Source organism: Neomonachus schauinslandi, chromosome 3 (assembly GCF_002201575.2).
Source record: "Neomonachus schauinslandi chromosome 3, ASM220157v2, whole genome shotgun sequence".
Classification (NCBI taxonomy): Eukaryota; Metazoa; Chordata; class Mammalia; order Carnivora; family Phocidae; genus Neomonachus; species Neomonachus schauinslandi.
The window spans coordinates 37,865,050-37,937,138 of record NC_058405.1 but is presented as its reverse complement, the minus strand read 5'-3'; positions in this window follow the sequence as shown (position 1 = coordinate 37,937,138).

Genomic DNA, 72,089 nt, shown 5'->3' with positions numbered 1-72,089 from the left:
TCCCAGATGATTCATGAAAAAGCATGTAGAGTAAGAACCTCAGGGTCACAGACTTAGAAGAGGGGATTCTGAAGGGCAAAATAAGACTATCCAATACAAAAGTTGTTCATGACTTAACAGAGAAGTTTTAACTAAAAGAAAATATCACTGTACTGAGTAGAATAAACATGAGGATTTTATAGAGTCAAGTAAATCATCTAAAGACAAGAAAATTGAACTGAGTAGGAGTGATTTTTGTAGTGGAGTTTCTATTTTAACAGTGGTTTTTCAGGTTGCATAGTTCATATAAGGTCTCTCCTATACACATGTATGAAGAGAGGTTGATATATCCAAAACAAACAGTATCTTTGTAATTTCCATTAAAGGTTCGATAAAATAGCTATAACATAAACTAGGCCCAAAGAAGGATCACAGTTTTAAATTCAAGCTTTACCATAAGAGTATATTTGTCATAGTAAATGTTAATAGAGATAATTTTCAAAATAAATATTTTAAAACAAAACTTCTCATGGGAAGCAGTGTGGGTTGTAAGATAAAAGAGCCTTAAAATGGACTGAAATGAAACTCACTATGCTTGGGCAATAGCTGTAAGTATCTAGCACTTGTGTTTCTCAGCTACTAATGGCCCTATTTTGATGGTACCCTTTATGTTGGACAATATGCCTTTCCCTGCCTGACCAGGAAAGCCATCATGATTCTTCTTTGTCAGTGTGTGCCAGATGTACTAAAAAAATTTCACAAGTGGAAAATCAGGGCTGACTGCTGATATCCTCTTGGTTCAAGCTCCAGGGCCCCTCAAATCTAAAGGCCACTATGCCAGCATTTACCCAAAGGCATGGGCAACTCTGCAGAAACTGACAAGGCCAGTTTCTAAGGTCTAGTTTTGTTGAGAGTTCACATAGTTATAGAAGACCTCTGATGTATTGGCACCTACTAGAGAGTTTATCACGCAACTCCCAAGTCCTATTTCTGAACAGGTAGAATGACACTCCTATCCTTATTAGCTCAAAGCCATTCTCTTTCTCTTTTTCCTCCCTCTCCGTTACTTAATTCTCTGGACTTAGCTTTTATAAAGGTTTGGAAGAGTCCATGGTTCCTTGTTATCATGCTACTTTGATTTTCCAGCCTTCAAAACAAACAAACAAAAACTTTAGTAAAAGATTTGCAAATGACATAGCTATTGAAAAAGCAGTTGGGTATGACAGAAAGTGGATACATAACATATCTCAGCAGTTTTTTAAGGTTAAGCATTTGTTCTCTGAGAAATTGTATTTCTAACTCTGTCCTTGCAAGATACCATCCTGACCCTAAGTTCACCCATTTAACAAATACTGTATTTACTGAGCTCCTTTTATAAGGAAGATACTGTGTTAAGTGAAGGATATACAATGGTGATCAAAACAACATGGTTGCTATTTTCATAAAAATCACGGAATAGTGGGAAGGATAGCAAACAAATATATAATTATTTATAAGATAAAAGAACAAAAAAGATATACATGGATTCCACATCAAAACAAGCAGTAATACTCTATCTATGGTCAGAAAGCTAGAAACCTAGGCTGCTAGGAACTCCTATATAAAGACCCTGAATCAGGGCACCTGAGTGGCTCAGTTGGTTAAGCGACTGCCTTCAGCTCAGGTCATGATCCTGGAGTCCTGGGATGGAGTCCCTCATCGGGCTCCCTGCTCAACAGGAAGTCTGCTTCTCCCTCTGACGCTCCCCCCTCTCATGCTCTCTCTGTCTCTATCTCATTCTCTCTCTCAAATAAATAAATAAAATCTTTAAAAAAAATAAAAATAAAAAAATAAAGACCCTGAATCAAATGAACAATTACAATGGATAAGGCAAGGAGTAACACAGTGATGAATTAGACTTCATTCCTCATGTCAGGAACTAATAGTTTCTTACTAAAAGGGTAAAGCTAGCTTTATGGATAAGATGATTTTTATAATGAAACTTTAGGAGAAGGATGATAAAGAAATATGGTAAAGGACACTGGCTACCAGGCAGAAAGAGTAAACTCCACATCTAACCCTTATTTTATGCCCCTTTGATTCCAGAACTAATCTGGTTTGTTTACATTTTCCGTTATCCCTGGTGCTTTGTGGTAAGTGCTCCCCACCTAAAATGTGCCTGGGGTGGGAGATAAAAAGAGCAAAGACCATTACTTCTATCACTTAGTTGAGTAAGTTTTTTTTTTTAATCCCCAAAGAAATCCTTAAAAATTTAAGAAAATGTTAGAAATAACCCAAAGTTTGGAAGCTAATGAAGTTGGAAAAAATAATGGTACTTATTAAAACTCAATATTAAGTTTAGTCAAACTCACGGATACTTGGGGAATCCCAGCTCCTGTTTTCTTTCCCTTAACTTAAAACCTATCTGAGGCACTTTTATTCAGACTTTAACGATTTTTTCCCTAACACTTCCCATTTTGGTTCTAATTCTTCAAATGATAGTAGGTACATAGGAGTTAACTTTTTTAAAAGATTTTGTTTATTTGAGAGAGAGAGAGAGAGAAAGCACAAGAGGGGGAGGGTCAGAGGGAGAAGCAGGCTCCCCTCTGAGCAGAGAGCCTGATGTGGGACTCAGTTCTGAGACTTTGGGATCATGACCTGAGCAGAAGGCAGACACTTAACTGACCGAGCCACCCCAGTGCCCCATGAAGTTAATTTTATTATTATTATCATTAAATATATGCACCTTATATATATTTTATCCATATTTATCTGATAAATATATGTATGCAGTCTGTAAGATTTGCATGTCTGATGAAACACAATACATTTCTTATTAAAATGAAAGAAAAAGAGATTGATAATTAAATGACTTATTCAAGAAGACTTGAGTTTTGTATCCTTATAGCATAGAGTGTACTTATCAGCAGGATTCTATTACATCTCAGGAATACTTCTATCACAATTGGAAAGTTAGCCACTAAAACTTAATTGTCACTATTAAACTGCAAAGACAATATTCAAGCAAGTTGTCAGAAATTAGGATTTAGGTCCTTTAGATGCTCTCTATTTTCATTACCAAAATATCCCTACAGAAGACATTGTATTGATAATAAATACCAGGTGTATATAAATGTTCGTTGATGTGTATGCATGTGTGCCTGCCTTGTCCCTTGTATTAAAAGGTTGTCTTAAAACAAAAATGCACATGCAGTACTACTGTAACTAATAAATCATGTATGAAAAATGTGAAAGATGGCATTATATATCAGTCAGTGCTTCTCTGTATAGTTAGATATATTTTCTTCAGTTTCTGCAGACCATCTATGACATTTTTGTTTTAAAAGTTCATACATAATGTAAATGAATAATGCATTTTCCCATGATGGACACCCTGAACACTAATGTCATGTCACTGATGATGAGGCTGTCACAAATGCGAGAAGAAAAATGATAACTAGAGGTGTTATTTTTTACCCCACCAAATGTTAAAAAAAAAAAAATCACTATGCATTAGCATTGAACAAACACTCTGCCCACTTCTACAATTTATAGGGATCAAGTTTCTAGAAAGCCACGGATGCCTCCCATCTGTTGACTTACTCTACAGGAAAGGGGAAATTTCAGTTTTGCCATTACTTTTCCATGTAAGAATAGAAGGAGGACTTTATGTCTGGTAAGACACTGGGAACAAGTAAAGCTCTATAACATGTAACCACTAGGAAATTTCTTTTTTTTTTTCCTTGAAGATTTTATTTATTTATTAGAGAGAGCGAGAAAGCACAAGCAGTGGGAGTGGCAGGCAGAGGGAGAAGCAGGCTCCTTGCTGAGCAAGGAGCCCCATGCGGTACTCGATCCCAGGACCCTGGGATCATGACCTGAGCTGAAGGCAGACACCCAACCGACTGAGCCACCCAGGCATCCCCGCACTAGGAAATTTCTTAATAGAAAGTGCCATTTGAGAATTAAATAACTATTTTAATAAGGAAGACTTTTTTTTTTTTTTTTTTGATAGCGGGAGAGTGGAGGGGGAGGGGCAGAGGGAAAGAGAAAGAGAATCTTAAGCGGGCTCCAGGCTGTTAAGCGGGCTCCAGGCTCAGCCTGGAGCCCGAGGTGGGGCTTGATCCCATGACCTTGTGACCATGACCTGACCCAAAATCAAGACCGACTGAGCCACCCAGGCGCCCCAGGAAGACATATTTTTAAATTTGGGTTTATTTGACAACTCTGGGCAAAGTCAAGTATTTTACAATATATATTTGGAAGACATAAGGATATGTTGAATAATGCATATTATTTAATAACTCTTTATGTCATGCCATTCTATTCTGACAACAATCTTGCTATACAGTGTATGCATATGTCATATTATTAACCTGGTTATGATAATAAAACAAATCATAGGATAATGAGAAGTAAATCCCAAGTTTTCTAACTTTTAATCTGGTTTTATTATCATGATAGTTAAAGCAAAACTCTCCTCTGAAATACTTAAATAATGGAAATAAAAAGTATGCATTATTTTAAAATGGTTCAGGGATATCTTAAATTATCTAGTTATTAGTATCATCCCTTCCCTATATTTTAAATTCCTTATGTGGCAATCTTTATACTATAGAGATCACCTTATATAGCACAAAATGTATACTTAATAAATATCTGTTAAATGCACAAGTAATAATGGAATTTGTTTTAGTTTAATTGTTTTATTACTATCTTATCACCTTGTTCTTTTTTTCCTCCAATCAGAAAATAGAGTTCCCTTTAGCCTTTCTAGTCTCACAGTATATAAATGCATCTCTTTAATCCAGATTTTCAAACTTCCTTTCATCTGGCTAAATTCTAGAGAATAGCTTTAATCCATCACACAGTAATCAAAGCAAACTCCCAGGGATGGTTAGAACAAAGTCTGGAGTCCTATATTTAAATATATTACAGTATGATACATGAAATTTTAATGGCTAAGTTTCTAATTGGTATGGGATTGTCTTAAATGTAATAAAATCCTAATATGTACACTCAGTGCTATAAGAATATATAACAGAAGTCTTCTGAAGAAATGCATTTTTTTGCCCCAAGGTATTCATTATTCTAAATTTAATACCAACATATATGTGCATGCACACACACAATACAACCAATTTGTATGATGAATTCTTGAGGAAAGGTAGATACTGAAGACATTATAAATCCTTTTCACTTCTTTAGAACACAGAGAAATGAATTCCTATTCATTTTACCACCCAACCATGTATTCCATATCTATATTTTTCCCATTCCTGCTACTAATATCTTTCCTAAGGCTCATATACAAATAGATACACACTTTCAGGAGAAAGAAACTAAAAGAGCATGTATATACATCTTTTGGAACTGAGAGCACATCTGGACAATGCTCCTAGGCTTTTAAAAGCCTCTTTATGTATATCTTTGTTGGAATATGGAATCAGATAATAAAAATAGTGATAATTTAAATGTTTTCTTTCGGGCGCCTGGGTGGCTCAGATGGTTAAGTGTCTGGTTTCGACTCAGGTCATGATCCCAGGGTCCTGGGATCAAGTCCCGCATCAGGCTCCCTGCTCTTTGGGAGCCTGCTTCTCCCTCTGCCTCTCTTTCTCTCTCTGTCTCTCATGAATAAATAAATAAAGTATTTAATAAATAAATAAATAAATAAATGTTTTCTTTCATAGTTTTTGAAGGACATTTGTAGCTTATCATAATATGATCAGTAGGCATGAACATGAGCCTATAAAAAATGTAGGTACCCTATTCTATAGTGGACAGTATATGGGTTGGGATTACAACTTTCTACTTATTGATCTTGAACAGGTTAATTGTTTCTTAGTTCTAGTTTTCTAATTGATAAAAGTGAAATGTGAGAAAGGGGTAATGTATTCATAATAGATATATCCAGTATCTATCGATACAATAATATTAGCAAAAGAAGTCAATCAGAGAAAGACATGTATCATATGATCTCAGTGATATGAGGAATTTTTAATCTCAGGAGACAAACTGAGGGTTGCTGGAGTGGTGGGGGGTGGGAGGGATGGGGTGGCTGGGTGATAGACATTGGGGAGGGTATGTGCTATGGTGAGCGCTGTGAATTGTGTGAGACTGTTGAATCACAGACCTGTACCTCTGAAACAAATAATACATTATATGTTAAAAAAAAAGAAGATAGTAGGAAGGGAAAAATGAAGGGGGGGAATTGGAGGGGGAGACGAACCATGAGAGACTATGGACTCTGAGAAACAAACTGAGGGTTCTAGAGGGGAGGGGGTGGGGGGATGGGTTAGCCTGGTGATGGGTATTAAAGAGGGCACGTATTGAATGGAGCACTGGGTGTTATACACAAACAATGAGTCATGGAACACTACATCAAAAACTAATGATGTATGGTGATTAACATAATAAAATAAAAAAATTCAAAAAAAAATATTGGGTAATAAACTACCTAAAAACTCAGTGGCTTAATGCAGTAATCTTTTGTTATTACTTAGGAGTCTTTTTGGTCATCTGGTTGGTGCTACTGATCTAGACTGAGGTTGGCTCATAGTGTCTGCATTCACTAGTATATCTATAACCAGTTGGTAGGTCATTTGGACACTTGCTGGTCTAGGACACCCTCAGCTGGGATTCTTTATTCTGCTTTACATGATTTTTCAACCTGGATTAGACTTCCTTTCCTCTTTCCTTTAGAATCCTTCTGAGTGAATGAAAGTACTCAAAGGCCTGGACTTGAATCTAGCACACTATTACATCTGTGATTTCTGTTGGCAAAAGCAAATCACCAGGTTTGCCTAGATTCAAGGAGTGGGGTACAGATGTTATCCTGTAAAGAATGAGCGGAGAGTCCCATTGGAAGAGAGAAGTGGAGAATTGACGCCATTTTTGCAATAAATCTATTTTATGGTTTTGTAAATTTTAAGTAAGATAATGTTTGTATATATATATATATACACACACACACACACACACAGTTCTTTGCAATGCTGCAGTCTCCCGATACCCATCCTTTATTTTACGGAAGAGGAGACAGAGGTATAGAGAGTTTAATGTTTTTATTGATGGTGACCTGATAATAAAAATCAAATTTGGTTTCAGAACCTAGACCTCCTGCCTCCTATGTACCTGCAGAGCAGCTCATTCTTGTAGAATGCTGTAAATGATATATTGAAATAAAGCAGATGGAACTTGATTATTCCATAGTTATGCCTGTAGCATTCCTTATAGTGTAACAGTATGTATTGGTGATAATTTTGTTGCATTCTAATCCTGTGTAATTTAAGGGGCAAATTTTTATTTTTTTACTAATTTTTAGTACCACCCAATCTGTTGTTATTAGCAAGGCGATCTTTAACTTGAAAGAGTCCAGGGAATATTCTTTCAATTTTTATATGCCTCTGGCTGGAAAGGAAAAAAGCACATCAAACATATTTAAGAAAGTGTCAGCTTAAACCCTGATAGAAATATAAGTGATAATTTATTTTTACTTAGGTTTATAGTATTTGCTATTCTTAGATTTCACTTTTTATTTGCTGTGTAATTTTAAAGGCATCAGAAAGAACATCTCAAATGATTAACAGTATAGGCAAATCTCTAATTGTCTTTTGGAGGAACCACTGGTCAATACTGTCTGAGATTCTTCTTTTAACCTTAATAAATCTTCCACTTGCACCAGATAAAAATGAAGTGACCCATGCTAGGCCTTGTGTCAATTATATAATAGCCAAAGAAAACAATGCTATTCCTAAATAAAATCACTTTATAGTATGAAATATAATTTTACTTGTACCATAATGTTATTATGCACAATTACAATTATTTCATAACTGTTATTTCATAATTGTTAGTTCTAATGACAGAGATTTGCATTATTTAAGTGTACCTTGTATAAAGGTTTTAATATATTTGTCACTCATGTTGGCATATTTTATTTATTGTATTCTAAAATTACTTTGTATTTTACATATGGTTTTGCTTTCAATTTTTATTAAAAAAAGTCCCTATGTTTCATTTTGTATTGAAAAAGTAAAAACACATGCTTCCATTTGTTTCCTTTCTGGATTAGTCTTATCCTTTTCTGAAAATTGAATTTGGGCATGCCTGGGTGGCTCAGTTGGTTAAGCGTCTGACTCTTGGTTTCTCTCAGGTCGTGATCTCAGGGTCATGAGATTGAGCCCCACTTCGGGCTCTACGCTCAGTGTGGAGTCTGCTTAAGACTCTCTCTCCCTCTCCCTCTGCCCTTCCCCCCCTCCAAAAAAAATAAATCTTAAAAAACGAAAAAAAAGAAAGAAAATTGAATTTCAATTAGATCTGGGTATGAAGGCATCTAGATTTTGTGGGGTGTGTCCCTCAGCACCTCCTCATCTCTTTCTGCACTGATTGTTTCATTTTGTATTCTGACAGTCCTAGTGCCCGGCAAATGTGTTACTATATTATCTTTTTTTTTTTTTTTAAGATTTTATTTATTTTTTTGAGAGAGAGAATGAGAGACAGAGAGCACGAGAGGGAAGAGGGTCAGAGGGAGAAGCAGACCCCTCGCTGAGCAGGGAGCCCGATGTGGGACTCGATCCTGGGACTCCAGGATCATGACCTGAGCCAAAGGCAATCGCTTAACCAACTGAGCCACCCAGGCGCCCGTTTTACTGTATTATCTTAATAAGACTGTTTATCTTAATATGAATATAAATGGAAACAATGCTAGGCCTTCTGTATTTCAGGTTAATTTTATAAGGTACTAAGGGATGACACCTCAGTTGTTTTACCAGCCTACTGAATCAATATCTCAAGGGAAGGGATTTCAGGATCTGTGCAGGACCTGTGTTTTTAACAAGTGTCCTAAAGAATTCTTAAGACCAGGAAATATTTATACTGGAGAACTGATGTAGTAAATAGATGTCACTGGCTGTGAATTAGGATCTAAACTTAGTTAATTGTGATTTGTGTAACTGTCAGTAAATTGACTAATCATACCAGACCTCATATTCTTATCCTATAAAATAATCAAAAAACAAAATATCATCCAGGTTTCTTACCTTTCATTCAACTAATTTTGGAATCAAAAGGAAGTACATTTGGAAATTTTTTAAAAACATTTATGTAAATGTAAAATATCAATTTTCCTGTGCTTATGATTACTACTGGTATCTACTCTTTGGAGTATTGCCATTTACTTTTCTCAACCCTCAGTAGATTTGGGTTGATAGCTATATCTTTCTACTGTTCTGTTTTGTTTTGAAATTCAAGTGTGTGATTTAATAATCATAAGAATTAATTTTGCGCAAGTGGGACACAGAAAATGTAAAATGTTAACTACTATCAGAAATTGCACGCATTCTGAATAAATGTATTTCAAGCTCTTCTTAAAAAGTCAGAAGCTTTGACCTAAATATAATGACGATAAAGGTGATTTTCTACATTTATATGTCATGTAGCACTGTCAAAATAAAATATTTATTTTTCATTGATAGAACGTAACTTACAGCATCATTTCTCTTCCTGCTGAAATATTACCAATTAAATAAAACATGAGCTCTAGAGACAGTTTTTTGCTTTCATTTCTCTACATGGATTTCAGAACTCTCTGTTCAGTCTCCTAGAGCAAACCCCAAACTGATTTCTAGCTAGTGTATTTTATGCATTCTGGTACTTTGAATTCTGACACAAACCAAACTCCTGAATAAGTTAGAATATCAGGAAGATCAGTGCTTGAATTTGGATTCACTAGGCAAACTTTCATCAGGAAACAGTATGAGGGCAGTTATAAAAAGGTCCTTTGCTAATGAATAATAGAAAAGAATAAGGAAACTCCATAACACAATTAAGTTTGGCATGAAAAAATGAGAATAAAATTGAATATTGTATTCACATTTTAATCACATTAAATACATCTGAACTATTTGTATTGTATTCTCAAGGATGAGTAAATAAATAATGGTTTATGCTATTTATCAAATAACTCATCCATTCTGGAACAGACTGATGTTTTTATTTCTCCAAAATTTAATCTCTGTTTTTGCTAATAGAAGTCTATATGTCAAAACTTCTCTATACTTCTCTAATCTGCCCTCTCCACCCTCCCCTAGTAAAAGGAGAAGATGCCATGTCTCTGCATGTGTGTGCTCCTCTTGGAGGTAGGTGAAGGCAAGGAGTATTGAGCAGTACCTCTGCACTTTCCTTGGATCTCTGGGAAGCAGTAAGTGTACTGACAGTGCAATTATTGTCTTCTTTATCTGTAGCTAATCATGGCAGCAAGGAAAAAGGAGGGAAAAGCATAAACATGAGAAAGAGTTCTAAAGGAGAGAGGAAACAGTAAGGAGGAAAGTCATATATTCTAGGTGTAACCGTGCATGAACCAGGGGTGGGCTCTGGGCATTTGTGCCTCAAAAGAGGGAATAGTTAATGTATGAACGATTCTAAATTTCCTATGATCTCTGAAACTGTTCTCATGCAGGATCTCTTTGTGGGGGAAAAATGTTGAATGATTATGGTAATATTTGAAACTATAAGGTAAATCAATTCCTTAAACTGAAATTAGGGCCTCTGCTGACACTCAGTTTCTGAGGTTCTGGTGTGAAAGTGTGAATGTACATGTGATGATGTTCTGTTTTTCAGAAGGGTCAGGAAGTTGAATCTTTGCTAAGCTATTCTAATTGAGATTAAGGCCCCAACTTTGTTGCAGGAGGCTTAACAAAATAGAGTTATCAGGCACAAAGTTTCCAACTCCAGTGACACAATAGTTTTATGGGTAGAGTCTCTGATATCTCCATGAAAATGGAGTTTGTACTAAAGTAAACATTTTTCAGTATTTCATGTTGAAATTGCTAAGGAAGTGAATCCCCCAGTACTAGTGATCATTAGCTGCAGGGTTGTTCTGCCTTCCATGGCAGCATGATGTTATGATGGGGTGTGTGTGTGTGTGTGTGTGTGTGTGTGTGTGTGGTGTGCTTGGGGAAGTGGAAAGGTCTGTAAGAACAATTTCAGGATAGCTTCTTAATAGCCCATTGCTTTCCTGTAAGAGCAGACTAGAGATCCCTCTTTCATAACCCTGTATATATATTTATCTTTGCTTGACTTTGAGAGAATTTGTCTGTATAAAGATAGAGGAATCACATGAAAAAAAGCTCATCCATCAACAGTCTTTGCAGCTTTATAAACACTGAAAACTTAATGTTAGTACTCTGTTGTTACTTGCATTTCCTCAATCATTGGACATTAGATTATTTGATGTGTTTTTAAAGTAATTATAGTACAAAAGTGTCTACTGTTGATTATGACAAATGCCTGTCAAGCTGTGAACTATCTAGAGAAGTGTTCAAATCTATTAAGAACTCTAATGATCTTTTCTATAATTTATTTTACTCTAGGCAGAAGCTGATGTGGCAGAATTAAATTTAAGACTATTTGGTGATACTAGATTATCCCAGGAGCTAACACTGACAAAAGTCAAAGAAAAAGGAAAAAAAAGAGAATGGTTTAAGAAGAATACTACATTTACAGTTTTAAATAAATAAAACTAGAAAAAAAGTTATTTAGGTATATATTAATTCATTTCAGTTCTTTCAAAGAGTCACTAAGTGATTAATCTGTGTTAAGCACTATGTTGAGTATTGGAAACTCAGTGAAGAATCAGCCACTTCCTATGCTCTCAGGGGTTTTAAAATTTGGTTGTAAAGACTGAGAAGTAGAGGGTCAAATACAATATAAAATAAAAGTGTGATTAGGGTAAGAAGGGCATGGTGTAGGGAGCATCTAAACAAATCTTAATTGATAGATTTCCCAGAGGAAGGGTTATTTAAATAATCTGTATGGTATAGTTTGGACAGGGAGGAGAGCAGAAGAAAAAGCTATTTGCAACTGAAACTATAGCATTTACAAAGAATCAATGGAATCAGAGTCTTATGAAATCAATAAACTGAAAATCATTCTGTATGTTATAACATGAGAGTGTAAGTTAAACATGTCAAAAATTGGGATGTGAGAGTGTAACAGGATCTTAGAAGATGGAATAAGAAGTTTAGGATCTTTGGGAGCCAGTGAACATTTTCAATTAGAGGAGTGATATGGTCAGATGTGTATTTAAAAAAAAAGAAGAAGAAAAAGAATAAATCTCTTGCAGTTATGGGGAATACTGAAATGAAGGAAGACTGGATAAAAGGAGACCAGATTTGGCAAAGAGGTAATTGGGACAAATTCAAGGATAGTTGTCCAGTTCCCATTTGGATAACTGAGTATTTAACGGTTCAAATCACCAAGATCAGAGACCTAGGGAGAGCAGGTTTCTTTGTGTGAAGAGATGGAGTTTAGTTTCAAACCTATGAATTTGAGAATTCCTGTAGGATAGGCTCATGGGAAAGGGTTGGAAGGCATCAGTGTGGAAAAAGAATTATGGTCAACGCAGAGATTAAGAGGAGTGACCACTTGTCAGCCCTACCCTATTGTTGTTTATGTTAAGAGATGGGGAAGCAAGGCGTCAACAGTTAACCAGTTCCCCTCCAAATTACTGGCAGAAACAAACAGGGAGCAAGTAGGGATTCTCTCAAACTTCTTTTTTTGCTGTTTCTGTATCTTCTGATCGACATGACTCAGGTTATTTATTGCTTTTTCTTTATTTCATACTTAGAATACTAATTTATTTGTGTCTGACCTAAATGATCTAGGGAGTTTGGTGTTTTATATTTATCATGTATATCAGCCAATATAAATGCCTCACCCACATGGTCTCAGTTCCTCATTCTTTTTATTCCCATGTGTTTGTGGATCATGTGGCTGCAGAGTGCCTTTGCTTTCAACAGCCTGCACCTGCAGCTCCTGAAGCTTGCTTTCCCTACAGGCCCAGAAAGCCAGAAGTGCCTAGAATTTTGCATCCTCCTTTCGTGGCCTCCAACCAAGGCCTGGCAGACGTGGGACCAACAAAGCTCCAGATTTCTTCGCACAGGTTAGGACAATTCTTTTTTAAACTTTTTTTTTTTTTAAAGATTTTATTTATTTATTCATGAGAGACAGAGAGAGAGAGAGAAGCAGAGGGAGAAGCAGGCTCCCAAGGAGCAGGGAGCCCGATGCGGGACTCGATCCCAGGACCCTGGGATCATGACCTGAGCCGAAGGCAGACGCTTAACTGTCTGAGCCACCCAGGTGCCCGGTTAGGACAATTCTGAGGCATAATTTACAGCATCTTGAGGATTCTGCCTAATATCACACCCTTGGTTGGCTTGCTCCCCACTGTTCTGATCTTTCAACTTTTTGCTGTTTTCTGAAAGTATTTACTTTACTTTCTTACAAATCCCCATCTTAGGCTTGACTTCTGGGAATCTATCCTAACACATATTATTTTCATGTTTACCTTACCAATCTCCATGTCCTTCTCCATGCTGGTTCACAAAGACCTATGAAATGTGTGATTCCATCTCAACATATAAATCTGAAGCAATGTACTTGATGGTTTCCAAGATAGTCTTGTCTCTGATATTTGGGTTATATTGTATAGCATAAGCATTCTAAGTTTTGAATTCATAATAGAGGTAAATGTTCTATATATGTGTATACATACAAACGTGTGTGTATGTGTGTGTGTGTGTGTGTGTGTAGGAGAAGGAGGAGGTGGACGAGGAATGAATCTACTTGTATTTGTCAAGGGATTTTTAATTCCAGCTGACAGAAATCCAACTAAAATTAGCTTAAAACAAAAAAGGTAACTAATTATCACATGCAACTTCCATCTCCAAAGAGTGAGACTGACCTCAAGGCATTGCAGAATTTGGGATTCAATGGTATCATGAGAAGGCAATGTTCCTCTTGTATGTTTTGCTTGTTTGCTTCAATTATGTTCATTCTGACAGGTTCTTTCTGTGAGGAGACACAATGGCTGCTGGAAGCCTTAAGACTGAAGTGTCCTCATAAATCTGGTTTCCACAGCTGCCATGAAAAAAATGCAATTCTTTATATTCTCTTTGCTGATGACCTATTTTTTTTTTAAATCTTTGTCTCCAGAAGATTTTAGAATTGTCTCTCTTATCCCCGCTATTGTGCAATTTCACAATGATTTGTCTTGTTATGGGATCTTTTCTTAATTTATTGTGCTGGACTCTGCAGGTTGTTTTAGTCTGGAAACTTCTATTATTCAGGACTGGGAATCAATTTCATATTATTATATGGATAGTAACTTTACTTCCATTTTCCTGAAATCTGAATCATTTTAATCAAGCAGAGTGATAGAATTTTCTTAACATTTCTGTTTTTAATCTCATTTTTTGTTGTTCTGTTTTCTGGCTGATAATTTCAGGTTTATATGTCACATTTACTATTTACTTATTTACCTCCTTATTCTTAAATTCTAATGACTTTTTTCTTATTATCTAAAATCTTCTTTTCTAGAAAAGTGTTCCTTTTTTTCCTGGATACACTATCATTTTAGGATAATTTTTAAACATCCTACTGATTCCTATATTTTTCTCATTTATCCCAAATTTCTTTATTCCATTGTTCCTTTTTGTCTGGTTTTAAATCTCTAGGAATTTCCCTTAAATTTCTGGTGATTCTTGGGTGTCCTGTAATAGTTAAATGTGAGAGTCAAAGAAACTAATAGAAAAATTCAGTGTATCTGGACAAAACTATTATTGATGGATGAGCTTCACTTTATGTTGATCAGATAGAAGCCTAGCTGTTTCACTGGGAAATCCTGAAATGCCAGTATCTGTGGGTCTTTGTACTTCCATTTAGTCTGTTTTCCTTTGTGGAATTTCATAATTATTTGTCTGGCTAAAACCCTGTTTGCCTCTGTTTGGAAGACAATGTGAAAAATAGGAAAATGAGGCTTCCTCACAAAAGATATTTATGTAATATCACCCTAATACTTGTATGTGGTGTCCATAAAATCAAAACCTCTCTTGGTCAACCCTTTCAGAAAGCCAGCCTTCAACAAATTTGCTGTATAACAAGTTACTCCAAAACTTAGTGACTTAAAACAATAATAATCATTTATTATCCCCCAGAGTTTGGTAAATCCATAATCCAGGAACAACTTCTCTGGACAGTTGTGGCTCATGGTCTCTCAGTGACCTTGTAATCAGATGTCTGCCAGGCTTCAGTCATCTGAAGGCTTCACTGGATCTGGAGAATCTGCTTCCCAAGGTTGTTAACATACATAGCTGACACTGGCTATTGGTAGAAGTCCTCCAAGAAGGGCCTTCTGCAGGGAACCTGAAGTATACCAGCATGGTGTTTAGATTCCCAGAGCAAGTGATCCAGGATTCAAAGTGAAAGCCAAAATGCCTTTTATTAAATGCCTCAGAATTTACACACTGCCACTTACATAATTTTCTATGTGTCACATATGTTGGCTCTGATTCAGTGTGAGAAGGGACTTCACAAGATTATGACCATGGAGGGTGAGGATCATTGGAAGCCACCTGGGAGTATGTCTACTACAAAGGTTTTATATTACAAGTTGTTTGTATTCTTATTTCCTTATCACTAAACATTGGCAGAAATGGGGGCCACAACAGGTGCATTTTTTTATAATTTGATTTATATATACAATAAAAAATATATATACACATAAACATAGTAAGACATATTATTGATTTTTGTCTTCAAATATGAAAAGATCAATGGTAAGACTGCATTTCTCTGCATCCTCTCTAATCTGCCTTCCTTTATGTATTGTCTTTAGTCATATGCTGGCTTCTTTCACAAGTACTAAATGTCTAAACCACATTTATTAGTTTTATCCAGCAAAAAAGATTGTACCTAGTAAACAAAAAGGAAAATTTCAGTTGTCTGCCTTTCAGCTTTTATCTCAAGATATATAACAAATATTCATCTATCTTTGCTTCTGATGGAAAGCAATATTTCAGATTGAAAAATTTTCAATCTTCTTACAAAAACATGTTAGGAGAAACATTAAAATATCTATGTGCTTAAGGCATCCCCCCCCGCCTTTTTTTTTTTTTTTTTGCTCTTGTTTCTAAGTAAATGGCATACTTTATTCAGATTTCATTAGTTTTTCCATTGTATCCTTTTTCTGTTTTGTTCCAGGATCACATTCAGGATACCTCCTAACATTCTATCCTTGTATCTCCTTAGCCTGTTCTGTACCATCACAGATTCTCAGACTGCCATTGTTTTTTATGACTTTGAGAGTTTTGAAAGTCACTAGTCATATATTTTGCAGAATGAATGACTCAATTTTGATACGTCTGATTTTTTTCTTATATACATATAGTTATTCTGGAGTTACAAGTTTTGAAGAGCAAGATTAAGGAGGTAAAGTGCCATTCTTATCACAACATGTCAACGGTACCTGCTTTCAACATGACTTATCACTATTGATATTAACTTTGATCATCTGCCCAAGTTTATGTTTGCCAGTTTTATTCATCATAAAGTTAATATCTTCCCCTTTCCATAGCTCTTTAGAAGCAAATCATTAAGTACAACCCAGACTCAAGGAGTGGGGAGCTAAGATCTACTTCCTTGAGACAGAAGAATGTACATGAATTACTTGCAGTTCTCCTCTCTCTATATATATGCATTTAAATTTTATATCTATCTGGGCACCTGGGTGGCTCAGTTGGTTAAGCGACTGCCTTCGGCTCAGGTCATCATCCTGGAGTCCCTGGATCGAGTCCCGCATCGGGCTCCCTGCTCGGCAGGGAGTCTGCTTCTCCCTCTGACCCTCCCGACCCTCCTCCCTCTCATGTGCTCTCTCTCTCAGTCTCTCTCTCTCAAATAAATAAATAAAATCTTTCAAATAAATAAATAAATAAATTTTATATCTCTCTGTATATGTATGTCTGTATCAGTAAGGACTTTTAGATACTACTACATTGTTTACATTGTGGTTCAAATGGTTCCAGGGTTTGGCTATAGGAAGTTCTTTTCATTTGGTTCCTTTATCTTTTTGACATGTCCTATCCTTACCCTCCTTCCTCCCTCCCTCCCTCCCTCCCCCCTTCCTTTCTGTTCCTTGTTTCTGTTGTTTCAAATACCTCGTGTTGATTTTGTGTATCCGGTGGCCCACCCTAAAATCAGCCATTCAACAGGAAGCCCCGGTTCCTTATATTGGTAAATTCTATTGGAAACCAAGATCTGGGTACTATGTTTGTTCATTGATATTGCAGTATCATTGCTTCTGGACCCTTTCAGCAGACAGAACCAGAAGATATGTTGTGTATATTCATCCATGCAAACACACCATCTGTAATTATTATTATATCAGTTCATCTGTAATTAAGCTAAACATGAGTTTATTTAATTCCATAGCATAGGAATCATTCTAACCTTTTCCAGGGCATTCATTTTTTAGTAAAGAATATAAATATAGATGCTGAATTTAAGACCTTTCTTTGATTAACAGAAGTTGACCCAACAGTTTTGTCTGAAGAAGTCCAAAATCCACTCTCAGGGAAAAGATCATTTTGTATATTGTTTGTTTACTTTTGTTGTTTTCATTTCAGTTTTCTCCAATGCATGGTTTTCTCTAGTTTAGCTATTTCTTTAGAGATTTTTTTAAATGATCACGATAATTTAGTTTAACTAAATTTCAGTATTCTCAATTTTAAGATGGAGTCATTAAAATTAACATGCCCAGTCATATTCTATGTGTTTTAACATCAGTGATACTAAACTGGTTAAGGTTAGTAATATTGTATAAGTTGATATCCCATGTGTCAGAGAATATTAGAGCTCTCTAACATTATTTTCTCTTGTAGAATTTACCTTTCCTAGTAGTGAACTTTTTTTTTTAAAGTTTAAACATTTTTTTTTTATTTAAATTGAATTAATGTATAATGTATTATTGGTTTCAGAGGTACAGGTCAGTGATTCATCAGTCTTATATAATACCCAGTGCTTATTACATCACATGCTCTCTTTAATGTCCATCACCCAGTTACCCCATCCTCCTATCCCCCCTCCCCTCCAGCAACCCTCAGTTTGTTTCCTATGATTAAGAGTCTTTTATGGTTTGTCTCCCTCTCTGGTATTGTCTTGTTTTATTTTTCCTCCCTTCCCCTATGTTCCTGTTTTGTTTCTTAAATTCCACATATCAGTGAGATCATATGATAATTGTCTTTCTGAATGACTTATTTCACTTAGCATAATACCCTCTAGTTCCATCCACATCATTGCAAATAGTAATATTTCATTTTTGATGGCTACATAATATTCCATTCCAATATACCGCATCTTCTTTATCCATTCTCTGTCAGTGGACATCTGGGCTCTTTCCACAGTTTAGCTATTGCAGACTTTGCTGCTATAAACATTGGGGTGCACATGCCCCTTTGGATCACTACATTTGTATCTTTGGGGTAAATACCTAGTGTAATAGTGCAGTTGCTGGGTCATGGGATAGCTCTATTTTCAACTTTTGAGGAACCTCCATACTGTTTGCCAGAGTGGCTGCACCAGCTTGCATTACCACCAACAGTGTGGGAGGGTTCCCATTTCTCCACATCCTCGCCGACATCTGTCATTTCCTGACTTGTTAATTTAGCCATTCTGACTCATGTGACATGGTAAATCATTGTGGTTTTGATTTATATTTCTCTGATGCCAAGTGATGTTGAGGATTTTTTCATGTGTCTGTTTGGCCATTTGGATGTCTTCTTTGGAAAAATGTCTGTTCATGTCTTCTGCCCATTTCTTAATTGGATTATTTGTTCTTTGGGTGTTGAGTTTCGTAAGTTCTTTATAGATTTTGGATACTAGCCCTTTATCTGATATGTCATTTGCAAATATCTTCTCCCATTCTGTCGGTTGTCTTTTGATTTTGTCGACTGTTTCCTTTGCTGTGCAAAAGCTTTTTATCTTAATGAAGTCTCAATATTTCATTTTGCCTGTTTCCCTTGCCTTTGGAGATGTGTCTAGCAAGAAGTTGCTGCAGCCTAGGTCGAAGAGGTTGCTGCCTGTATTCTCCTCTAGGATTGTGATGGATTCCTGTCTCATATTTAGGTTTTTCATCCATTTTGAGTCTATTTTTCATATGGTGTAAGGAAATGGTCCAATTTCATTCTTCTGCATATGGCTATCCAATTTTCCCAACACCATTTGTTGAAGAAACTGTCTTTTTTCAATTGGATAGTCTTTCCTGCTTTGTCAAAGATTAGTTGACCATAGAGTTGAGGGTCCATTTCTGGGTTCTCTATTCTATTCCACTGATCTTTGTGTCTTTTTTTTGTGCAAGTATCATACTGTTTTGATGATTACAGCTTTGTAATAGAGCTTGAAGTCCAGAATTGTGATGCCACCAATTCTGGTTTTCTTTTTCAACATATCTTTGGCTATTTGGGGTCTTTTCTGGATCCATATAAATTTTAGGATTATTTGTTCCAGTTCTATGAAAAAAGTTGATGGTATTTTGATAGGGATTGCATTGAATGTGTAGATTGATCTGTGTAGAATAGACATTTTAACAATATTTGTTCTTCCAGTCCATGAGCATGGAATGTTTTTCCATTTCTTTGCATCTTCCTCAATTTCTTTCATGAGTGTTCTATCGTTTTCTGAGTACAGATCCTTTGCCCCTTTGGTTAGGTTTATTCCTAGGTATCTTATGGTTTTGAGGGCAATTGTTAATGGGATCAACTCCTTAATTTCTCTTTCTTCTGTCTCATTGTTAGTATAAAGAAATGCAACTGATTTCTGTGCATTGATTTTATATCCTGCCAATTTGCTGAATGCCTGTATGAGTTCTAGCAATTTTGGGGTGGAGTCCTTGGGTTTTCCACATAGAGTATCATGTCATCTGCAAAGAGTGAGAGTTTGACTTCTTCTTTGCTGATATGGATGCCTTTTATTTCTTTTTATTGTTTGATTGCTGAGGCTAGGACTTCTAGTACTGTGTTGAACAGCAGTGGTGATAGTGGACATCCCTGCCATGTTCCTGGCCCTAGGGGAAGAGCTCTCAGTTTTTTCCCATTGAGAATGATATTCACTGTGAGCTTTTCATAAATGACTTTTATGATATTGAGGTATGTTCCCTCTATCCCTACACTGTGAAGAGTTTTAATCAAGAAAGGGTGCTGTACTTTGTCAAATGCTTTTTCTGCATCCATTGAGAGGATCATATGGTTCTTGTCTGTTCTTTTGTTAATGTAGTGTATCACATTGATTGATTTGTGGATGTTGAACCACCCTTGCAGCCCAGGAATAAATCCCACTTGGTTGTGGTGAATACTTATAATGTACTATTGGATCCTATTGACTAGTATTTTGGTGAGAATTTCGGCATCCATGTTCATCAGGGATATTCTTCTGTAATTCTTCTTTTTGGTGGGCCTTTGTCTGGTTTTCGGATCAAGGTAATGCTGGCCTCATAGAAAGAGTTTGGAAGTTTCCCTTCCATTTCTGTTTTTTGAAACAGCTTCTGAAGAATAGGTATTAATTCTTCTTTGTATGTTTGGTAGAATTCCCCTGGGAAGCCATCTGGCCCTGGGCTCTTGATTGTTGGGAGTTTTCTGATAACTGCTCCAATTTCCTGGTGGTTATGGGTCTGTTCAGGTTTTCCATTTCTTCCTGTTTCAGTTTTGGTAGTTCTATGAGCATCCATTTCTTCCAGATTGCCTAATTTGTTAGCATATAGTTACTCATAATATGTTCTTATAATTGTTTGTATTTCTTCAGTGTTGGTTGTGATCTCTCCTCTTACATTCTTTTTATTTATTTTCATCCTTTCTCTTTTCTTTTTGATAAGTCTAGCCAGGGGTTTATCAATCTTCTAATTCTTTCAACAAACTAGCTCCTAGTTTCATTGATCTGTTCTATTGTTTTTTGGTTTCTATTTCATTGATTGCTGCTCTAGTGTTTATTATTTCTCTTCTCCTGCTGGGTTTAGGCTTTATTTGCTGTTCTTTCTCCAGCTTCTTTAGTTGTAAGTTTATCTTGTATATTTGAGACTTTTCTAATTTTTTGAGAAAGGCTTGTATTGCTACATACTTCCCTCTTAGGACCACCTTTGCTATATCCCAGGGGTTTTGAACAGTTGTGTTTTCATTTTCATTTGTTTCCATGAATTTTTTTAGTTCTTCTTTAATTTCTTGGTTGACCCATTTATTCTTTAGTGGGGTGCTCTTTAGCCTCTATGTATTTGAGTTCTTTCCAAATTTCCTCTTGTGATTGAGTTCTAGTTTCAAATCATGGTGGTCTGAAAATAGGCAGGGAATGATCCCAGTCTTTTGGTACCAGTTGAGACCTGATTTTTGACCCAGGATGTTATCTATTCTGGAGAATGTTCCATGAGCACTAGAGAAGAATGTGTATCTGTTGTTTCAGGATGGAATGTTCTGAATATATCTGTGAAGTCCATCTGGTCCAGTATATCATTCAAAGCCCTTATTTCCTTGTTGATCTTCTGCTTAGATGATCTATGCATTGCAGTGAGGTGTGTTAAAGTCCCCTACTGTTACTGTATTATTGATGTGTTTCTTTGATTTTGTTATTAATTGATTTATATAATTGGCTGCTCCCATGTTAGGGGCATAGATATTTAAAATTGTTAGATCTTCTTGTTGGATACACCCTTTAAGTATTACAGTCTTATTGCAGTCTTATTACAGTCTTTGGTTTAAAATCTAATTTGTCTGTTATAAGGATTGCCACCCCAGCTTTCTTTTGATGTCCATTAGCCTCATAAATGGTTTTCCACCCCCCTCACTTTCAATCTGGAGGTGTCTTTGGGTCTAAAATGAGTCTCTTGCAGATAGCACATCAATGGGTCTTGCATTTTTATCCAATCTGATTCCCTTTGTCTTTTGATTGGGGCATTTACCCCATTTACATTCAGAGTAACTATTGAAAGATATGAATTTAGTGCCATTGTATTGCCTGTAAAGTGTTTGTTTACTGTATATTGTCTTTCTTCCTTTCTGGTCTATGTTTCTTTTGGGCTCTCTTTGCTTTAGGGGATCCCTTTTAATAATTCTTGTATGGCTGGTTTGGTGATCACAAATTCTTTTAGTTTCTGTTTCTCCTGGAAGTTTTTATCACTCCTTCTATTTTGAATAACATCCTAGCTGGATAAAGTATTCTTGGCTGCATATTTTTCTCATTTAGCACCCTGAATATATCATGCCAGTACTTTCTGGCCTGCTAGGTCTCTGTGGATAGGTCTGCTGCTGCCAATCTAATGTTTCTACCCTTGTAGGTTACAGACCTCTTGTCCCAAGTGTCTTTCAGGTTTTTCTCTTTGTCTCTGAGATTTATGTTTCACTATTATATGTCTGGGTGTTGACCTATTTTTATTGATTTTGATGGGGGTTCTCTGTGCCGCCTGGATTTTGCTGCCTGTTTTCTTCCCCAGATTAGGAAATTTCTCTGCTATAATTACCTCCAATATACCTTCTGCCCCTCTCTCTCTTTCCTCTTCTTATGGGAACCCAATTATTCTAATATTGTTCCACTTTATGGTATCACTTATCTCTCGAATTCTCCCCTCCTGATCCAGTAGTTGTTTATCTTTATTTTCTCAGCTTCTTTATTCTCCATCATTTGGTCTTCTGTATCACTAATTCTTCCTTTTGCCTCATTTATCCTAGCAGTTAGAGCCTCCATTTTCCATTGCATCTCATTAATAGCCTGTTTTATTTCAACTTGGTTAGAATTTAGTTCTTTTATCTTTCTGGAAAGGGATTCTCTAGTGTCTTCTGTGCTTTTTTCAAGCCCAGCTAGTATCTTTATAATCATTATTCTGAACTCTAGTTCTCACATCTTATTTATGTCCATTCTGATTAGGTCCCTGGCAGTCAGTACTGCCTCTTGTTCTCTTTTTTGAAGTGAGTTTTTCTGTCTTGTCATTATGCCCAGAGAAGAATAGATGAATTAGTGAACAAAATACTAAAATGGCAACAATGACCCCAGAGAAATATACACTAAACAAATCAGAAGAGACCCAAAACGGGGGAGGCGGGGGGAGAAGAAAAAGAAAAAAAAAAGATACAATATAATCGGACAGGTGGGCAAAATAGAGCAATACACTGGATTCTGTGTGTATTTTGGTCTCTTTTTTTTAGAAAACTAGATCCCAAAATTGTAAAAGAAAAACTTATATATGTACAAAAATAAAATTAAATACAATGAATGGATAGAATGTAACTGTAAAAATGGAAATTAAAAGACAAGAAAAAAAACAAAAACAAAAAACAACAAACAAGAAAAAAAAGAAAAGAAAGGATATAAACAGGTGAACAGAACAGAGCAATATCTCCTGAGTGTATTTTGGTCAGTTTGTTAGAAGAAACTACATCTCAGAATTGTAAATAAAGAATAACTTATATATACAAAGATAAAATTAAATATATTTAATGGATAGAATGTAACTGTAAAAATGAATATTAAAAAAGACTAACAAAACAAAACAAAAAAAAGGAAGAAGAAAAACAAAGAAGAGAATATGATCAGGCAGGTAAATAGAACAGAATCATACACTAGATTTTGGGTGTATTTTGGTCTGTTAGAAGAAACTGCATCCCAAATTTGTAAAGTAAGAAAAACATATATATACAAAAATAAGATTAAACACAATGAAGGGATAGAATGTAACTATAAAAATGAAAATTTAAAAAGATTTAAAAAAGGAATTGATAAAATAAGAAATTCATTGAAAAAGGAAAGAAAATTTTTTTTAAAAAATTGAAGTTGAAAGACTAAAAAATCATGGGTAAAAAGTCATGAATTTTATGTGCTGTATTCCCCTAGTGCTGGAGTTTTGCAGTTTTCATTGATCGGTAAACTTGGTCTTAGCTGGCTCCTCCTGCTGATCTTCTGGGGGAGGGGCCTGTTGCATTGATTCTCAAGTGTATTTGCCCCAGGCAGAATTGTACCGCCCTTGCCAGGGGGCCAGGTTTAGGAATCTTCTCTGGTTTGCTCTATGTGGCTTTTGTTCCCTGAAGGCTTTCCATGCAGCTTTAGAGTACGAGAATGAAAATGGCGGCCTCCCAATCTCTGGCCCCAGAACCAAAAGTTCCGGACCCCACTCTTCAGTGAGCTCTCAAAGAAAAGCAGTCAATCACTCCTGTCTCCTTGGTCTCTGGCTGCTCACCATGCTCACCTGGCCTGTGACTGAGTGTTTCTGTCTCAGGAACACAACCCCATTTTGAGTCTCCAAACCCTGCAGACTCCTGAGGCGCCTTCCCACGCCACTCCTCCCAGGGGAGGAAGGGGGAATCTCACCAGTTCTGCCACTTGTTGGGCCCGTGCTCAGAGAGCAGTCTCCCGACTGTTCCTTGGTTCACAGTTTATGGAAACCCTGAGCTGAGATCCCACTCTTGGGCTTACTCTTTGAAGCTGGCTTTCCTGCTCTGATGCCTGGGAGCTCTGCCCACTCAGGAACCCCTGGTCTTCCTGTGACCCCGAGGATCCTGTGACCACACTGTCCCAGTGAGGTTCCTGGGTGTCGTCCCTCACCAGAGCAGACTTCTAAAAGTTCCAGTTTTGTGCTCCGCTGCTATTATCACTTGCCGGTAGCTGACTGATGGAGACTCCCTCCCCCCATGGTCTATCTTCCCATATATCGCCTTGGGTTCACTTTTTTACACCTCCTATCTTGCAGAAAGTGTTTGCTTTTCTATTCCTGGAATTGCAGCTATTCTTTTCTTAGATCTCTGGTTGAGTTCAAAGGTGTTCAGAATGATTTGATAGCTATCTAGCTGAATTCCTGGAACCAGATAAAATTAAGATCTCCTACTTCTCCGCCATCTTGGACTCCCAAGAAAAAAAAGCGGTGAACCTTTTTAAAATTCAAATCTCTAAACACAAAATTTTATAAGTACTTATTACATTTACCAGCTATGTGTGCTTAAATGCAACAATGATCTAAGCATAAAGCCTATTTCATAGTAAGTAGAAGAAGCAGCTGCTTTAATTACAGTGGAATCTCACTGGAAAATGACAGTGGATCTCACTGGAAAAGTAAATAAGTAAAGGAACACCATTACCATCTTTATAACCACAACCCAATAATTTTTATCTGAAATTAGAGAACAAATTTCAACTACTTGCATTAAGATTTAAAATTATATTAAAATGTAAATATGCACAAGGTACACCTTTTGAATTTTAGTTCATGTATACTCAAAATCGCACAGTTGTTGAATTTTATTTATAGTATTTTTCCCTATAGAGTAACTAGTACAATAATAATAACCAAACAACCTTGTCTACTAAAGGAGAAACCAAGTCCTAGAGAGATTAAGATTAGGGTAGAATAAGAGCCCAGCTAAAGTTTCAGACTAACATTCCGTATCTGTTGCACAACTTAACTACTATGTAAAAATGGAAAAAACAAATTAATCTTCCTAAGTCTCATTTTTCTCATTTGTAAATTTAGTAATAATTACATATATTTCATGGATTATTATTAGAATTAAATGAGAAAATATATATAAACCACCCTGGTCAGTGAGAAGCATACAGTTTGTTCTGTAAAGATTGGTTGTCTTTCTCTTCCCCAGTAGCAGTGAATGAGGAACAGATATTGAATAAAAGTTAATCTGTTGTCTTTGATTCCTATGAGAGCTTTAAATAATATACAAAATGTATAAAGCACCAATTCATATGGCCCCGTGACTAAATCCATTGTACTATGAACCTTCCAAGTGGTCTGTTTTAACTTATATGTGATTTTGAAAATAGGAAGTCGATAAAGAAATAAGTTCTGCCACATTATTTTTCCACACTGCTACTTAGATTTGATTTACTTGGGGAGTGCTCTAGAAAAAGAAAGTATTGGGCTCAGTTTCACGGTCCTGTTGGTATCAAGGAAAGGTGTTACACTGGGGCCTTTAATAGCAGTCCTGCAAGACCATGCATCATATTTCATTTTCTACCTTCCATGTTAGGTCGCCTGGTCCTGAAGAAGACAGGAATAAAAGTATAGGAAAAGTGTATGTACATATTATATGTATATATCTTACCTATAATATATAATATATTATAAAAGGAAAACATATACAAAGAGAGAAGACAGAAAAAATTACTAGAACTCATCACTATCCATTTTTCAAATCATTGAGCATAAAGATACCATTCTATAAACTATTTCTAAACATATTATCAGAAACATATCCTGCTCAAAATTAGAAAATTATCTATAAAAATTGTTTGTAATTTCTTGTTTTTCATCTATATTCTCTGGTATGTGGCCAATATTCTAGCTTTTAATTTTTAGAAATTCAAATTTTCTTAAAAATTTAAAAAGTGAAGTTAATCAATTTCTCTCAAATTTTCACATTTATGTTATTATAGTCATATAGATATACATTTTAATTTGTTCCGACAAAGATTTTATCTGTAGATATCTTAAGATTAAAATGAGATTTTCACTTGTATCTTTAAAAGATGATGTGCCTTAGTTACCTTGAAATATTTGTTTTAGAAATTACATAATTGTATGTGTTCAAAAATAGCAACACATGCATGCAAATTCATTTGTTTCATTCATTTTGGAAGACACATCATGATGTTATGTTCCAAATGTTTGCAGGTGCAAATATTGAAAAGATCACAATTACAAGAATTTGATCATAGTCAGTTACTCACAGCTGCAAATGATTATATAGTTAGCCCTTCATGTATAGCAGCTCCTAAAGATCTAAGAGCATATGAACAGAGGAATTCTGTGATAATAATATAACAAAAAAAAACATTTAGATAATGCTTACATTTTAAATAACATCTTTATATGACTAATCTTATTTGATTATAAGAAATTACATGCATTTGGAAATACTGTATTATCTTTTTCTCTGACTGGCTGGTTCTACTGTTGGTTCAGCTGTTGTCTATGTGTCCACTCTTAGTCACATTGTTGACCAAGAAACCACTGGTGTGGTGTACTATTTGCCCTTGGGATACTGACTGGTTCGTAGGAGTTTCCTCTGATAATCAGAAGTAAAACTTCTCACATTGTTTCAATACATCTGACCTTTTAAACTTATTGGTATGCTTCCCATTACTGTCTAGAGGAATGTCCTGTCTTCATTTGTGGGCAAATGTATGACCACTAAATGATAATTACCCTATCCTGTTTCCCCAGGGACATACCTTGGCAGCTGTTGTATACTATCTCAGTACATAATCATATCATTATAGTTTTATACACACACACACACACACACACACACACACACACACACACACCTCTTACATTATTCTCTGGCTCGGAAAAGTATTGTTCTCTCTCACAGACTTGCTTCAGCTTTCCTCTTGACCCTAGGATTAGAAATTAACATAGCATTTCTCTTTTCAGTAAACTTCTAGAAGCTTGTTTTAGTTATGTACGGATATCTAACCATCCCAAAGCTTAAAAACACAATCCTTTCAGTTGCTTATAATTTTGTGGATCAGCATTTTGAGCTGGATTTAGCTGGACTTTATTATACTGGTCACTCTTGGGATAACTTATATAGCTTTGATGTTCTGGTGGCTTGACTAGGGATGAATGACTTAAAATGACCTCACTAATATATCTGGATTGGTTCTGGCTATTGACTGGGCCCTGCAACTCAGCAGATTGGCACTGGTTTCTTCACATGTTGGTGGAAGAGTTCCAGCCAGCAACATAGTAGAAATAGCCCCAATGTGTAAGTAGATTTTAAGACTTCTTGATACTTGTTTTGACCAGCAAATATGCTAACATCTTACTGGTCAAAGCAAAGTGTCAATGTGGGAGGGACTATACAAGGACATGGATACAAAAAGACATTATTAGAAGACATTGGTATATCAGGGCTAACTATATAATCATTTGCAGCTGTGAGTGACTATGATCAAATTCTTGTAATTGTGATCTTTTAAATATTTGCATAACATAAATATATGTTTTCATATATTTACATGGTTATTTAAGGTGAAAACTTCAGGGGACAAAATCAGCAGGCTATTTTTATCAAGTTGGCATGTGGTGTAAAATCATCTCTTTGGTGTTTTTGTGACAAAATGTATTGTGAAAAATACTGAGGCACTGGTTTAGGTTGCATTTTTTTCTGGGTTGATACATATTTACTAAAGTCACAGAATTGATTAATAAAACCAGAATGTCTGTTTGGAATTTTATAGAGAGAATGGTGGCTGTAGTTTAAACTAGTATGATATCAGGTTAAGATCACCCATTTCATAATATGCATGGCATTCCTTATGGGGATCTGACCACACTTTTTTTGTTTTTTTTCTTTCGTGGAGCATTCATCATTTTTTTAATTATTTTATTATGTTAATCACCATACATTACACCATTAGTTTTTGATGTAGTGTTCCATGATTCATTGTTTGCGTATAACACCCAGTGCTCCATTCAGTACGTGCCCTCTTTAATACCCATCACCAGGCTAGCTTATCCCCCCACCCCCCTCCCCTCTAGAACCTTCAGTTTGTTTCTCAGAGTCCATAGTCTTTCCTGGTTCATCTCCCCCTCCGATTTCCCCCCCTTCATTTTTCCCTTCCTGCTATCTTCTTCTTCTTTTTTTTTAACATATAATGTATTATTTGTTTCAGAGGTACAGGTCTGTGATTCAACAGTCTTACACAATTCACAGCGCTCACCATAGCAATACCCTCCCCAATGACCACACTTATTTTATTAACTAAGGTTCTTTAAACTTTTGGATACAGTTGGGCTGGGTATAGCTTTGTCTCTGTGAGTTTCATCTAAATGTTTTTAATCTTACACTCTGCAACTAAGAATCATTTTTAAGTATTCACTTCAATATTTGCACATTAATTCAGGTAATATTATACTAATGTATTTTAAATATTATAAAATATACAAATATACTCTAAAACTTAGATTAAAATGATACAGTAATAAATACATGTTAGAATTCTAATATTTTCTTCCTGTACTACACTGTACTGGCATGCTCATTTGTCACATATAAAGACCACTTGCCTGCGTGTCTGATTTTTCCTCATTTCTAAGTCCAGTCAATAATCCTCCCAATTTACAGATTTTTAATGTGTATTAGTATGTCCATAATTAACTCTTAATTAATATGTACTTTTTGTGCTAGGTTAAGCACAGGGAGTTTGTAAAACTATTATACTTCTTTCAGGTGACTTTGCATAGCTATACTTGAATCTTAGTATTCATTATGTTTTGATCTCAAAAATTAATTCTAACACTATATTTCTCTCATTCTCTCACAAAAAATACTATAGTTTATACCCTATAAGAACATTTATCACTATTGTAACATTCCCTAAATATTTTTATAAGTGAAATTGCCAGTTTAAGCATGTGTTAAAATGCTCAATTTAAAATTGTAAATATGCTAAAAGGTTGAATTCCTTCATGACAAAAGAAGTTCTTTAGTGCTACACAAAAACTATCAGTGATGTAGAATATAGCTTTTTAACATTGTTTAATCCATAAGATTCCAAAGTATAATAAGGAAGCATTTTGTAGACTAAATTAATTGTCTTTCACACATAAAACAAGGTGTTGATAGAATAAGTGTTTTTTTGGTAGTCTAATTTTTAACATGTGGTATTTGCTGAAGTGCAAATGTTTGCAACTCAGAACCCTGTGAAATATGTAGAACAATTCCAATCTTTTCCCAATTTGCAGAAGGAAAAAAAATGGGCTAGTCTACTCCTCAAAGTGGCAGTATTTTTTATATGATTGGTTGTTTCAATTTATTTCTACACAGAAGGAAACAGCATTATGAGAAGATGTTTTATTAGAGCCGTATGTTTCAAGACATAATATATTTTATACTATATTCAATCTATATTCAATATCCATTTCTATATTCTGGCTTCATTTTAAGAAAAACAGTGGTGAACAACTGTATCAAATTTCTTAGATTGCCTTGTTAGGAATTACTACATGATGAATAGATTATTTGACTATGAACTAATTAACCTTTATCCTAATAATTATGAGATTAGAATATAACTTTAACAGGGCAGGAAACAGACATTTGTCTAACTTTGTTGGGAGGCATATATATATATGTATTATATTTGTCAGTTGGGAATTACTTTATAGTAAAATGAAATAGCAGTGACAAAGAAAATTTGGGATCCTTCATCAATGTAAATTTGAAAATGGAAGCACAAATTAAAATCATTGTGTAGGGGTGCCTGGGTGGCTCAATTGGTTAAGTGTCTGCCTTCGGCTCAGGTCATGATCCCAGATGCTGGGATCGAGCCCCACATCAGGCTCCCTGCTTGTGCGTGCACTCACTCTGTCAAATAAGTAAGTAAAATCTTTAAAAAAAAAGTAAAAAATAAAATCATTGTGTCTGTCAAGTTATAAATTTTCTCTAAGATCAGTTATTTTCTAGGAGGAAGGTAAGCAGATTATATGATGTTGTCTTAGAATTCAAAAAATTATACTTAACTTTGCTGAGCAATTGTATGGCCTAATAATTGAACTTCCACAGTGTAACTAAAGACTGGTACAGTATCTAGAAATTTGACTTAGACAATAGAAAAGAAAAAGTATAACTAATATATAATAGTTGTCAAGAGAATTTACCCCTCATAGTCACAATGAGTTTTTAGTATAAAAGTAACATACATTTTTAGAATAGGTATACAGGTGTGCAGTTGTTGCTGTTTGGGGGAAGATGTTTTTCTTTTGAAATGAGGTAGATTTACTGAGAAGTTAATATAGCTTAATCTTAAGGGCACCTGTTTGAAAAACACTGTCAATCACAGCCATTGTGTCATTACCTTCTGTGGCAACCAAGTGAATGTTGCTCTCACATCTTCAACTGTGGGGATCATAATTAATCAGACATTCCTGTTACTGCTTTCTGAAATACATAACCTAATGTGCTGAGGCCACATTTCTCACAGTGGCTCTCAACCATTGACTGAACTTAGCAGTGATACCAAGAGAGGCTCATTACCAGGAAAGTTGGGACTCCTCCAGTGGGTAACTTTGCCTCAAGGATTCCCATTTGGCCTTGTCAAAATTGTTAAGAACACTCCAGTCTAAGTCTCTTTCATCCTACATTCTCTTTTGCACTCTTTTCTTCAAAGGATCAGAGCTACATCATGGTCTGACAACTCTCCCAGTCTCCTTGAGCTCTCTGTCAATTTCCCCTACAGGTATTTTCCCTAATAAATTGGTTGGGTATTAATCCCATATTAGTCTCTGCTTCTTGAAGGACCTTAAATAACATGCATTATTGCCAGTTGGCCAATAACACAAAGTACAGTTTTTTTTCATTGTGCTTTAGTATTCTTATTTTATTTTATTTTTTATTTGAGTATAGTTGACATACAATATTACGTTAGTTTTGAGTGTACAACTTAGTGATTCCACAAGTTTATACATTATGCTTGCTCACCACATGTATAGCTACCATCTGTCCCATTACATTGCTTTACAATATCATTGACTATATTCCTTATGCTCAGCTTTTTATGCCAGGGATTTACTCATTCCGTAACTGGAGGCTTGTATCTCCCACTCCCTTTCACCCATTTTGCCCACCCGCCCCCGCCATGCCCCTCCCCTCTGGCAACCATCAGTTTGTTCTCTGTATAGTTATGATTCTGCTTTTTGTTTGTTTATTTTCCCTTCCTTCCTTCCTTTCTTTTTTAGATTCCACATATGAGTGGAATCATATGGTATTTATCTTTCTTACTCTGACTTATTTCACTTAGCATAATACCGTCTAGGTTCATCTATGTTGTCTCAAATGGCACAATCTCATTCTTTATATGGCTGTGTAATATTCCATCTCATTCATAATATATATATATATATAGCACATTTTTTTAATCTGTTCATCTCTTGATGGACACAGTGTTTCTATTTCTGATTTTTTGAGGAACTTCTGTACTGTTTTCCACAGTGGCTGTACCAATTTACATTCCCACCAGTAGTGCAGGAGTGTTCCTTTCTCCCTACATCCTTCCCAACATCTGTTGTTACAAAGTGAAGTCTTTGATTCTTTAGTTTCACTAGGCAGCACCCTGTCCCAGCTCAAAGGTTGCAGGTGTGTGTATTAATCACTAAAATCATTGTTTCTTCTCCATTAATACTTCTCACTAAAGAGCCATGTCAGAGACATGTGAAGACTTGAGATCTGATTTCTAGAAAAATAAGTGGTACTCTAAAGTTGTTTACATTCCTCATTTTTTTAATCATTATTCTTGGAAACAATTTGCCCAGACTTAAGTAAAGTTTTTGGATGAAAAAATATATCAGATTTAAAAAAATTATCTTTAGGCTATCATTTACTAATTTACTTTAGACTAAGCATTGACTATTTTACCTGGTGATATTTTGCTATGTTTACATTATATTTAAGCACATTAAATCAGCAAGCATTTATTTTATATATAATATTTGAAAGGCACTGTGTAAGTCATCATAATAAAAAGATGAATGGATGAAAAATGAACTAGAAATGTTTCCAGTATTCACAGAACTCCCAAAGTAGTGAATTGCACAAGTGTGTATGTAATTAATGACAACAGGTATGGGGTGCCTGGGTGGTGCAGTTGGTTAAGCATCGAACTCTTGGTTTTCGTTCAGGTCCTGATCTCAGGGTTGTGGGATTGAGACGCCGTTGGTCCACGCTCAGTGTGGAATTTACTTAAGATTCTCTCTCCCTCTGTGCGTCCCCTATGCTCACTCTCTCACTTGTTCTTTCTGTCTCTCAAAATAAATAAATAAATCTTTAAAAAAAAAAGTTTAGGCGCCTGGGTGGCTCAGTTGGTTGAGCGACTGCCTTCGGCTCAGGTCATGATCCTGGGGTTCCGGGATCGAGTCCCACATCGGGCTCCCTGCTCAGCAGGGAGTCTGCTTCTCCCTCTGACCCTCCTCCCTCTCCTGCTCTCTGTCTCTCATTCTCTCTCTCTCAAATAAATAAATAAAATCTTTAAAAAAAAAAAAAAAAGTTTAGGGCACCTGGGTGGCTCAGCTGGTTAAGCGACTGCCTTCGGCTCAGGTCATGATCCTGGAGTCCCGGGATTGAGTCCCGCATCGGGCTCCCTGCTCAGCAGGGAGTCTGCTTCTCCCTCTGACCTTCACCCCTCTCATTCTCTCTCTCTCTCATTCTCTCTCTCTCAAAAGTAAATAAAATTAAAAAAAATAAATTAAAAAAAATTAAAATTAAAAAAAAAGTTTAAAGTAACTATGCGTATGAATAAAGTATTGTTCCTAAGAAGCTGTTGTAAGTATGCTGGAAGATTACTTTTCTAATTTTCTGTGGAAACTTTCTTTTAATGGCATGATAATTTTAAAAGTTAGAGCTAGTTAGGTTAGAGGAGAGGCTTTGGAAAGCGTACCTGTTCAGTATCATGATATATTTATTTCCTCAATTAAAGGCCTTAATTAAGGAAGCTATGACAAATAGGTGAATGGTCAGAGAATTAATCCTGAAGTGAATATTTATGACCAAAAAGTCTCCCAAGCAAATTGTCTGCTGATGTGCTAATGTTCATCCTTCCTCAAGAGGACAGGATAATTTTAAAAATATTGTTGTTCTCTTTTATCCTAATTCTTCCCTTGGAGCACAAAAAGGTAGGCTATTTTTAAGGAGTTGGGAGTGAGAAGATCATTGTATACAGTATTTATGTGTATTTCCAGGAATTTTCCTTCTCACAAATCTTTTCAATAAATGAAAATATAGAAGAAAGATCAGTGTACAATGACCAAATACTGGCATATAATCTCACATCCCTTCCTCCCAGAAACCCTATTTCACTCCACTCCCATACAACCAGCAAAAGACACTTATCTTAACTGTGTCTCCTCATGTCAAAGGAAAGATTTGGACCCAATATATCTGTTGGTATTAATTTTCTTACATAAAATTTTGATGATATTAAATTAATCCCCAACTAATATTGTGTAGACATATTGATATTTATTCTTCTTAGGATAATAGGAATAATTTTCCAAATATTATTTTACTCCTAACTCAAATTTGACCCATTTATATGTTTATGAATTTTTGAAAATATGAACGGAAATTTGAAAATGTAGACTGTTTTCATCTTCTATCAAATGTATGTGGTTAAGGTCTTGAACCAATACCCATATTTATAGAAATCCAATTTAACTCCAGTGTCTCTGCATTTTTGATATGTTAGGCCATTCAATCAGTTTATCCGGAGCTTTTTTCCAATTGTTTATCGGGAGCTTTTTTCCCTTGATATAGTGATTTATTCTGTCTTCTGTAAGCTTGTACTTTGCATTTTCCATTTTTGTGTACTACAGAATTAAAATTAGTAATATGAGAGAGATGAAGTGAGTCGGAAAGTCCCTTTTCCTTATTCTTTTCAATATGAGCATCCAAAATGTCCAATTCCTAAAATCCACCACAGAAGCTTCCCTTTATTCTCTAACATCATTTCAAATAGTGAATTCCAAAGGCATTACTGCAGACACATACAGTAGGTTTAAAGAAAATCTACTGGGGAAATAAAATACTATGTTCTTAAGGAGAAAAATGCTTCTATAAAATGAGACCACTACGCATGTTTTTTGGTAATGTCTGAGCTAATGAGTATGTTGCACATCTTCCCTTCCCCTCACCCTGGATATATATTGTTACTAGAGTACCCAGCACCAAGAAGGAAGGTACATGGAATTCACTTTGATAAACACAAACCTGACAGCATTACCCACTGCTGTCTCCTTACTCCTTTGCACAACCAATATAACTATAATTTTTAGAATGCTTTCAGGGTATAGAATAAGCTTCTTGACAATCACTATCAAATTGTTCAAAAATGTAATATGATTTCTTCCTATTTCTGTTTGCTAGTCATGTTAAACTTCCTGTTTAAACTTATGTGGATAGTATATGCATTTGCATCATTTCATTTTCTCAGTATAACAGTGATCCATATACATTTCATATTGCTGTGTTCTCTTTTCCTATTTCATCTTTTCTTACTATTCTTCCCTTCCCTATAATTTCTGCAACCCATCCTCTTACTTTTTTGCCATTCATCTTTTTTCTTTCTCCCTTTCTTTATTGCTATATTTTTAGTCATTCTGGTTTTTTCTATAACTCTCCATTCTCCTCCACATCTTTCATTCCTTTTCTCCTCTAACTTCCCCATTTTTTCTCTATCCACGTCTTACATATTTCTAGTGCCAACACGATTTCTCTTTTATCAAAGTGTAAGTACCACATTAAAACTCTATTACTGGTAATAGAGTTAATGTGAAAATACAGATTACCTATAATTTATGACAAAGTAATTCTATGTCTTAGTCACTATAATGAGTTGCCAATTTAATTTAAACATATTAGATATTCACCAAATGGATACCGAGCTCTTTTTATGCATTTAGTGCAGAACTGATCATTACTGAATGTCTAGAAAGTCATCCTGCAAGACTTTTAGCATAATAAAGTTATTTTGGGTTCTAAACCACACAAAAAAGCAAGATTGATAACAAACTATTTTTTTTAAAAGATTTTATTTCTTTATTTGACAGAGAGAGACACAGCGAGAGAGAGGGAAGACAAGCAGGGGGAGTGGGGGAGGGAGAAGCAGGCTTCCCACTGAGCAGGGAGCCCGATGTGGGGCTCGATTCCAGGACCCTGGGACCATGACCTGAGCCGAAGGCAGACGCTTAACGGCTGAGCCACCCAGACGCCCCAACAATAAACTCTTTATACTAGACATGATATCTCCTTTCCTTTTTTTTAATTCTTAGAAATGATTTATTTGTTTATCTATTTCAACTATTTTTATAGTGTTAAGATTTCTTATAAAGAGATGGTAATAAAGGAAGTTTAATAGGCAGTTCCTGAATTACCTGTGTAACACTCACATATGCCCTTGGAGTATTCAATCATTTGTTCAACACTTAGCACTTGCTAAATGACAAAACTCCAGGGATGCAGTGATTAATAAGATATCATTTTCTGGAAGGGTTTATAATCTAGCTGAGGAAGACGGACAAGTGAACAGATAATCATAACACAGCTCGATGCAATAATGAGAAGACACAGAATGATCTGAGCACATAAGAGGTTCTTCTAACCCAGAATGTTAAGAGTTCAAGGAAAACGTCCAGAAGTGATGTTTTTATTGATTTTTGAAGGGTGAAATGTAAATGAAGTGAGACAAAATGAGATAGAGATGTAAGTGGGTTAGTGAGGAACACTCCAGAGAGGATAGCATTTCAAAAGCTTAGAAGCAATAGAAATTCCAGAAAATGCTTATAATAAAGATAATTCAGGAGTGCCTAGATGGCTCAGTTAGTTAAGCATCTGACTCTTGATTTTGGCTCAGGTCATGATCTCAGGGTCATGATCTCTGCCCAGGACATGGAGCCTGCTTAAGATTCTCTCTCCTTCTCCCTCTGCCCCTCCTTCCTCTGCTCGTGGTCAAGAGCATGTTTGCTCTCTCTCTCTTTCAAAAAAAAGAAAAAAACAGTAAATCTGAGACGTGAGTTATGGAGTATGTGAGTGGGGTAGGGAGAAAAATAGTGGTAAGACAGAAAAGTATGGAAGTAACCAGGAACCAGATAACGAAGGACCTTGCATGACATTATAAGGAGTTTTGGATTTAACCCTGAAAATCATAAAAGCCATTGTGCAGTCCTAGGCAAAGTAATGTTCTGGTCAAATTTTGTGTTATAAAACAACAAAATGTGGAAAATGGATTGGAGAGGCAACATTTGAAGCCCAGAGACCATTTGGGGGGTTGTTATAAGCTCTTGAATAGTATTGTTGGTAGGTTTAGGTATTGAGTGGTTCATGTGGTGCAGGACCCAATCAAGAATAATGATTCCCGGGCGCCTGGGTGGCTCGGATGGTTAAGCGTCTGCCTTCGGCTCAGGTCATGATCCCAGGGTCCTGGGATCGAGTCCCACATCGGGCTCTCTGCTCCTTGGGAGCCTGCTTCTCCCTCTGCCTCTCTGTCTCTCATGAATGAATAAATAAAATCTTTAAAAAAAAAAAAGAATAATGATTCCCTAAAGTACTGGCAATGGTGGAATTAACACAGAGTTATGAAGGAGGTAGTAGAGGGAGGATTTGTTTTTTTCTGGGATGTGGGGATTAGATAAAGCAAGAGTCAAGAATAAAAGCCAGTCTCGGCTTTAGGGAACTGGGTGTATTGCAGTGCCTGACATGAGATGGAGACAAATTGGTATTGCCTTGGTAAGTGGAGTTGGTGCTATGTGAGGAGTTCTTTTAGGTTCTGTTGATTTTATGGAACTCTTTACTCTTAAAAGTGGAGACATCTAGCAGACAATGAATTAGGGGGTGTGACAGGATATTTCACTGTTTTTATGTTTTCACTTCCTACTTTCTTCTTAAGACCCCAGTCCCTTCCCAGGACAGTTTCCTTCAGGAGAGATTTCTAAAGCAAAGCTAGCTATGTGAGGGGATTTATGCAAAGGGTAAGGCCTGGTTTGCTGGAAGCCACTAGATAGAGAGAGGGACCTTCAAGATAGAAAAAGAGGCACTAGTCTGCTGATCCCAGATCTTGGTGCAAATCTGTCTTCTGGTGTTACTCTGGGAGCTGAAGGGACATCAGATGGAAATAATATATGTGTTGCTCAAATTCAGCAAAATTTGTTTTGCTCAAGAGAGGCAGGTAAACCATTTAACCTCCTCTTTCAAAGAACTATTTAGGCTTGGAAAACACAGGTATCAGTGCCTAAAGGCTAACAGTCTTCTGTTTCTGAATAAATATCCTACATTCTTGTGAGTTCCCAGAAAGATGCTCCCCATCCTCCAAACTTTACTTAATCATAAAACTGATAATGAATATTCTAAGATTCAGATTGGACAGACCTCAAGTCTGATTTAAATTGTTTTAAAAATTGAAGTACTGTGATCTCTATCACATTCCCAAATAGAAAGTAAGATTTATACCCAATACATATGGATGTGAATGTCAGGAAAAGACTTTTACTAAAAAATAACAGATATCTTTGGAGTAAAAAGTCATAGAATTCGGATAAGACTGACTGAATTTTAAGATTCTAGGTGAACAGCAGATTTTTTGCTTTGTTGTTAAAATTATTTTGTTTAATTTTTGCATATAAAACTGCCTTAATTCAATGGCCACATGAAATACTCATATCTTCCACATATGGACATACGATTTTCACTCCTCTCACCCTTTCTCCATGTCCTGTGTGGGTTTTCCCCATCTGTGCAACTCAAGGGTGGGGTCTCAAGGTGTATTGGTTTCTCAGGGCTGCTGTAACAAAGCACTGTAAATTGAGTAGCTTAAACAACAGAAATTGTCTTCCAGTTCTGGAGACTAGAATTCTGAGGTGTCAAGGTTGGTTTCATCTGAAGGCTGTGAGGGAGAATCTGTTCTATACCTCTCTTCTAGTTTCTGATGGTTTATTACAACCTTTGGTGTTTCTTGGCCATAAATGCTTCACCCCAATCTCTGCTTTCATATTCACATGACATCCTGCCTATGTGCATGTTTGCCTTTGTCCAAATCCCCACCCTAGTGACTTTATTTTACTTGATTCCCTCTATGCAGACCTATTTTAAAATAAGGTCACATTCTGAGTTACTGGGGTTTAGGACTTTGACATATCTTTTTTAGGGGAGGGGCACATAATTCAATCTGTAACACAAAGGTATCATCAAAGGATGAGAGAAAAAAAACCCTCTGATGTTGAGTTCCTCTTTTTCTCCCAACATATTTTCTTTTGATCCCCATACCTCAAAAAGGGGAAAGAAGAGGAAAAACCTTTGCCACCTGCCCCTTGTTTCTACCATGACGATCTTTTTTATTCCATAGAAGTGTGAAGATAGAAAATGGGGAACAATAATAAAAAGAAAAATCATCATCCCTACTCTAATTTAACACTACATTTATTAACCTTTTCCCCCTTCCAACAGGCAATTGATGGTACTGTCTATGACTCTTAGAACTAGGTGGTCTAGATGGTTTTAATTTCATCTCTGCTTTCTACTAGCTGTGTAACTTTGGTCAACTTGTTTAACATCTGTTCTTCAGTTTCCTCATCTGTAAAATGACAATAATACCAGTGTCTACCGCATGGGGTAACTGTGAGAAGTAAATGAATCCATATATGGAAAAGAATTAAGGATCATAATATAACACAGAAGACTACAACCTGAATATTGTTCTAAAGAATGCTAAAGCCATTGTTAGAAACTTTTATTAGTAAAAGTGCTATGTGATTGGAGGACATATTTTACTAACCTGTATTGGGTGATAAGACTCTTCAAAGAAAGAATGCTTAAGTAGCAAAATCTAAACTACCTTCTAGAGAAGATGGATTGGGTTAAAAGAAGGGCATTGACTTGCTGATACCCAATTTTCAGAACAAAGCTGAATCATATCAATTTAAGAGGCCAAAGCTATCATCAGCAACCCTTTCTCTCTTTTCTCACAAGTGCTTGATCTTTTCTCTAAATTTAGGACAAATCGTTAAAGAATATTTCTTTGAGGGATTGCTAACCTATTAGGTTGCCTATAACCCACATTTCTGAGCCTGCTAGAATTTCCTCTTAACTCTGCACTCCAAGTGTCAAAGTGATTCTTATTCCTGGTATTTGGTATTTCTTACTACAAGTGTTTAAGGTCCACTATAGGTTATGTAAACTATTGAGTGTAGACCTGGTATAACCTTGTTCCTATGAGTAAAATTGTTTAAAATATAAGTTGCAGAATAAAATTCTGGAACACACCTCATTTGTAAGTTAGGGATTTACTTTGTAATGTTATGTAATCAATCCATGTCTCAAAAGACAAGTAGTGTACTTTATCAAATAGATGAGGCATCTCAAAGGATTGAAATTAAGACCCTTACAACATCATACATTTTTTTGTCTCCTCCCTCATTCCTTTCCTTCTTTCCTTCTTCCTTCCTTCTTCCCTCCCTCCCCTCTTTTGCTGCTTTTTTCTTCTTTTCCTCTTTCCCTTTGTCTCGGTCATCTTGCTTATTTAATCTTTCTATTTCCATTTAAATCTAAACTGCTATCTTTAAAAAAACTGACTTTGAAAACAGCCTCTGGAAAAAAAACGTGTTCTTCTTAGGAACTTGTCAGGTCTTAGTTCTCTGTGCCACTTACTAGATGCATGACTTTGGACAACTTATATAATCTCTCAGGCTTTCGTTTCTTCATCTGTAAAATGAAGTGGGTTGAACTGGGTGATCTTTAATGTCCTTTTTTCTGCTTTAAAAAGTCTGAGTCTAAATATGGTAACATGGATTTCTGAAGTAATGCCAATTAGCCATGTTAAAATTCTCTTTAAACCTTGGAAGATATTTGGAAAACTAAGGGCCATAAATGTAGATGATATAAATTAAAATACATGTTTGTAATTTTTTATGAAAGTTTATTTTTAAAATAAAAAATAATTTATTAAGAACCATAAAATATGAAAAAAAATTTGAGAAAAAATAGTTATTTCTGTAAAAAAAATCATTCTAAGCCTGTGAGCTTCACTGAAGTGAAATGTTCTACCAAGGAAATTCCATCATTGTATTTGATTTTTTTCAATTTTTGGACCTTGGTAGCTGGAGCCAGAATGTAAATTATTAATACTAAAATTAATAGAGATCTATTGCAGAGGGAGTACCAGAATAAAATGATTTATATTGAATTGTGCTGATGCTAGTATACTTAGATCTTTCTTCTCTTTCAATTATAGTTGTTTTTTAAAAAATTTTTCTGTACGCAAGTTTAAATCTTACTGTATGTGACACATAATGCCAACAGACATTAAATAGTGGCATACCTCTCACACAAATAGATGGGTTGAGGTGGGGGGGGCATTTAAATATATGTAACTATTACCCTCAATAAGTGTGTATTACATCCTATTAGCTTTAGTGAGGTATTATAATCTAACAGTTCTGTACCATGTTCACATTAATATGCAAATGGCATTTGAATACAAAATTAAATGAAAATGAAATTTGGAAGCTAATTGACATTTTTGTCACAAAAGCTCAGAGAAACACTATTTATGGTTTAAGGTAAAAGGCTAATGTGTCATTCTGCGGAGGGGGCCACATCAATCTTAGCTACAGTTATTTCCCAAAGTACAGTGCAAAGCACTGTTTGTGTATGCAAGTTGCCAGCCTCCCTCACGTAGGTGGTCCCATCACTGTAAACCTGCGCTAAATTGCTACCATCCGTTATACACAGTGGCTGCCTGGATGGCTGCCTGGCACTGACTTACACAGGCCATCTATTCCTGTCAGAAATATGATATGTCACTGACAAAAGCTTAATTACACCATTAATTAATAGGACAATTTTCAAAATGCCTTGAAATGCAGCTTGACACTCATTAGTGCCATTTATGAATAATTTCTCTGAGGGAATAGTACTGTGAAGAGCACTTTAAAATGAAATACAGTTTTAAAATGAAGGTATCTGTAAAACAAAATAAATATGTGGTTAGAAGCTGCTTTCTCCCCCGTCTCTCAGATGTGACCTATTTGTTCAACAGTGGGAAAAGATATTTTTTAAATATTGAAATTATTATTACAGTTTTGCCACAAAGTGCCCCATTGCATTTATTTTTGTGCTCATTTTAGAAATTCAGGCACTTGTTTTTACTCTTTTAGAATCTTAATTACTTTTTAAAAGCACACCATGTTTTAAACTTTAAATAGTAACAATGCATTAACCTCAAAATAGGTTTCTCAGTATTTATCAGAATGAAATGTATCTTTTTTCTTCCCTCATTTTTCTGTATCTTAGCAATATCATATGTGACAAGAAGAAAAATCAAAAGTGTGAATTCAGTGGGGGTCACAATTTTACAGTTCATTTTTACTTATCCACCCTATTGATTCTTTGACTCACTAAATTTTTGTCATATTTCTTTTAGGTCAGCAACCTACCAACTCAGGGTACTTTGCTGTAATCCATGATAAAAAGTATAAGAAATTATTTAATACTATGTACAACATCATCCTCCCCCCGCCCAAAAATATCTCTTTTGACAGTAGAGCCAGCATGACTAAATTGTTTAACGCCACAGCACACTGTGCATAATTAATGCCCTCTTTGTTACTATTTGTTATTTGGCTTTGCCATTTCTATGATTACTGCACTATATTATGGCAAGCTGGATGGGATTGCAAGGTTAAAGCCAAATTAGTTTCTCCTGAAGGATGAAGGGAAGAATTACACATCTCAGATAAGAAACTGCAGCTGGAAAACAGACGGGTGACAGAATGAGAATAAGACCTTTGTCTAGATGTAGATGTCAATGTGTCTAGACATGACTGGTTTATTGGATGTTACTTTTTATCTCAAGGTTGGCCAAGATAACAAGTCATGATTACAATCTGGTACCTATAAAGTTGTATCAGGCCTTGAAGAGTGATTCTTGGCGGTGTTGAAGGAGGGGTTATCAAATTATCTGGAAAGGTATTTCAAATAACCTATGCCAGTTCCCTTTGGAGATTATTCTGTTCCTCTAAATTCCACATCCTTACTATCTTTCAAACCCCAATATCTTAGTGCATCCCTTTAAAATCTCTCGATTGGATTACTGCAACAGACTCTTCTGATTTTCTTGATTCCAGTTTTATTTCTATTGAATCTATTTCTATATTGTAGTAACAACCAATTCTCTCATATAAAGTGGGAAACACTAATTCTTGGCAATAGTAATCTTGGGGGAGGATGGAGAAGTCCATGGTCAAGTGAATTTAATAAACACTACATAATAAATCTCCCTCTGTGACATTGGTAATGAATGTCAACGCATTAATAACACTATGAAGTTAGGAATTAAAGAATTCTATTTAATTGTATTTAACCCACTGGCTCATTTATGTATTTGATGACAGAAGGTTTGCTTTATGCTCTAAGAAATAAATTTGGTCATGACATTGTGATGCTTAACCCAAAGGCTACAAGTTGATTACAGAATAAATTCCCAACTCTTTGGCATTTTATTCAAGCCTTTTTAATATTTAACTTCTTATTACTTGTCCATTCTCACTTCACACTTTCTCTTTCTTCACATATTTTCTCAATCTATATTGAACAAATACTAATACATTGATCTTCCCATCTCACTTTTAAGTCTATGTATTTGATACTCTGTATGCATGGACTGTTTTCCCCATCCTTTTTCTGACTATCTTCAGGTTTCAGGAAGACTTCACTGACCACAAAGACTTGGGGTACAGTCCCCTTGAATGTGTCTCCCTATTTTTGGCTTACAACTCTGTTTTTTACATATACAATAAATGTCTACCTTTGAGGGCAGGGCATATAGTTTGCTTTACATTGTGTCCTCAGAATCTAACCTGGTGATGGCTATGTTAGATTCTGGATGAATTTTTTAAAATAATTATTATAATTTGGTTTGCAAGATTGAGATAATAACATAAGAAGTATTTCAGTGAAGAGAAAAAACTGACCATATATACATATATTTTTTGTAATTTAGAAGACCTATAGTTTTGTGTTGTTTAACCATTAAACAACATAATTAACAGGTTATCTTGGGCAAGTTATTTACCCGCTCTTGTAGAAGGAACTGAAGACATGGAGAGGGAAACAGTAATGAAAAACCAAGAAAGAATACTTTGAGTTTATAGATATAGCAGATCAGATTTCTTCAGTTCCATTTTTATGGCTTTTTTTCTATCTCCAAATTTAATATAGGTCTTGTTTTTCAAGTTACTGTCTCTTGTTTTGCCTTTGTTCTTGCAACCTTAAGCATAAGTACCAAAAGAAGGCAAAATTGTGATGTATTAGTAGGGGAAAGGATTTAAATTCCCTGTTGTATGATCCACTGACTCCCTTCACCAGTAGGATGCCCCCAGGGAAAAGAAAAGATGACAAGTGGCTAAATTTTATCTCCTTATATATAGGACTCCTTCAGAAGTAGACAAATGAGGATACTTGCTTGGAGAAAGAATTTATCTATGAAATATCCTTGGCAAGATGTTCCTGTATAGGTCAATTACAGTAAATAGAACCCAGAATCTATGGAACTGGTTTTCTGGAGAATGTCACATTAGCTATTCAGTATTCTAGGATATAATACTAAAAATGCACCCGACTATGTGAGGGCTCTCACAAACATAATTTAGAGATTTTATCTCTTCTAAGCCAAAGGAACAATTCAAATGCAGGAAGAAAAAAAACTGAAGACCTGTCCTTAGTGTTCCTATCCCATCTCTGCTTCATATGAGCTTCTTTCTTTATCATCTTTATTGTTGAAAGTGTTTCATAAAGATTGATGCTAAGGTTTCTGATTCATCTAAGTCTGATTTAAGTTGTTGATCCTGTATTTGCTCAATTATCAAATTGTTTCAGTTTCCTTAAGCTTCCCAATTATTTTTCTCTTTTCCTCCCAAAGATGCTCTTCCTTTCCCATCTCTTAACTCTCACGCCTTAAACTTTGCAATTTTTTCAAAGTTAAAACCACTGATACTATTTTAACTGAGCTATTCACATTTTTTTATACAGCTATTAAAGCAGAGGAGCTTGGGAAGATAGTGGAGTAGGAGGACCCTAAGCTCACCCATCCCACGTTTACAATTAGATATCACTCACATCTGAGTAAATAAACTAGAGAGTGATCAGAAGACTGGCAGAACAAAATCCATAACTAAATGTAGAGAAGGTACTGCATTTGACAGGTTAGAAAGGGCAGAAACCATGGTCAGGAGCTGCCCACAGGAGGGAGGAAGCTGTGGCTATGGAGAGGGAAAGCACCAGGAGCCCAAATGGGATGACAAATCCCCACAACATCTGGCTTTGAAAACAAGAGGGGCCAAATTCCCTGAGTTTGTATAACTTGGAGCCTGTAGCTTTAAGCTGATGTAAGCCTTTTTCATTTCAAGAGAATAAATGTTTACAAAAAAAAAAAAGTCAACTAACTCAGCAGTAGGCCAGCCTGGAGGTTGAGTGTATCTGGGTCCCCATTCTTAAAGAGACAACAACCCACAGAGAGCAACATAGAAACAACAGTTTTCACAATGCCTGGGGAAAATGGCAGGGAGATCTATTTGTATGGATTTTGGAGCATGTTGGGAGACTTCTCTGGGAACAAAAGAGCTGGCAGGCATTGTTTTCCTCCCCCATCCTCTAGCTTAAACACAAAGCTATCTGCAGGAGTTAGGGCTATACAGACATTTGCTACCTAACTTGCTAGCAGTGTGCCCCACCCTTGAGTTCTCCTAAGGACTTGCCCACTTTAAGCCTGTTGGAGAAACAGACATAAAGAGGTAGACAAAATGAAGAGGCAGAGGAATATGTCCCAAATGAAAGAACAGGACAAAATGAACTGCAGGAGATCTAAGCAGAACAGGATTAAGTGATATGCCTGACAGAGAATTTAAAGTAATGGTCATAAAGGTACTCGCTGGACTTAGGTAAAAGGTGGAAGACATCAGTGAGACCCTTGACAAAGAGATAAAAAACAACATATCAGAAATGAAGAACTCAATAAATAAAATTAAAAATACTATAGATGGTATAAATAGCAGGCTACAGGAAGCAGAGAAATGTATAAGGATATGTACAAGAACAGAGTAATGGAAAGCAATCAAGCTGAACAGGTGAGATACAACACTGCATAATGAGAACAGACATAAAGAACTCAATGACACCATCAAGTGTAATAACATTTGCATTTTAGGGATCCCAGAATGAGAAGAGAGAGAAAGGGGGGCAGAGAGTATATTGGAAGAGATAATAGCTGGAAACTTTCCAAATCTGTGGAGGGAAACAGAGATTCAGATTTAGGAGGGACAAAGATCCTCCAATAAATTCAACCCAAGGAGGTCACACCAAGAAACATAGTAATTAAAATGGGAAAAAAAAAATAGTGATAAAGAATTTTAAAGGTTTCAAGAGAAGAGAAAATAGTTATATCCAAAGGAAATCTCATAAAGCTATCAGCTGATTTTTCAGGCCAGGAGTGGCATGATATATTCAACATGCTGAAAGAGAAAAATCTGCAGTCAAGAATACTCTATCCAGCAAAGCTATCATTCAGAATAGAAGAAGAGATAGTTTACCAGACAAACAAAAGTTAAAACAATTAATGACTACTAAACCAGCCCTAAAAGAATTGTTAAGGGGGAAATTGTTAAAGGGGACTCTGTGAGTAGAAAACAAAAACCGTAAGTAAGAGTAAGAAGAGAGAGAAGTGAGAAACAGGAGGAGGGCTACGGAGACCTGACTCTGTTTGCAGAGGTCCGGGAGGACCAGCTCCTTTCCAACGGGAGGGAGGCCAACACCATCAATCAACTTCTGGCTGATGTAAACATGAGGAAGCAGAACAACTATGTAGAGAAGTGCATTAACCTGAACCGTGACATCCTGAAGAAGGAGCTGGGCCTGGTGGAGAGGGACATCATTGACATCCCGCAGCTCTTCTGCTTGGAGCAGCTGACTAACGTGCCCTCCAACGAGCAGATGGCGAAATTGTTCGCGAGGCCCTACTTCCCGAACCTGATGCAGATGATCGTGATGGACAAGAATCTGGGCATCCCCAAGCCTTTTGGGCCCCAGATCAAGGGCATCTGCTGCCTGGAAGAAAAGATCTGCCAGTTGTTAGAGCCCCTGGGCTTCAAGTGCACCTTCATCGATGACTTCGACTGCTACCTGACTGAAATCGGGGACTTCTGTGCCTGTGCCAACATCCGCCGGGTACCCTTTGCCTTCAAATGGTGGAGGATGGTGCCCGAGCCCCAGGCCTAGCCCCGCCCCAGCGGGAACGGCCCCTTAATCACCATTCCACAGCATCCCAATGCCCTGCCTGTCCGGAGAGCAATACACCCCTCCTCCCCCCCCGGCCACCCTCGTCCCTCAGTATCTGGAGGGGGTGGCCAACGCTGCCAGCTCAAACCCCCTTGGAAAACAGTCTTCGCGGAGAAGTGGTTACTATGTATCCATTAAAGTTCTAGGTGTTCTGAAAGCATATTAATAAAAAAAAAAAACAGAAGGCAAACAAAACAAAACCAAACCAAAAAACAAAACAAAACAAAACAAAACAACCACAACCACCACCCCCAACAACAACAAAACAAGTATATCTGTAAAAATCAGTCTAGAGAAGTATAAAATGAAAGGATATAAAATATGACCCAAATATCTGAAATGTGGAGGGGAGAGAAATAAAGAATGAATTCAAAATTAAGTGACCATCAGTTAATAGAGACTGCTATATGCAAAAGATGTTATATATAAACCAAATGATAACCAGAAATAAAAAAATAAAATAAAATAGTAGATATGGAAAAAAATAAAAAGTAAGTCAAGTACTTCGCTAAAGAAAGCTAACTAATCATGAGAGAAGAGAGCAAGAGAAGAGAGGAACAGAGAACTACAAAAACAACTATAAAACAAGTAACAAAATGTCAATAAATACACACATACCAATAAATACTTTGAATATAAATAGACTAAATGCTCCAATTAAAAGACATAAGGTGATGAAATGGATAAAAAATTAAGACTAATCTATATGCTACCTACAAGAGATTCATTTCAGACCTAAAGACACATGCAGACTGAAAGTGAAGGTATAGAGAAACATCTATCATGCAAGTAGAAGTGAAAAAAAGCCAGACTATTGATACTTATATTGGACAAAATAGGCTTTAAAACAAAGGCCATAACAAAGGACAAAGAAGGACACTATACAATCATAAATGGTACAGTCCGACAAGAAGATATAACAATTGTAAATATGCAGCCAACATGGGAGCACCCAAATACATAAAGCATTTAATAAAAAGCATAAAGGAAATCATTGGTAGTAATACAGTAGTAGTAGGGGACTTTAACATCCCACTTACATCAATTGATAGATCATCCAAAAAGAAAATCAACAAGGAAACAGTGGCTTTGAATGACACTTTAGGCCAGATGGATCTAACAGATATATTGAGAAAGTTCCATCCTAAAACATCAGAATACATGTTCTTTTCAGGTGCACATGGAACATTCTCTAGAACAGAATGCATGTTAGGCCAGAAAACAAGTCTCAACAAAAAGACTGAAATCATACCATGCATCTTTTGTGACCACAATGCTGTGACACTAGAAATCAACCATAAGAAAAAAACCTGGAAAGTACACAAATACATGAAGTCTAAATAACATGCTATTAAACAATGAATGGGTCACCCAAGAAATCAAAGTTGAAATAAAAAAATACATGGAGACAAATGAAAATGAAAACACAATGGTGTTTTCTTTGGGATACAGCAAAAGCTGATCTAGGAGGGAAGTTTATACCAATACAGGCCTACCTAAAGAAGCAAGAAAAATCCCAAATAACAATCTAACCTTACATCTAAGGAACTAGGAAAAGAATAACAAAACCCAAAACTAGTAGAAGGAAAAAAAATAATAAAGATTAGAGCAAAAATAAACAAAAAATAACAACAAAAACTGGATAGAACATATCAATGAAACCAGCAGCTGGTTCTTTGAAAAGATCAACAAAATTGATAAACCTTTATCCAGACTCATTGGGAAAAAAGAGAGAGAGGACTCAAATAAATAAAATCAGAAATGAAAAGGGAGAGATAACAACTGACACCACAGAAATATAGTAGACTGTAAGAGAATATTATGAAAAACTGTATGCCAACAAATTGGATATCTAGAAGAAATGGATAAATTTTACAAACTTATAACTGCCCAAAATTGAATCAGGAAGAAATAGAAAATTTGAACAGACCTATTAACAACAATGGAATGAATCCGTAATCAAAAAACTCCCAGCATGGGGTGCCTGGGTGGTGTAGTTGCTTACATGTCTGACTCTTGATTTCTGCCCCAGGTCATGATCTTGGGATCATGAGATGGAGCCCCACATCGGGCTCCATGCCCAGTATGAAGTCTGCGTGAGGTTCTTTCTCCCTCTTCCTCTGCCCCTCCCACTCGTGCTCTGTCTCTCTAAAATAAATAAATAAATCTTTTTTTAAAAAAAAAGCTCCCAGCAAACAAAAGTCCAGGGTCAGGTGGCTTTGCAGGCAAATTCTAACAAACATTTAATGAAGAGTTGATACCTATTCTCAAAGTATTCCAAAAAAATAGAAGAGGAAGGAAAACTTCTTAATTTATTCTATTAAGCCAACATTATCTTGATATCAAAAACAGATAAAGACACTATGAAAAAAGAGAACTACAGGCCAATCTCTGATGAACATAGATGCAAAAATCCTCAAGAAAATATTAGCAAACCAAATCCAATAATACATTTTTAAAAAAGCATTCACCATGATGAAGTGGGATTTATCCCTGAGATGCAAGGGTGTTTAATAACAAGTTAATCAACATGATACATCTCTTCAATAAAAGAATGGATAAAAACCATATGATCACTTCACTAAATGCAGAAAAAAGATTTGACAAAGTATAACATCCACTCATGAATAAAAATCCTCAGCAAAGTACTTTGGATTAGAGGAAACATACCTCAACATATAATGGCCATACATGAAAATCCCACAGCTAACACCACCCTAAGTGGGAAAAAATGAGAGCTTTTCCTCAATGGTCAGGAACAAGACAAGGATGTCCACTCACTCTCACCACTATTATTTAACGTAGTACTGTAAGTCCTAGCCACAGATACCGATAAGAGGAAGGAATAAAGGGCATCCAAATTGGTAAGTTAGAAGTCAAACTTCCACTGTTTGCAGACAACATTATACCATATATATAAAACTCTAAAGACACCACCAAAAAAATACTAGAACTTATCAATGAATTCAGTAAGATTGCAAGATACAAAAATCAATGTACAGAAACCTGTGGCATTTTCATACACTAATAATGAAGCAACAGAAAGAGAAATTTAGAAAGCAATCCCATTTGCAATTGCACCAAAGAATAAAATCCCTAGAAATAAACTTAACCAAGGAGGTGAAATACCTACACTCTGAAAACTACAAAACACTGATGAAAGATATTGAACATGACACAAATAAGTGGAAATATATTTCATGCTCATGGATTGGAAGAATAAACATTGTTAAAATATCCATACTACCCCAAGCAATCTATAGATTTAATGCAATCCCTATCAAAATACCAACAACATTTTTCATAGAACAAACAATACTAAAATTTGTATGGAACCACAGAAGACCCCAAATAGCCAAAACAATCTTGAAGAAGAAAAGCAAAGCTAGATGTATTATATTCCAGATTTCAAGTTATACTACAAAGCTGTAGTAATCAGAACAGTATGGTACTGGTTAAAAAAAAAAAAATGGGTACATATATCAATAGAATAAAATAGAAAGCCGAGAAATAAACCCACACTTATATATATGGTCAATTAATCTTTGACAAAGGAGAAAAGAATATGCAATGGGAAAAAAGCCTCTTCAACAAATGGTGTTGGGAGAAATGGAAAAGAATGAAACCTGAAAGAATGCAACATGCAGAAGAATGAAACTGGATCAGTGGCTTATGCCATACACAAAGATACATTCAAAGTGGATTAATGGCCTAAATGGAGACCTAAAATTATAAAAATCTTAGAACAGAGCATAAGCAGTAATTTTTCCAACATCTGACGTAGCACCTTTTTTCTACATATGTCTCCTGGGGCAAGGGAAACAAAAGCAAAAATAAACAGTTGGGACTCCATCAAAATAAAAAGCTTCTGCACAGCAAAGGAAACAGTCACAAAACTAAAAGGCAACCTACTGAATGGGAGAGATTTTTGAAAATGATATCTCTGGTAAACTGTTACTGTCCAAAATATATCTATACCTCAACACCCAAAAAACAAATAATTAAAGTGTCAGCAGAAGGCATGAGCAGACATTTCTCCAAAAAAGATACTCAGATGGCCAACAAACACATGGAAACATGCTGAACATCACTCATCATCAGGAAAATGCAAATCAAAAGTACAATGAGATATCACCTCACACCTGTCAGAATGGCTAAAATCAAAAACACAAGAAACAACAATTGTTGGACAGGATATAGAGAAATAGGAACCTTTGTGCACTGTTTTTGGGAATGCAAACTCGCAGCCACTCTGGAAAACAGTATGGAGATTCCTCAAAAAGTTTAAAAGGGAACCACCATACCATCCAGTAATTGAACTACTGTGTATTTACCCCCAAAAATGCAGAAACACTAATTCATAGGGATTCGTGCACCCCTAAGTTTATTGCACCATTATTTGCATAGCCAAATTATGGGAGCAGCCCAAATGTGCACTAATAGATGAATGGATAAAGAGGTGGTATATATATACAATGGAATATTAGATCTAAAACAGAATGAAATCTTGCCACTTGGAACAATGTGGATGGAGCTACAGAGTATAATTCTAAGCGAAGTAAGTAGTCAGAGAAAGACAAATGCCATATTATCTCACTCACATGGAACTGAAGAAAGAAAACTAATGAACAAAGGAAAAAAAAAAGGAGAGAGAGAGAGAAACCAAGAACCAGACTGTTAACTATAGAGAACAAACTGGTGGTTAGCAGAGGAGAGATTGGTGAGAGAATGGATGAATTAGGTGATCAGGATTAAAAGAGCACACTTAGCATGATGAGCACTGAGTAATGTATAAAATTGTTTTTTGTTTTTGTTTTTTTTTAAGAGTTATTTAGAGTGTGAGAGCAGGAGCAGGGGGAGGACAAAGGGGGAAAGGGAGGGAGAGAGAGAGAGAGAAGCAGACTCCCCACTGAGTGAGGAGCCCAATGTGGAGCTTGATCTCACAACCCTAAGATCATGACCTGAGCTGAAATCAAGAGTCAGATGCTTAACTGATTGAGCTACCCAGGCGCCCCAATGTACAGAATTGTTGAATAACTGTATTGTATACCTGAAACCAATATAACACTGTATGTTAACTATACTGGAATTAAAATAAAAAATAAAATTAAAAAAGCAGATAATTAAAAAATAGCTATTAAAGCACTGGTCATAAGGGGAACAATATTGACAGTAGAATTCCAGGCCTTATCATGGTCACTAGAATGGCTTTGTTAGTGGATTTGTTGTTTGATTATTTTACTTCCTAAACTAAAATTGTTGCTGATTTCTCTGCAGTTCTTGGGGTATGTGTGGCATTATAAATCTCTACATCTGAACCAAATTTTAGGTGGGGACCATCTGTCACTGCAAGTGACCATCATATTAGACTACCTCATGTCTGTATTAGTTTAATAATCTCTATATTAGCAAGTTTACTAATTAATTTCCCTTTTAAATTAAAGAAGGAGGAAGTCTAGTTAGTCTGTATTTTTTTTACTCTAGAAAGTCATGCTAGTCATCAGAAGTTTGGCATCAGCTACTTTAAAATAGTGATTTACTGGGGCGCCTGGGTGGCTCAGTTGATTGGGCAACTGACTTGGGCTCAGGTCATGATCTCAGGGTCCTGGGATTGAGCACCGCATTGGGCTCCCTGCTCTGCGAGAAGCCTGCTTCTCCCTCTCCCATTCCCCCTGCTTGTGTTTCCTCTCTCGCTGTGTCTCACTCTGTCAAATAAATAAATAAAAGCTTTAAAAAAAATAATAAAAAAATAAAATAGTGTTTTAGTGTATTTTAAATCACATTTCATAAAAAAGGCCTTCCTGTTTACATATTACATCCCTTTGGGACCTCTCAGACATTTTTATCTTCAATCCCTGAAATAAGACCATTAAATAAAGAAACAAATTATTAAAAGAAGTAGAAGAGAAATAATTTTATTGTAAGAAGGGGTGCTGATAAGAAAGATAATAAGATAGCTCAAAAATATCTAAAAATCGGAAGAGACAATGCTACAATAAATGATTGCTGGCCATTGCTATGTCTTAAGCACTGAGTATTAGAATAAAAAAATAACCAAGACTTATTGAACATATATAAGTACCACACATTGAGATTAGTTTTGTATAAACATTAGCTAATTCATCCTTGAATTGATTTTGAGGTTTTTTTTTTATCCTTACATTATAGATAAAGAATTTTAGGCCCAGATAATTTCATTTCCTTCAACAATGCTTTATAGCTAGCAAGTGATAGAGTTGGGATTCATATATACATATTTCTTTTTTTTTTAAGATTTTATTTATTTATTTGAGAGAGTGAGGATGAGAGAGAGAGAGAGCATATGAGAGGGAGGAGGGTCAGAGGGAGAAGCAGACTCCCTGCTGAGCAGGAAGCCCCATGCGGGACTCGATCCCAGGACTCCAGGATCATGACCTGAGCCGAAGGCAGTCGCTTAACCAACTGAGCCACCCAGGCGCCCCTCATATATACATATTTCTAAATCCAAAGCCTATGCAGAAATGTAACCATTGAATTCTCCAACTACATTATACTGTGCATTAAAAATAACAACAACACTTTCTCACCCATAATTTTATTTTAAATGTCCTAGTGACTTGTTTGAGTACAGGATGATAGAAACTGCTGTAGTTAAGACTCAGGTCTGGACTTTCTCGTACCAAATCACATGTTCCTTTAACCATTCTAGGTTCCTCTCAACTCAGAATCAAGTGATCACAGATTTGGAAGGGGCTTAAAGGATCAGCTAATAGACACTATTCTCTGGGCATGATATCTGATATAAAGCATCATCCAAGACCACTGCCTTCTCACCCTTTGTTCTTCTAGGTACTGTGCATCTCCATTTTGCAAACCAATGATCTTTTCTGGTACTTGCTCTGTGCTGCAAAACAAGATAAAAGAAACAACCAAACACTTAACATTTTACAAATAAACTCATGCATTTTTTTCTAAGTGAATAATTTGTAAACTAAGTATATTTAACTTAAAGCAGTTTTGTGATTTACTGAAATTCATTACCCTAACCACACTGTCCACTGTCTACTTTTATCCCTAGGCAATTTTACTCCCCTTTTGTTGTGTCCCATTTAGTTTTCTTTATCATATGTTATCTGTTAGCAAGTCATTCCAGCCTGTTTGTCAGCTTTAGGAGGGGACAAAAGATTTGGTTAACTATTATAATTTGGGGAATACAATTTATACTACTTTGTCAAAGTGTGGAGTCATACCAGTCCCTAAGTTAATCTCTCTGTCTCCCCCTTGTTTTGTTTATTTATTTGTTTTATTTAGTGCCTTAGCTTGGGGCTTAGTAGAGAAGGGAATTTCAAAAAGAAGCTGCAAATAGCATACTTTATCTCACTGGCAGATTCTTCAGAGACTGACTTATTAAAAATATATGCAAATATATATGTTAGTATATATAATATATGTTAAAGACTAAATTTACCATGTAATGTTCATATTTCTGTTGTATATTGTGAAGTTATAAATTATTGATCAGTATTGTTCTACTGCATTTTAATCTTCAGCAGTAATTTGTCTGGAGTAAATTGCTCCCATTTCATTTCAATTAATTCTGTACAGTGGGGACCATGCATTTTGACCTTAGTCTTCAGTGAGGGATGCATGATGATTAATAATGTCTATAATATTTTCACTAGGTAATTGCAGGTGCTGGTCTTAATTATTAAAAAGAAGAGAAAACAAGAATGTATAATGCAAGTATAATATTCCTTAAAACTTACCAGATATCTGGTAGGAGATAATTGATGATATGTCTAAAAACCAAGTTATACTAGATAGTTCCATATCTATTTTAGTGGTATGTCTACATTATGGCATTATGTTCCCTTTCATATAAAATTTCAGCACTAGAAGTAAATGCCACCAGTTTTTTTTTGTATTTTTGATCTATTGTTTTGATTAATTTATTAATTGTAATGCATTAAAGTTAATAAATTGCATAATGGGGAAGAATACTGGACTTGCAACCAACTTTTATTATCAACCATGTGACTAGTTAACCTTGGACTCAATCAGTATTCTTGGGATTCCATTTTACTTTCCTGAGAATCAGAGTAACAGACCTGCCCTGCTAGAGATACAATGGGATATTGTAGGGAATAGTTACATAACATCTGTGTTAGTTGTATATTTACCAGAGATAGTAAAAGAGGAGCTTATGGAGATTGAAAGGCAGGAGGGAAGTGCATACTGAGGAATAACATAATTAAAATCTAGCACAATAGTTGTGTTTAGCCTTGTGGATAGGGACTTAGACCCTGTGATGTCAAAGTTTGCTAGAACCCTAACATCCTATCATGGTTGAGTTGTAAACTAAGATAAAATGATGAAAAGCTAAAACAAACAAAAAAACTAGTTAGGGTGTGCAGAACCTCTTTTATTTTAATTTATTTATAACTTCCTTGCACCATATTTCATGGGAGAAGCTAGGATGGCAAGATGGGAAATGTTGAATAAAAGCACAGATAGTCACTCCAATTACCAGGTGAATCTAGGATAAACTATGTGCAGCAAATGGTGCTGTCAGGTCCTGCTCCATGAGGGCTAATTATTGTTTATCCTAAGAATATGTATGTAATGGGCTGTATCTGCTTGGCTCTGAAAGGGGATAAGATTTTTTTTTGTCTTTGCAATCTTTTAGGGTATTTCCTGTGATTAAACCACACTGTGGTTTAATGCTTATTCGATAATAAAACTGTTTTCTTTCTCTACTACCTTTGTGGAGATGTTTTCTGAGTTGGGAAAAGATTTTCTTTTTAATTATATTTCCCCAACAAACAGCAATGTTTGTGTGCATGTGTGTGTGTGTGTGCACACGCGCACACGCACGCACACGTGCTCATTTTGGAAAATATCAAAGAAAAAATCAGAATAGTTCTGTATTTATCTATATTGTATTCAATCAAAATGTCTAATCTATTCTGTTAACTAAGCATACATATAGAACCCACTGCCCATGGATAATTAGTTAATAGTTTGATATCATAGTTTTATTTGAGATGTATAAAATAAAAATCCCCCTTATATTTTTTAACATGTATGTGCCAGATTTTCCAAATGTTGCCCAAAGTCACAGTTATTATAATCCACATTTTAAATAGTACCATTACTTACCAGCTATCTATTGTTGAAATACATTTCTGGGTCAAGATGGAGCTACTCCTACCCAGGTTGTGACATCAGTAAACTAAAACTTAGATAACTTTTGTGTCCCTGTAAATGCTGTGCTTGACCAGAAACACAGTATATCCAGTCAACCAGTCCCAAAACACCAGGCTGACACTGGGCTCTGAATTTAACTCTTGTTTCTTCTCACCACAAGGAAAGTTGACTATCAGCCAATCAGATATTTTCTATTTGTTTCTTCTTTCTTCATTATCTTATAATAGCTTCTTGTTTTTTGCCCCATTTTGCAATTCTCCAAATGGAGACTGTCCACTTAAGGAAGTGTTAAATAAAGTTTGTATCACCTAAATTAGTCTTCTTTAATAATTTTAACACTGGGGCGCCTGGGTGGCTCAGTCGTTAAGCGTCTGCCTTCAGCTCAGATCATGATCCCAGGGTCCTGGGATCGAGTCCCACATTGGGCTCCCTGCTGGCAGGAAGACTGCTTCTCTCTCTCTCCCACTCCCCCTGCTTGTGTTCCTGCTCTCACTATCTCTCTCTGTCAAATAAATAAAATCTTTAAAAAAAATAATAATTTTAACACTATTTAAAAAGACATTTATGTCCAATCTTATGTTGATATATAGATGGGAACTGTGCTAATACAGAGATTCAGGAAATTATATAGTAGTTATTTTTTCTATAAAAGAGTAAAAAATATAGGATAGCTGTAGGTGGAATTTTAAAATCTCAATAGAAGTTGCTAATTGCAAAAGCTAAGATGGGACATAAGAAGAAAGGCTGTTTCTAAGGTTACCGTATGTTACCGTCCTGAATTAAATATACTTTGGAATACTTTGGAAAATATTGTATTAGAAAATACAGTTTGGAAAAATTCTAGTTTTATGTAATAGTGTGAGACTATAGGCCCTGTTTTCTAACTAAAAAAATTGGAGGGGACAGTTCAAGAAATAGTATTGTGTTAAAATCTCTTGAAACATCTAATGTATACATTTCTAAAAGATTGGAAAGTTCCAGTTACAAATTGCATGTTCAGCATACTTTTTTTTACATTTTTAAAATTTTATTATGTTATGTTAATCACCATACATTACATCATTAGTTTTTGATGTAGTGTTCCATGATTCATTGTTTGCATATAACACCCAGTGCTCCATTCAGTATGTGCCCTCTTTAATACCCATCACCAGGCTTACCCATCTCCCAACTCCCTTCCCCTCTAGAACCCTCAGTTTGTTTCTCAGAGTCCATAGTCTCTCGTGGTTCGTTTCCCCCACTGATTTCCCCCCCTTCATTTTTCCCTTCCTACTATCTTCTCTTTTCTTAACATACTTTTATCTCTTCCTCAGAATCCTATTAACAAGAGGGATGAGACAGATGGGACACATCTATTGTTTTTATAAACCTTTTAAACTCAACTTATTGCATGTTTTGCAGTGATTTGAAACATCATTTACCAATCCCTATTTATTTCAATTCATTTGTCATTTGCTCCAACTATCAGTTGTTTTTCCATGGCTTTCTTTTTAACCTACAAGGAAAATTTTCTTGTGGACTATTTAATCCCTGTTTATCTTGGATATCTTTTTTTAAAAAAAATGGATTTTATTATTTGACCAGTGATATTATGTTACTTTTTGAGGAATGACACATGACTGAAATGGAATGATTAAAGTGTAACAGAAGAAAATGTCAGTTTACAACATCTTCAGACCTAGAATTAACTTCTTTGTGCTCCCTGAGTCTTGGTTTGATTTCCCTCATACCAAGAATCAAATGTTCCTATAAAAGTAAAGACTGAAGACAGCTTTGGGTAGACTGTCACTTGAATTAATCTTGCTGATACTTTTCTGCAGCCATTTAAGTTTTCAAAGGATAGATATATTTTCTTTCCAAATTATAGTATGAAAAGAACTATTTTGTTTCTGTAAGATCTCATATATGGTCCAAACAGTGTTTTTATGGGGTTATTATTTGGTTTAATGAACACAGTTATGCACTGAGGAGTACTTACCTCTGTCATAATGTGCCATATTATCAATGCCATTGTAAATGTATCAACTAAGAAACTGATATCAGTAGTAGGTTGGTTGTTCTATTATAAAATTAACTTTAGGATCCAAAAAGCTTAGGCCACATGCAAACTAAGTGTGCCTAAATATTATCTTTAATAAATTTAGTTCATTTTGATGTTATTCATCAAAAATTTTGTTTATTTTTTTCACTTTTTTTGGAGATTAAGGTAGTTGAAAACTGCAAAAAAAATTTTTGAAGTTTTCAGTAAGTTCTTGGTAATAAAGGCAGATTTCAAGGGGATATACTTGAAAACATAAGTAGTATTGATTGAATTTGCACATATAAATTCTAACACACAGTCTTGTGATTTCTCTAAGAGTCAGTGTCAGTAGAGCCATTTAGATTTGACTAAAAACATTTAAAATATACTGCCAGTAGTTTTGAGATATTGAGTTAGGTAAAGAAAGTAGAGTAGTAACTGTCTCCAGAGAAATCAAGTAATTTCAAAAGAAAAATTATGGGTCAGGCAACTAGAAATTTTGGAGTCTGTTGGATAGTGCCCAAATCAGTGTATTGAAGAATCTATCTTATTGGTCCTTTGCTTTTCTCTCATATTTAATTTGGAAATTTAAAATAAGCAATAAGACAGTAATTCAAATGACCATGTGTAAGGGATATGACACTGATACTTCAAAAATTACTATTTGGCCAACTGATCTGATATTTAAAAACTATAGCATATGCCGTACTGAAATATATATTCCTGGAGAGTAGTCCCTCTGAAGAAGAATAGCATGTTTGGACTGGAAAGGCCAATACAAATTATGTTGTCTCACCCTAAATGATTTGTACCTTGCAAAACCAAATGGAGCATTCATTCTTTTTTTTCAAGATTTTATTTATTTATTTGTTTGTTTAGAGAGCATGTGAGCAGGGGGAGAGGCAGAGAGAGAGGGAGAGAGAGAGAATCTTTAGCAGACTTCATGCTCCATCCCACGACCCTGAGATCATGACCTGAGCTGAAATCAAGAGTCAGACACTTAACTGACTGAGCCACTAAGGGGCCCGTGGAGTAGTCATTCAACTCTTTATTGATATCTAAAAGATAATCAGCACCTTGTTAGACTATGTTAAATGATGATAATTAAAAGTTTCTAATTTTAAAATAGGTGAAATAAAACAAATATTTTTTAGAATATAATAATATGTGATGCATTATTAAACTTTAATGAGTTTTTTTAGCAAGTGAATTAAAAACAAGATGGTAAATTTTTCATTTTTTAATTTATGTTTCTATGGTATTTTAATGCAGTGAGCATGCACAACTTTTACAATTAGAGAAAAGAGATATATGAGGAACTATGTGAAAGTTGTATTCTATATAGTACTTTATATATTAAAGAATATAAATACGGGGCGCCTGGGTGGCTCAGTTGGTTAAGCGACTGCCTTCGGCTCAGGTCATGATCCTGGAGTCCCTGGATCGAGTCCCGCATCAGGCTTCCTGCTCGGCAGGGAGTCTGCTTCTTCCTCTGACTCTGTCCCCTCTCAGGTGTTCTCTCTTTCTCATTCTCTCTCTCTCAAATAAATAAATAAAATCTTTAAAAAAAAAAGAATATAAATACGTAACTTTGAAGAAATTTAGAAGTAAGTAAGACTGCAAAGGCTTTATGGTGAGATCTTGCATGAAAATTTGCTTTAGATTTAAGCAATCTGGAAATTCTATCTCATAATCAAAGAAGATGAGGTTTTATCCTAGAGCCTTACCGAATTTGAAAGTCATTCTAAGGATCAGTGTCATTACAGGAGTATCAGCTTAGCCAGGTTGTACCAATGAAAATGAGATTCATGCCCTGGAGGCAAACATGGAGGAAAAAAATTTTTTTTTTCTTCTTCTTTTTTTTTTTTTTTTTAGTAAAAAAAGCAGACCATCTCCAGGAGGGCAAGATGCATTATGTTCTTGACCTAAGAAAGATATAGGATAAGGGCTCTTTGCTGAAGGACAAATGTAGAAAGAATACATGGCAAAAATATTATTTTTCTATGGGAAAATAAACTACCCAGAGACCTAACAAAACCCAACTGGCCACAGGGGGCCATTCAGTCTGAGACAGATTCCTACAGCTAGAGAAGCAGAACTAAAGTCAGTCAAAGGCCAGAGATCCAATCAGAGAAATGTCATTTTGAAAAATAGTGAGAAGAAGTATCATGTGACCTTGGAGTTTCAGAAACTCCTTGGCATTTGCCTGGATAAAAAAGTTAATGGCTTTAGCAGAGCTTTTTTTTTTATATATAGATAGTTTCAGGGAAGAACTGGCAGATAATAATGGAGTAGGGAAGGATGTGAAGGGGCAGTCTTTTGTGATGAGAAGAGAAGGGATCCAGAACAAATGTGGAGAACATTTTCTTCATTTTTTCAAAAGATGAGATTGAACATACAGGGGAAGATAAAAGCAAGATGATAAGCTAAAAGTGGAGAAGTAATTGTAGGGGGGAAAAGGTACCAAGTACCAAGTATAGGTGCTAAGTCAAGTGAAGACAGTGGAAAACTAGGATCAGCAGAGAAAAGTAGTAAGATCACCAGATAGTGTTGATAACCACAGATTTGCTTTCCAAGTTATGTATGTCATCATAGAGCAAGAAGTTGCATTTATAATAGGAGAATGCAAGAGGGAAAGGAAAGCACAGATTTGAGTATTTACAATGATTAATGTAAAATCTAAAATAGATAAAGAGGAGAATGAGGAAAGTTTGTATCTGAAGAATTGAGAAAAGGTTTTTCTAGTGCAGCTTGATAGGTTGCCTGTCTTGATTAGGTTGAAGTATGAGGTGGGAGGGGGCGGGTTGTTAAGACACTTAACAAGCTCTCTAACTCAGTATAGTTTCCCAATAGTATTAATTGTATTTTCAGTTCATGATGTAAGATGTGCAACCTCAACAGAGTACATGTTTGATTGAACAAATAGTTAAACCAAAATAAAATGCTGTATTAGTATTAGTATGAGTCCTGCAACTCAACCTGTCTGTAGCTAAATAACATGCAGAGGTACCACAGTCTTTATTAATGTAATAATAAAAACCAGGAGGATCTTTTGTTTGTTTTTTTGTTCTTTTTTTTAAATACAGCATTAGCCTTGCCATCAACTTTATGGATTTTAGGCCACATAGATCTTTTAATATGAAGCACAGACTATAAGCTATTCAGTTACTTGCTAATGATGTCAAATTTGATTTCTCTGCCATTCAAGTACTCTCAAAAGTCTGCTGATACAGCTGATACCTGAAACCATGAGGAATAGGTTTGCTCTTGTTGCCTCAAAATTTTCTAAGATGCATTCTTGTATTAAGTTAGCTCACTGGAAACTGTATACCTATACCACATTACTCTGTTCCACCCCCACTACAAAATGCCTCTATGGAACACCCTTTATTATTTATACTTAGTCATCACCCAGAGATGCTATTAAGGCAGGAAAAAAGAGAAATGTCTCTTATTATCAAGAATATGATTGATTTGAAGGCTCACTGTACCACTATGCTAATATATCTATGGCAGATCGCTCTAAGAAGCCTACAAGTGGAAGGTTCTATTTCTCCTGATGGCATACTTTATTTTGGGCTGCTAGACAGTGAAAGTTTGCTCATACTGTAAGTTACTTCTGTGCCCTGTTTGCTCAGTTCCTGACCTTTTGCCCTTATCTTCTCTTTCTTTCTTTTCTTTCTTCCTTTCTTTCTTTTTCTTTCTTTCTTTCTTTCTTTCTTTCTTTCTTTCTTTCTTTCTTTCTTTCTTTCTTTTTCTTTCTTTCATTCTTTCTTTTTCTTTCTGTCTCTTTCTTTCTAGTTTTGCTTATTTTCTTTTTTTCTATATTTAATGTAAGCCTTCCTAAATTTATTTTGTAACTGACAATCTACCTATAAACAACATAATAAACCAGCTGATCATTCCTTGAATCAAATTAGCTTAGTCAAAATAATTCTGTTGGTTTATTTCTGTGTTGTTAATTTTGTTTTGTTTCATTTTGTTTTTATTTAAATTTCAGTTAACATATGAACATTAGTTACAGGTGTACAATATAATGATTCAACACTTCCATACCATACCTGGTGCTCATTACAAGCACACTCCTTAATCCCCATCACCTATTTAACCCATCTTCCCACCCACCTCCATTCTGGTAGTCATCAGTTTTTTCTCTGTAGTTAAGAGTCTGTTTCTTGGTTTACCCCTCTTTCTCTCTCTTTCCCTGCCCCAGGCTTTTTTGTTTTGTTTCTTAGCTTTCACATATGAGTGAAATCATATGGTATTTGACTTTCTCTGACTGGTTTATTTCACTTTAGCATGATGTTCTCTAGCTACATCCATGTCATTCCAAATGACAAGATTTCATCTTTTTTATGGCTGAGTAATATTCCAGTGTGTGTGTGTGTGTGTGTGTGTGTGTGTGTGTACCACCCCTTCTTTATCCATTCATCAGTTGATGCACACTTGGCCTGTTTCCATAATTTTACTATTGTAGATAATGCTGCTATAAACATTGGGGTGCACATACCCCTTTGAAATAGTATTTTTGTATCCTTTAGGTAAATATCTAGTAGTGCAATTGCTGAATTATAGGATAGTTCTCTTTTTAACTTTTTGAGGAACCTCCATACTATTTTCCAGAGTGGCTGCACCAGTTTACATTCCCACCAACAGTGTCAGAAGTTTCCCCTTTCTCCACATCCTCTCCAATATCTGTTGTTTCTTGTGTTGCTGATTTTAGCCATTCTGACAGGTGTGAGGTGATATCTCCTTGTAGTTTTGATTTGTATTTCCCTGATGATGAGTGCTGTTGAGCATGTATCCATGTATCTGTTGGCTATCTGGATGTCTTCCTTAGAAAAATGTCTATTCATTCATTCTGCTCATTTTTTAACTGGATTATTTGGTTTTTTGTGTGTTGGAGTTTTATGATTTCTTTATACATTTTGGATACAAACCCTTTATCAGATATGGCATTTGCAAATATCTTCTCCCATTACAAAGGTTGCCTTTTGTTGACTGTTTCCTTCACCATACAGAAGCTTTTTTATTTTGATGAAGTCCCAATAGTTTATTTTTGCTTTTGGTTCCCTTGCCTCAGTAAACATATCTAGTAAGATGTTGCTACTGCCAATGTCCCAAGAGGTTACTGCCTGTGTTCTCCTCTAGGATTTTGATGGTTTCTTGTCTCACATTTAGGTCTTTAATCCCTTTTGAATTTATTTATGTGTATGATGTAAGAAAGTGGTCCAGTTTCATTCTTTTTCATGTTTCTGCCCAGTTTCCCCAATACCATTTGTTGAAGAGACTTTTTTCCCCATTGGATATTATTTCCTACTTTGTCAGTGATAAATTGACCTTTTAGTTGTGGGTTCATTTCTGGATTTCTGTAATGTTCTGTTGATTATATGTGTTTATTTTTGTGCCAGTACCATACTGTTTTGATTACTACAGCTTTCTAATACAACTTGAAGTCTGGAATTGTGATCTCTCCAGCTTTGCTTTGCTTTTTTAATGTTATTTTGGCTATCTTGGATCTTTGGTGGTTCCATACAAATATTAGGATTGTTTGTTCTAGTTCTGTGAAAAATGCTGTTGGTATTTTGATAGAGATTGCATTAAATCTGTAATGCATTAAATCTTGCTTTGGGTAGTATTGACATTTTAACAATTATTTATTCTTCCAATCCATGAGCGTGGAATGTCTTTCCATTTATTTGTGTCATCTTCAGTGTCTTTCACCAGTGTATAGTTTTTAGAGTACAGGTCTTTCTCCTCTTTGGTTAGGTTTATTCCTAGGTATCTTATTCTTTTTGGTGCAAATGTAAATGGGATTGATTCCTTAATTTCTCTTTCTGCTGCTTCATTATTGGTTTATAGAAAGGCAACATATTTCTGTATGTTGATTTTGTATCCTGCAACTTTACTGAATTCATTTATCAGTTCTAGTAATTTTTTTTGTGGAGTCTTCAGGGTTTTATATATATAGTATCATGTCATCTGCAAATAATGAGAGTTTGACTTCTAACTTACCAATTTGGATGTCCTTTATTCTTTCCTCTTATTGATTTCTGTGACTAGGACTTCCAATACTATATTAAATAATAGTGGTGAGAATGGACATCCTTGTCTTGTTCCTGACAATAGAGGATAAGCTCTCAGTTTTTTTTTCCCATTTAGGATGGTGTTAGCTGTGGGATTTTCATGTATGGCCTTTATTATGTTGAGGTATGTTCCCTCTAATCCTACTTTGTTGAGGGTTTTTATCATGAATGCGTGTTATACTTTGTTGAATTTTTTTTCTCCATCTATTGAAAGGATCATTTGACTCTTATACATTCTTTTATTAATTTGGTGTATCATGTTGATTGATTTGCAAATATTGAACCACCCTTGCAACCAAGGAATATCCCACTTGATTGTAGTGAACTATTTTTTTAATGTATTGTTGGATTTGGTTTGCTGGTATTTTATTGAGAATTCTTGCATCTGTGTTCATCAGGGATATTGGTTTGTAGTTCTCCTTTTTAGTGGTGTTTATCTGTTTTTGGTATCAGGGTAATGCTGGCCTCATAGAATGAACTTGGAAGTTTTCATTCCTTTTCTATTTTTTGGAATAGTTTGAGAATAGGCATCAACTCTTCCTGAAATGTTTGGTAGGATTCCCTTGGGAAGCCATCTGGCCATGGACTTTTGTTTATTGGGGGATTTTTGATTAGCCAATCAGTTTCTTTACTGATTATCAGTCTGTTCAAGTTTTCTTCCTATTTCAGTTTTGGTAGTTTGTATGTTTCTAGGAATTTATTTCTTCCAGATTGCCCAATTTGTTGGCATATAAATTTTCATAATATTCTCTTATAACTGTATTTCTGTGGTATTGGTTATGACTCTCCTCTCCCATTTGTGATTTTATTTATTTGGGTCCTTTTTCTTTTCTTTTTGATAAGTCTGGCTAGGAGTTTATCAATTTTATCATTTCTTTCAAAGAACCAGCTCCTGGTTTCATTGGTCTCTTCTACTGTTCTTTATTTGTTTCGATATTGTTTGTTTCTGCTCTAATATTTATTATTTCCTTCCTTTTGCTGGTTTTAGGCTTCATTTGTTGTTCTTTTTCTAGCTCCTTTAGGTGTAAGGTTAGTTTGCATATTTGAGATTTTTCTTGCTTCTTGAGGTGCCTGTATTACCGTATAATTCCCTCTTTTGTACACTTTTGCTGTATCCCACAGGTTTTGGACTGTCGTGTGTTGATTTTCAATTCTTTCCATGTATTTCTTTTTTTTAATTCCTTCTTTAATTTCCTGGCTGACCCATTCATTCTTTAGTAGGGTGTTCTGTAGCCTCCATGTATTTGTGGTCTTTCCAAATTTTTTCTTACGGTTGACTTCAAGTTTCATAGTGTTGTTATTGGAAAATATGCATGGCATGATCTCAGTCTTTTTGTTGAGGCCTGAATTGTGCCCTAGTATGTGATGTTTTCTGGAGAACGTCCCATGTGCATTCAAAAAGAATGTGTATTCTGCTGCTTTAGGATGAAATGTTCTGAATGTATCTATTAAGTCTATCTGGTCCAGTGTGTCATTCAAAGCCATTGGTTCCTTGTTGATTTTCTGCTTAGGTAATCTGTCCATTCCTGTAAGTGGGGTGTTAAACTCCCCTACTATTACTGTATTATTATCAGTTATATCCTTATGTTTCTTATTGTTTTATGTATTTGGGTGCTGCCGTGTTGGGTGCATATGTATTTACAATTTTTGTATCTTCTTGTTGAATTGTCCACTTTATGATTATACAGTGTCCTTCTTCGACTTTTGTTACAGTCTTTGTTTTAAAGTCTAGTTTGTCTGATATAAGTATTGCTACTCTGGCTTTCTCTTGGCAACCATTTGCATGATAAATATTTCTCCATCCCATCACTTTCAATCTGTAGGTGCCCCTAGGTCTAAAATGAATCTCTTGTAGGCAGCATATAGATGGGTCTTATTTTTTTATCCATTCTGACACCCTGTTTATTGGAGTGTTTAGTCCATTTACATTCAAAGTAATTATTGATAGATTTGTATTTATGACCATTTAAGTACTTGTTCTGTCATTGTTTTTGGAGATTTTCTCTGATCGTTTCTTGTCTTTGTCACTTTTGGTCTCTCCTTTGCACTCAAAGAGTCCCCTTTAATATTCTTGCAGGGATGGTTTCATGGTCATGAAGTCCTTTAGTTTTTGTTTGCTGAGTAAACTCTTTATCTCTCCTTCTATTCTGAATGATAGCTTTAATGAGTAGAGTATTCTTGGCTGCAGATTCTTCCCATTCAGCACTTTGAATATATCATGCCACTCTCTTCTGGCTTGCCAAGTTTCTGTTGAGAAAACTTCAGCTAGCCTTATGGGTTTTACCTTTTATGTTAAGGACTTCTTTTGTCTTGCCGCTTTTAAAATTTGCTCTTTATCATTATATTTTGCAAATTTAATTACAATATGTCTTACTATTGGACTGCTTTTGTTGATTTTGATGGGAGTTCTCCATGCTTCCTGGATCTGGATGTCTATTTCCTTCCCCAGATGAGGGAAGTTTTCTGCTGTTATTTTTTCAAATAAATTTTTGTCCCCTTTCTCTTCTTTTTCTGGGTCTCCTATAATACAAATGTTATTAGTTGTGATGGAGTCACTGAGTTCCCCTATGTCTATTCTCATGTTCTTTCTCTCTTTTGTTCAACTTCATTACTTTCCATTACTGTATCTACTACGTCATTAATTTGTTCCTTTACTTCTTCTAGCATGCTGTTAAGTGCATCAAGCCTGTTTCCAATCTTGTTATTGTACTCTTCATCTCTGATTGATCTTTTTTAACTATTTTATCTCTGTCTATGTTGCCTATTCTTTTCTCAAGGCTAGTGAGTATCCTTATGATTGTTGCTTTAAATTCTCCATCAGGCATGTTACTTATATCTGTTTAACTAGATCTCTGTCCATGGCCTTGTCTTGTTCTTTCATTTGGGATAAATTCCTCTGTTTTCATATTTTGTGTAAGTCTCTGCCTTCTTTTGTGTGTTAGAAAAGTCAGCTATTTCTCCTGATCCTGAAAGTAATGGCCTTATGAAGAAGAGGTCATGTAGTGCCCAGGGCATGGTGCTTCGGGAAATATCTCCAATGTGTGCTGCGTGCACTCCGCTTTTGTGTTTTCACTGCTCTGTGCTTCAGGCCAGTCATCTGCAGAGGCTCCCCTTGCCTTTTGTGGATAGTACTTGGTCCTTAGCCTGAATTTGGCAAGTTTTAACTAGTTGTCCTCTGGTCTACTTGTGAAATGAGACCTGACACCACCTCCACCAGGACTGAGACCTGCAGAACTCTGTGGTTGTGAGACATGGTGTGGTGAGGGGTTTATGCTGGTCTTCTGGGGTAGGGGCCCACTGCACTAAGACTGAGGCAAGCATGACTGAGAAGGGCAGTCCCACCAGAGTGCAGGATGCTGGAGCTTAATGTATGCAAGGTAGAACACCAGTGTTGACACTGTGCTGCTTCACAGAGGTGGCTCTGTGTGTATTATACTGTGGGTCAGAGGAGGGAAATTATGCTGATCAACTCCTTTTTTCCCAGAGAGGTGTTTTGTGAACACTGCCTCTCAGGGATACACTCTGAGAAGAGTGAATTATCTCCCCACTGTGTGTGCCCCAGATGCTTTTCAGGTTGCTCTTTCTGTGCTGTCTGACCCTGGTTTGTTTGCCTGCCTTCTCTCCAGAAGCATCACAGTGCCTTTGGGGCTCTATCCCACCCACCAAAGCCCACTGACCTTTAAAACTCCAGGCTTTAAGCTCTGCTAGTTGTAAGAACTTACAAAGTTCAAACCCTCCTGTTTTCCAAACCATTGGCTTTAGGAAAACATTCTCCTTGTGCCTTTGCCTGTGTGTTCCTCTCTCTTGCCCTTCTTCAGGACCATGGCTCCCTCCCCTCCATAGCACCATGATACATTTCTCCCTTAGACTGTATCTCCATACTTCCTACCTTCTTCCATGTGGTCTTTTCCCTACCTTTAGCTGTGGAGTTTGCTCTGTCAGTCTTCAGGTTGATTTCTGTGGTATTTAGGGTGGTTTAATAGTTATCTAGTTGTGTTCATGGTATGAGGCAAGCCTAAGGTCCTCCTACTCTGCAGCCATCTTCCTCTCTCCTCTGTATTGTTAATTTTGAATCCATTGTGGGACACTTGTATGTTTTAAGGGGAATTTAAGGTATTTATTCTTCGAAATACTTAAAAATCAATTTATTAAACATAACCTGCTTGTTATTTGAGTTTAATATGGTAACTGTGGCCTTGCCTCAGTTATGATCTCTGAAGTGATCTCGGTCTATGAAATGAAGAAAATCAAGCATTTACCTTATAATTAAGTACTCAGAGTAGTTAAACAAGTGTTTTATATTTCTATCTTGTAAATTCTTTGCATAAGACTAGATTTAGATTATTTAAGTTTTTATGTACCCATATGTATATGTGTAGTGGTTTCACAAGTATTTGAAAATTCAAGACCACTGAATAACAATTTTGATACTGTGTTAAGTGATAAATACGAATGTCATATAAAAGTACATCTTAAAAATGTTTAATTTTATGTAGAATTCAAACAGGCAGGAGATAAGAAATAAGCCAAATAGTAATAGAATTTTTTCATGTGCCTTTTTCAAATTTATATTTATGTGTGGTCAAAAACATATTTCTGAAAGACTAATTCAAAAACAAAAGAAAAACAAACCAGAACAGTCTTCTCCAATTCTGTCTCATCACCTATCAGAATCAATCACAATATTGCTATGTTTTCAGGTAGTTACCTACATATTTCTAAAGAATGGGTTCTTCTTCCTTCATTCATTTAATCCTTCCTCCTTCCTGTCTTCCATCTTTCTCTTTTTTTGTGTTTTACACATTATTTGTTGTCTATTGCTTATGTCTAATATAGACATTTCTACATTCAAAGGTTAATATCAAAGTTTCTCATATCCAAGCCCAAATCACATTTTCCCTATTATACTCCCATTATAATTAGGTTAGAATATGTAGCACAATCAATATTTAGTTTTCATATTACTATGATTTGCAGTTTTAATTCATAGCTCACCTACATAGTGTATCAGGATTTTATTTCAGTTTTGGCACACTTTTAGTTTATTTTTCATGGTTCATATTTTTTCATTTACTAATATTTTTATTTTGTGTACTATGATCAATTCAGTCCCTTCCTTGCTGTTTCCTTGCTTGATATTTTCCCTTTGTACAAAAATCACGTTCCCTCAGAATATTCAAATCTTTGTCTCATTTTCTTTCATTTTCTGTTTTGGTTCTTAAGAAATTTTATGATTGTTTGATTCTTGATATTCTTTCTTTTCTCTACCAGCTTCTTTAGGATATTTTACTAATCATTTAAAATTTTACCTGATATCTTCTAATGAAGTATTTTTTTTAATTTTATGTATTTTTAATTTTATATATTTAATTTTATATATACTCACTGGAGTTAATTTATCTGGAAAATTTTCTTTCACTTCTGAGACATTTTTCTTGGAATTTTTTTCCCTTCAGTTTCTTTTTTTCTTTTTCATTGTTATTTGGATATTGTGCCCTTTGTATTGAATAATATTTCTTATCTAATCTATTTTGTTATTTATGTGTGTCTTTTTTTTTTAAAGATTTTTTTTTTATTTATTTATTTGAGACAGAGAGAACGAGAGAGAGAGAGCACATGAGAGGGGGGAGAGTCAGAGGCAGAAGCAGGCTCCCTGCCGAGCAGGGAGCCCGATGCGGGACTCAACCCAGGGACTCCAGGATCATGACCTGAGCCGAAGGCAGTCGCTTAACCAACTGAGCCACCCAGGCACCCTATGTGTGTCTTTTTTAAAAGTCTCTTATTAGGCAGATATAATCAGTTATGCATTCTAATGTCTATTGTGATTTTTAAATGTCTGCTATCATGTTTCCAAGATCTTATTTTTTTCTCTCAGAATGTTTCTTTTTATTATGATTTTAAAATAACAATGTATGATTTAGTTCATAGATGAAATATTCATATTTTTGAATATTTTTTATATTTTTATTTTTTATTTATTTATTTTTTAAATTTTATTATGTTATGTTAGTCACCATACAATACATCATTGGTTTTTGATGTGGTGATCCACGATCCATTGTTTACATTTAAAAATATGCTCCCTGCATTTTGCCTTTATCTAAGAGTTCTTTCTTTTTTTTTTTTTTTTTGTTTTGTGTGTCTTGGCAACTCTCTTCCATGTTTTAGATTTTTCTTCAATGTTGGGTAATTATTGGCTCCTTCTTCATATGTGGGAGTGAGACATAACATACTGTTTGAAGCTATGTGTATATGGTGGTAGAGGGACTTGTTTAATGTGTGCCTGTTTATAGGCTGATTGGGCAGTGCCCTGGCCATTTCAACGATAACCCTCAGGTTTAGTTTCATGAGATACTAACCCAGAGAGGTTTTCTGCAATCTCTTGCAGAGATTATAAATCGGGCTACCAAGATTTGGTGGCAAGCAGGGGAAACAGAACCAGCTACATAATTTCAGTGACCCCTTTTTAAAAAATTATTAAGAATTTTAATAAAGCAGAAGTAAAACATTAAAACAAGAGTGAGATCCTTCTGAGTGTGGGCCCTGTGTGACTACTCAAGCCCCTCAACAATAACACCAGCTCTAAGGGGAGCAAGCTGTGAGGGCAGACTCCTTTGTATACTTTCACATAATCCTTGTGATGACCTGAGATTCGGTATACCAAAGGTTCTCTGTTTATCTCTCCAGAGATAACTCTCCTGTTTCCTACTGGCAAGTGCCAAGGACAGTATTCTGGCTATAGAGGAAAGGTAGTAGGGAAAAGATTCTAAAGCCTAGTGTTTCTTATAAAAAATTTCAATAAATTATTCTGCTTTCAGTCCCAGGTAGATGGTTTTGGTTTTGGTTTTTTTAAGATTTATTTATTTATTTAGAGCACCCTGTGTGTGAGGAGGGGTAGAGGGAGAGAACCTTCAAGCTGATTCCCCTGTGAGCATAGAGCCCCACATGGGGTTTAATCTCAGGACCCATGAGGTCATAACCTAGGCCAAAACCAAGAGTCAGACTCCTAGCCGACTGAGCCACCCAGGTGCTCCAGTAGATGTTTTCAATTTACTGCCCTTAATCAGAAATTGGACTTTTTCTTTTTAGTGAAATTAAAAAAAAAAATAGAAAATTCCTCTTTAAAAATGTATTTCAGGGGTACCAGTGTGGCTCAGTCAGGTAGCCAGCTTTTGATTTCAGCTCAGGTCATGATCTCAGGGTCCTGGGATTGAGCCCCGTGTCTGGCTCCACATTCTGCAGGGAGTGTGCTTGAGTCTCTCCCTCTTTCATCCTGCTCACACACACTCTCTCTAAAATAAATAAATAATTTTTTTCTAAGATTTTTATTTATTTATTTGACAGTGAGAGACACAGCAAGAGAGGGAACACAAGCAGGGGGAGTGGGAGAGGGAGAAGCAGGCTTCCTGGGGAGCAGGGAGCCCGATGAGGGGCTCAGGCCCAGGATCCTGGGATCAGGACCTGAGCCGAAGGCAGACGCTTAACGACTGAGCCACTCAAGCAGGCCAATAAATAAATTAAAAAATAAAAAAATAAAAATAAAAAAATAAAAATGTATTTAATTTTACAAACTATGAAGTATTCTACACAACGATTTAACTTTCTCTTTTTCTGTTCTTTGATCTTTTTAAATTGAAATCTACTTTAGAAATAATCTAAATTTCCCTCATTTTATAAATGAATTAACTAAAACTCAGCTGAGTGACATATATATCATCACACAGCTGCATGGGAGCAAAAGAATGTCACAAATTTTTAAAATTTTGTATAGAGTTTAGTATTTAATGCCTAACTAGCTATTATTTAAACATGGACAGTTTACTTTCCTTGAAAATTTTAGACATCAAAAATGTCTACTTGGAGAAAAAAGCATACACAGGAAAAAGTAATGCCTTTCACACTGTACAAATTCACAAATAATTTTTGATTGAAAATAGCAAATCAGTATCATGGGTTTGGCATTACACTGTGATGTAATAAAATGAGCATCCTGTGGGGCGCCTGGGTGGCTCAGTCATTAAGCGTCTGCCTTTGGCTCAGGTCATGATCCCAGGGTCCTGGGATCCAGTCCTGCATCGGGCTCCCTGCTCCGCAGGAAGCCTGCTTCTCCCTCTCCCACTCCCCCTGCTTGTGTTCCCTCTCTCGCTGTGT